At 38.9% G+C, this 72,089-nt stretch overlaps 1 non-coding gene across 1 annotated transcript; it reads left to right on the top strand.

Annotated features, from left to right (window-relative positions):
- The first annotated feature begins 34,392 nt into the window (after positions 1-34,392).
- On the top strand, positions 34,393-34,516 carry LOC130017329 (small nucleolar RNA SNORA40). Its single transcript, XR_008791385.1, has one exon. It is a non-coding gene; the product is annotated as a small nucleolar RNA SNORA40 (small nucleolar RNA).
- The last annotated feature ends 37,573 nt before the right edge of the window (positions 34,517-72,089 follow it).

The following is a 72,089-nucleotide window of genomic DNA, read 5'->3' as shown; positions in this document are numbered from 1 at the left end:
ACATCTGACTCTGTTCAGTGCTTACTCCTGGCTCTGTGTTCAGGGCTCATTCCTCTCCTAGCAGGGTTCAGGAACCGTATGTGGTGTCCTATCCATTGTACTATCTTTCTGGACCTAGGCTTCCTGTTTCTTTTGTTTTACTGTTTTTTATCTTTTGAGCTACACTCTGCAACATTCAGGGACATTTCTCCCTGTGTGCTTAGAAGTAACCCACACTGATGCTGTGGGTTTAACCAGGGCAGCATTCAAGGCAAGAAACTTGCTTTCTATTTTTTCTCTCGGGATGCAGAATTTCAAAATTTAGTGGAAACAAATAGAACTCGAACTCGAGGCCCTCCCGTTGATCATGGATTTGCTTGAGCGGGCCCAGTAACGTCTCCATTGGAGATTGTGTTGTTACAGTGTTTGGCATATCGAATACATCACGGGGAGCTTGCCGGGCTCTGCCGTGTGGGCGAGATACTCTCGGTAGCTTGCCGGGCTCTCCGAGAGGGGCGGAGGAATCGAACTCGGGTCGGACATGTTGGCTGCATGCAAGGCAAATGCCCTACCGCTGTGCTATCACTCCAGCCCAGTGGAAACAAATAATTTTGTAAAAGTATGGATTAATGGAACCTGGTTTAATGAGTATTCATGTTAAATGAAGCTAAAGAATTCTGTTAACAAAATGTGTTACTGAAAAAAATAACGGGCTGAACAGATAAAACTGTACCCTTCAGGTCAAAGTTTAAAATCCTTTAGTACTTTAAAGTACTCTGACTCTACATAGGGACCAAACTCAATTCCAGATAGCTGATTGTGAGATGTTGGTTTTGATAAAGGTAATGATAAATAAACATCACTAGGGGATAAAGTAAAGAAGGTATTTGACTGGGACAGTGTTACTTCCTTAAATGGGTTGTACATTATATTGATGATTGTACCCATGAGATTTTAATTCATAGTGGTGATTTATGGACAGCACAGAGAGGAAGGATTTTATTTACTTTTTAATTTTTTTAATTTTTATTTATTTATTTATTTTGCTTTTTGTGTCACACCTGGTGATGCACAGGAATTACTCCTGGCTTTGCACTCAGGAATCACTCCTGGTGGGTTCTCAGACCGTATGAAATGCTGGGAATTGAACCCGGGTCGACCACTTACACCGTACCCACTATGATATCACTCCAGCCCCAGAGAAAGGATTTTTTTTCCCTTTATTTTATTTTTTTTTTCAGTTGTAGATTTACAATTTTTTGTGCTTTGGTTTCAATTATACAATGATCAGATACCCATCCAACCACCAGTGCCCATTTTCCACCACCATGGATAATATCCCCCCCATCTCCATCCCCCATCCCCCCCTGCCTCTGTGGCAGGGCAATCCCCTGTGATCTCTCTCTCCTTTTGGGTGTTGTGATCTGCAAAAGAGGAATTGAGTGGCAAACATGTTCAGTCCATAGTCTACTTTCGACATGCATCTCCCCTCCTGGGAGGATCCTCCAAACATCCTTTATTTGGTGTGAGAAAGGATTTTTTTTAATTAATGAAAGTTTCTAAGTAGAAAGAAGGGCACTACTTTCTATTCTAAGCCACTTTGTGATGCACCAGTGTTGGTCAGAAGACAGATTAAAAGCAAGGAGAAAGCTTGGACCATTGCCTTCATTATGGTTTTTTATGGGGAAGACAAGACAGGTCAGAAGACATAATTTAGAGTTGAGAAATTTAAATTTCAGCAGCCTTTGGGACAAGAGTGCTGTCCCCAGTAGTTTGGTACCTGACCCTGGGCTGATTTAAGACAAGAAAATTTAGCTTGGTATGTGAAGTTTGCTAAACAATGTTGTTGAGGGTATGAATGTGGGATCAGTCAGTTGGTCAATGAAAGGCACAGGTGGCTTAAAAAATTATTATCTTAACAGTTAGACCTGGAAAGAGTAGAATCTCCCCCAGCCACCTGGTCTCTACCCACAATCCAAGATGTCAAAACATCATAAAATATAGAAAATCACAACATGATTAATACATTAGCATGCTAGCTGTAAATCCACGGTAAAACTAGAAACCATGGGGAAACTACCTGGGGAGGCAGATTTTAGCGGGAAAAATACTTCCCTGAAATAAAGCCATCTAAAAGTGGAACAGATGTCTTTATCCAACAGAGACTGCTGAATCCAGATGTATTCTGAGATAGGATGAGCAAGTCATTCACATTTTAGGTGGAAATCCTTCAATGACTAGGACGTTGGACTAACACATGGATTCCATTATAATGTAGCAATATATTTTCTATAGCATAATTGTATGCCTTGTCTGCGAAGGAAATTATATGGCAATTGTTTTTATTCATGCTCTCTTCTTTAACTTCTCAGGGCTAGGGCCAATTTTAAAATGCTAAAATTCAGTAATGGGAATAAATGGGGTTTTTTTTGCATAGTTATAATAACTGGGTCTCTGGAAGCAAGGATTGGAATCAAGCCATTGGAAAAAGAACCCCTATTTTAGTGCCAGTTAAGTGGGAGCCAAATGACCAGACGTCTTGGTTAAAAACAATGGACTGACCTTGAGTTCTCTTGAGAAACTAAAAACTGTAAGATTTGTATTGGCAATGTATTTCTATGAAGTCATTCTTCTATTAGGAATTTATCAAGCCCTTGCTTTGCCTATTCGTTGGGTATTTTACTCTATGACAAAACAATCTGTTGAAATCAGCTTATTTATTTACTATCATTTTGAGTCTGTGCTCCCATTAAATATTAAAACATTCTAATGGTTAGCAAGCTCATCAGTTTTCTTTTTCTTAAGAGGAAGGAGTTGTACTAGGATGATCTATACGTTTCCTTCTGATTGAAAATTCCTTGGATTCCATGACAATGCTCTTTGCGGGACTCTAAAATCTCTATTGATTCAAAGTGATGTGCAATCCTCTTTGTGGTTGGCAATAAATTGGGTGTTTTCCTGCATAGTTTCAGATGCTCTCACCCTCTTAAAGGCATGTGTTATTGCTTGCTTAAAACCAAAGAAGCGGGAACTCAGACAGACTAATAACTTGCTCAAGAATCACACTGACAACTGTTTGCCTGAGTAACTTTCCTTTCTTATTATTCCAGAGATCTCCTGTAATGATGAGTGTCAGAAGCCTGAGAATGACATTGGAAATGTGCATTCTATCTGGTATTTGAGAATCAAGAGGTTTAAGTATGGGTCTTTTGCCTCCCTTCCCAACTGAGTTTAGTTTCCCCCCCCATCCGCCCCAGCACCCCTTTGTTGGTGGAAGATGAAGGGAAGGGGGTAAACAAACAGAAGATATATTTGAAAAATCATAGATGTATTTGTATATTTTCCCATTTAAATCAATTTTGGGAGGCTGGAGCAATAGCACAGCAGGTAGGGCATTTGCCTTGCACACAGCCAACCCAGGTTTGATTCCGAGCATCCCGTATGGTCCCCTGAGCACTGCCAGGAGTAATCCCCGAGCATCGCTGATGTGACCCAAAAGCAACATAAATAAAGAATTAATAAATAAATAAATAAACTTTGGTTTCTCACCAGTTTAGTTGTATGTTTCACTTGCTCCAGTTTTTAAAGCAATAAGAATATACACTTTCACTGCTAAAATTCCATTTTGATAAGCATCTCACTTTTAAACTCCATTTGACTCAAAGTGCTTTCCAAAATGTGTATATTATGGCTTATATAAAATTGCTAAAGAAAGGATCCTGTAAATGTAAGACTCAGAACACTGAACATCTAACTCAATGATAGGAAATATGCTACTTTTATTTGTGTGATTTCTGAGTTCTCAACAAATTACATTAGATTTTCTTTTTTGGCTTAGGTTATTGTATGTTCTTTCTCTTTTTTTTTTCAATAGTTTGATCACAGTAACTGAAAATATGTCATTTAATGTGTCATTACCATGAAAACCTCCAAATCTACTTATTTTTCAATAAACAAACCCAATGATGTGGAGTATGGTTCTTGGTAATGCACAAGTATCAATGTTATGAATTCACGATGTTCAGACTCAAGCATCTGGTGGGACTTTGAATGATCTCAATAGCAATACTAATGGGGTTAAGTAGTTGGTGTGGTCGTATGCTCAGAATTAAAAGTTGGAGGAGTAAATCAGATTAATCATGGTAAAATCCAGGGAACTTGGTACATAGACCCGCTTTTTGTGGCAGGCCTTAATTTTTAAGCATTCAATAAGTTTTCACATGCAGCTTTCATTATTACTTGTGAAAAGGAACATTCACATATGTGTGTGGCATGCATTTGGTGGGTTGCTTATGTGGGAATGTGTGGTATGTTGGATGTATTTGCCTGCGAGTGTCTATGGTGTGATTGTATGACACATTTTTGAGGGGGGAGCAGAGGAGCAGGCAGGACATCAAAGTGGTTAAGCATGTAAATTTTTTCGAGAAGTTGGTTGACTCAGGGATCCTGAGAGCTAGTCCCAGTGATACCCAACCAACTAGCTGAGTAGGGCCCAGGAGATGTAGTTTCTCAGGTCTTGAGATTTGAGATGCCAGGAACCCCAGGACAACCTCAGCAATGCTCAGGGGAAATCAGATGCACAGAGAATAGACTGTCACTGTCACTGTCCTCCCGTTGTTCATCAATTTGCTCGAGCAGGCCCAGTAACGTCTCCATTGTGACACTTGTTACTGTTTTGACATATTGAATACATCATGGGTAGCTTGCCAGGCTTTGCCGTGTGGGCGAGATACTCTCGGTAGCTTGCCAGGCTCTCGAGAGGGGTGGAGGAATCAAACTCGGGTCAGCCCTGTTGGCTGCGTGCAAAGCAGACGCCCTACCTGCTGTGCTATGGCTCCAGTCTAGAGAATAGAGAGGCTTTAAAATTATATAAATTTAGTGTAGGGATACCTCTTTTTTATCAATAGTAAAATGGAATAATAAATTATCTGTTTCATAAAGACTTACAAGGATTAAACAAAATCATTAATGCATATCAGATACTTAGTATAATGCATAGTGCTTGGTAAACACCTATATTCACATAACTAAATTATGTTAGTTACTTTTTTCATCAATATTCATTCAATGTCTTTTTTTCCTTTTTGTTTTTTTTTTTTTTTGTTTTTTGGACCACACCCAGTGATGCTCAAGGCTTACTCCAGGCTCTATGCTTAGGGATCACTCCTTGAAGGGCTTAAGAAACCATATGTGGTGTGGAACATTGAATAGGGTCAGCCACATTGCAAGGCACACCTTACCCACTGTAAAAGCTCTTTGGCTCTTCAGTATTTATTATCATTACCATTACAAGCACGATTGTCATAGTCACCTTTGTCATTTTATTTCAAAATATAATAAAGCTTCAACATCTTCAGAAATAGTTTTATTCTTTGGATTTATCTTTTTACTTATAATCACTTAACTTCCCATTAGTCGTCGATTTGCTCAAGCGGGCACCAGTAACTTCTCCATTTGTCCCTGTCACGTGCTAGTGTAGCCCAATGGCATCTGTTCGCTCTGGGAACATGAAGAGCCTTAAACCGATCATTCATGATCTTGACGAAGAAGTCTGACCATCTGGTAGGTGGGCGGCCACGCGGTCTTTTGACATCCCGTGGAATCCAGTCAGTAACAGCTCTAGTCCAGCGGTCATCTTTAAATCTCATTACGTGACCAACCCATCTGATTTTTGACAACTTGGCAAACGAGACAGCGTCCCTGATTCTTGATCGTTGATGGATGTCGGAACTCTGGATTCTTTCTCTCATTTGAGTGAAACGTGATATTCCAAGCACAGCTCTTTCTATTCTTCTTTGGGAGACCTGAATAGCGTTCTCATCCTGTTTGCATAGGGCCCAGGTCTCTGAGGCATATGTTAATGCAGGAAGAACAGTGGAATCAAAGAGATGTGCTTGGAGCCGGAGGTTCTTCGTCCTCTTAGCTATTTCTTCGACGTTCTTGAAGGCGTTCCAAGCTGCTCTCTTCCTCCTGCGCAGCTCGGGTGCCAGGTCATTTGTCATGTTGACTTCTCGACCTAGGTACACATAGCTGTTGCATTCGGAGATGGTCGTTCCATTGAGAGCGAATGGGGCATCAGGAACGAGGCTGTTTCCCATAAACATTGTCTTCGTAAGATTCAGCTGTAGTCCTACCTTTCCACACTCACGGTCAAAGTCGGCCAGCATTTGTGCCGCTTGGCTGATGTTTGGTGTTATTAAAACAAAGTCATCAGCAAAGCAAGGTGGTGTAGTTGTCGACCATCTATCTTCACTCCCATTCCTTCCCATTCCAGTCGTCGCATGATGTTCTCGAGGGTGGCACTGAAGAGTTTCGGTGAAATGGTATCACCCTGCCGAACCCCTCTCTTGACATCAACGATCACTTCTTTGTAGAATGGTGAGATCCTGGTAGTGAATCCGCAATACAGCTCACGGAGGATCTTGATATATTGGGCTTGAATGCCCTGATTGGCTAGGGCTTCAGTGACCGCTTCCGTCTCAACAGAATCAAAGGCCTTCTTTAAATCAATGAACGTTAAACAGAGCGGCATCTTGAACTCCCGAGAAACCTCAATGAGCTTGGTTATCGTGTGGATATGGTCGATGGTGCTGAATCCTTTGCGGAACCTGGCTTGCTCGCATGGTTGTCCTTCATCTAGTGTTCTGCCAATCCTATTTAGGATGACTCGAGTGAACAACTTGTAGATGACAAACAATAGGCATTCATCTAGATTTATCTACTAGTAGATGTTTATTATGGTATAAATAAATACTGAGTGTGTTTGAGTGTAAGATGACTGTTAGTGCATGAGTGTTGGTTATTATGTATATGTTTTAGTAGATTCTATTTTGAAAATCTCTGCTATTAGATTTAAATTGGGCTGGAGCGATAGCACAGTGGTAGGGCGTTCGCCTTACAAGCGGCCAACATGGCCGACCCGAGTTCGATTCCTCCGCCCCTCTCGGAGAGCCCGGCAAGCTACCGAGAGTATTCGATATGCCAGACACAGTAACAACAAAGTCTCCAATGGAGACGTTACTGGGCCCGCTCGAGCAAATCGACGATCAACGGGAGGGCCTTTACCTTACCTTTACCATTTGCTGAACTAATATCTTGTATTAAAGTAGACTCATTTCTTTTCTTTTTTTAAAAATTATGGTACACTATTGAAAATGTTATTACAGTTAATGTTAAAATAATGACTAATACACGAGGGACCAATTTAGCTGAAACTCTTAATCATGGCTTCCTGAAACTGGGCTCTGTTGGAAATATATAATTACAGATCAGTAATTTTAGATAACTAAATGTTGGAAAACTGCACACAGGCCAATAGAAACCAGCCTCCAAGCTCTTTTCAATATAGGTTTTAAGAAATTGAAGTTACCATGGGTGTAATCTTGCTTTATCTTTGTTTCTCGTTCTCTTCTCTTGACCTTACCATCACCAACCAGCAATTCATAATGGCCATCATGCTCCGAAAATCAATAACTACTTTCTGTTCACTGGTTGAAACTAATATTCAGTATCTGTTGGAGATTGTTATATACAAATACTGTCTTTTTGTTTTTGACAAGATCATAATCATTGGAATAATTTTTGTATATATTTTATGTGGTAAAGGATATGCAATGTATGGCTTTTCAATAGAAAAATATTAAACACAATGAACACTAAAATGTTTGCTTAAATATAAACGTACACACATACATGTATACATCTGTATGTTGCTATATGATACATCATCTAATAAACTTAAGACAAAGAAAGGATCATAACTCATCCTGACAATAAGGTGCTAATTGGTAACTTAATAGGGTGAAAATAAGTGTGGGATTCAATGTAGGAGATCTGGTTTTGAGGACTGGTTCTTCCAGTAGTATCTTGTTGATTAGACTACTAACTTCTTAGGGAATCAATTTCCTCATTTTAGAAATGAAGAGTAAATTAGATAATGTCTATAGCTCTTAAAAACATTGTAGCTCCTCTGTGCTATTTTTCAAGTGTTAAAACTACATGTAGATGTGGTGTTTAGTTGTGGTCCCTTTCTTCTCTTTCTCCCTTTTTGACCCTCCCTCTTTCCCTCTCTTCCTTCCCCCTTGCCTATCTTCCTTTCTCCTTTCTTTCTTCCCTTCCTTCCTCTCCTCCTCACGCCGATTTTCTTATTTCTCGATTTGCTTTCTTATTAAACATCAATTGAGCGTATACTGTCATGCTAGCTTTTGTCATACTAGATTAAGTATGGCATGCACACTCATACTAATTTTTTACTAAATTAACTGGCAAATAGAACCTCATTTGAGCAGATGTGTTTTTTATTCGCTCATGGAATTTACAAAACAGGTACTTTAAAAATATAATGTTTTTTATAAAGACAATCAAAAAGAAGTTGATAGTGAGAGTTTTTTTTTATTAGGGCATATTTTTTTCTATGATAGATGGGCATGAGAAACATAGAAAGTTCTGGAAAGATGACTAAGTTTGATATGGAAGAGGCGTTACCTAAGTGAATGGAGCAAGTGTTACAACTAAAGCAAAAAGCAATATTATATGAAGGTCCCAAGACATGAGAAGATTAATGGAAAACTGTTTATAAAGAAATGAGCAAGGAGGAGAGTAGTAGACATAAGCTATGTTAAGAATTTTTCTTTCTAAGAGCAGTGAACAACAATAGAAAGAGATTCAAATTATTTGTGTTGAAATACAGTATTTTAAACATACCAAAAATTATAGAATATAACAAGGAACTCTGTTCACCATCCTACATTATTAAATTTGGACAGTTTGATATAGTTTCCTCTCCTTGGAGTAATATAACAGTGTAGAGGCATGTGAAGCCTTTACGCACACATTCTGCATTTTACTTTCTCCTTCCAGACACAATCGCCTTATTAAAGTTTGATTCACAATCAGACTTTTATACTAGCACTAAAATTTAGGTGGCCATAAGTCATAGCTTCTTAAACTTTATATAATTGATATTGGAGTCTATTTTTGAAACTTGCTTTTTATAAAACTTTCTGAGAATTATACATCTTGATATGTGTAGGTTATTTATAGTTAATAGCTATACGGTGTTTTAATGTGTGACTATATCTTTAATGTAAATATTGATGCATTTCTCCCTTTAATAGACATTTTAGGAACTTTTTCAAATCTTTGCTAACATAGACAGTGTTGCCAAGAACAGTTTCTACCTGGTTCATTTAGTGATTAAGTAAAAGTTTTTCAAGTAAACATTCCAGAAGCAGAATTGTTGGATTGGACTATAAGGATCATTTCCAGTAAACTACTTCCTGTCATCTATTTGTAACCCTCACAGCAGCACAAAGCAGTATACCACATTTAAACAAGTCTTTTTCGTTTATGTGTGTGTGTGTGTGTGTGTGTGTGTGTGTGTGTGTGTGTGTGTATTTTCTCACTCCTGAAATTTCTTCATCTGTGGATGCAGTCTTCACATTTGGTTCATGCTTGGCAGCAGTACTTGGAGGCCATGTGTGCTATATCCACATTGTTTTGGGTGCCAGTTGATGCCAAAAAGTGAGCTTGAGGACTAAAACATACTGGACATGTGACTTACTGTTTGAGCGATCTCCTCAGCCCCAGAAAGTTTTTTTGTTTGTTTGTTTTTGCTTCTTTTTGCTTTTTGCGTCACACCCGGCAATGCACAGGGGTTACTCCTGGCTCTGCACTCAGGAATCACTCCTGACTCGCTTAGCATGATACTTTCCATGAGTACCGGGGAGCACCAAGTAAAGGGTGTTGGGAGGGCCCTCCCAGGATGAGATGCATGCTGAAAATATAGCCACTTAATCCCTCGTTTGCAAACCACAGCACCCAAAAGGAGATAGAGAACAAAAGGGAATGCCCTGACACAGGGGTGGGGTGGGATGGGGTGGGTAGGGGGGTGGGAGGGATGCTGGGAGCATTGGAGGTGGGGAATGGGCACCTGTGAAAGGATGGGTACTCAATCATTGTATAACTGAAACCCAAGCACAAAAATTTGTAAGTCTACAACTGTACCTCATGGTGTTTCACTAATAAAAATTTAAAAAAAAAGAAAAAGGAATCACTCCTGGCGATGCTTAGGGGACCATATGTGATGCTGGGAATTGAACCTGGGTTGTCTGCATGCAGGGCAAATGCCCTACCCACTGTGCTATCGCTCCAGGCCTTCCCCACCAGCAAGTTTTTATGGGGGCAGTTTTTCTAAGCAATTCTTAGAAATATGGGGTTCAGTGTGAAGACCTGAGGAAACCCTGTTGCTGGGACTTTGAACTGCCGGAGATTACTCGTGTCACACCAGCAGTGCTCTGAGACCTCCAGGCTACACAAGGTGGTACTTGGGTGCTTGCATCACTTGGGAAAACCATGTGGTGGAGGGATGGAACAAAAAAATTATAAAGCATACATCTTAAACCCTGTTCTGTCTCAGCTTATTAATAATTTATTTCTTAATTGGATCCATTTCTGGTAGCAGTCAAAAAACAATTAAGTTGAAGAAAAGAGAAAACAATTGGAGAGATACACAAGAGAGATAATGGACAAAAAATTATCTAAATAAATACTATCAAAACTTTTCCAAATTTGGTGAAATACATGAAATCATGTGCTGTCTAATGACATAAATATATTCTTAGAAAAGCATCATTAATTAACTTTGTCATTTGACTGATTTACTTATTTTGGGGCCATACCTGACTCTGCACTCAAGAATTACTCCTGGCAGTGCTCAGGTGGGGCTGGAGCGATAGCACAGGGTAGGGCGTTTGCCTTGCATGCAGCCAACATGGTTGACCCGAGTTCAATTCCTCCACCCCTCTCAGAGAGCCCGGGAAGCTACCGAGAGTTTCTCGCCCGCACGGCAGAGCCTGGCAAACTACCTGTGCTGTATTGGATATGCCAAACACAGTAACAACAAAAGTCTCCAATGGAGACGTTACTGGGCCCGCTCGAGCAAATCGTGAACAACAGGAGGACAGTGAACAGTGCACAGGTGATCATCTGGGATGCTGGGGACTGAACCTTGGTTGGTCATGTGCAAGACAAATGTCTTACCAGCTGCATTCTCTCTCTCCAGCCCCTGAGCTTGTCATTTAAAAATCATCACAGAGTGTACTTGTCCAAAGCAGGATGGTAGAGCCTATTACATACCTAGAAGGAGCCTATTGCTCCCAGACTGTGCTCCTGTAGAGTATCCGACTCTATTGAATACTTTAGGCAATTGTAACGCAATGGTATTTGTGTGCCTAAATATATCTTGACATAGAAAAGGCATGGTACACATAAGGTATTAAAAAAAGGTGGTAAATCTGTAGAGGAAACTACTGTATATTTATTTTATAGACCCTAAACACTTAGATTACATGTAGGACAAGTAAAGAAAACTTAGCATAGTGGAAACTTTTTTTTTAACCATAAAAATTTAGCTTTTTTATACTAGCATTTACAGTTAACTTAAAACAAGCATAGTTGTACAAAAATATTTTTTAATATATCTCCAGACACAGTAACAACAAAGTCTCCAATGGAGCCGTTACTGGGCCCGCTCAAGCAAATCGATGATCAACGGGAGGGCCTTTACTTTACTTTGATATATAGCTTTTTCCTATTCTTATATTGGATTAGTTCTTAAACTTTGGTGTTCGAAGATGCAGACACGCATACACACACATACACACATGTCCCTCCTAACAGAGGGTCGACATCATCAATATTCTTTTCTTCACCCTCCACATGTCCTCCTGCTGGAGGGTTTGGGGGAGCATTATCTTTCATAAAGCCATTATTTTCTATGATAACATCTTCTGAAATGCATCCTGAAGGATGAGCCTGAGACTCCTTACAAAGTCAACTGTTATCAATTTATTATTGATTTATAGTCTTATACAATTTGAAGTGATCTCACACTTCAGTAAATATGGATGTCTCACTACATCTATAACCAAAATTCTATGGCTATCATTATCAAAATATTCATCCCTTTATTTCATTCCTCTTCCCTTTTTTTCTCTGAAAATCACCATATTTTTATTGTATTTTACCACAACTTTATTTGATTTGACTTTCTATATTCTACAAATGAATGAAATAATCTGGTAATTGTTTTTCACTTTCTGACTTATTTCACGTATCACAGTCACCTCTACTTTCATATATATTATTGAAAAAAAACACAACTTATTTTTTAATGGTTGAGTAGTGTCCCATTGATTATAGAGAATGCAACATCTCTACCCAATCATCTATTAATGACTGTTTAGATTGACCCCAAGTTCTGGATTTCTTGAAAAATGCTTCTGTGAACATGTCCTTTTGAATCAGTGTTTTCATAAAGTTAAAAATAAATGCCAAGACATTTCTTGAGATAGTGACTCTTCTCAGAATTACATTCATCATGGGATGGTTTGGTTGCTTCTTTTATTCAACATATATTTACTTGTAAGAAGATAATGTGCCGGGTCATGAGTTGCCCCCCTTGAGCGGCTCTCCAGCATGGCCATGGCTCTAGAAGCAAAAGGACTTAATCCAGAGCCCGGCAGTTTGAGGCAGTAAAGTGAATGGACAACGCGTTAAACTCCAGCGCCATGCCTCCCCGGGGATGGAAAGGGTATTGCTCCTTTCTGCCTCTTCCCCCCACCCCCGCACTCCCCCCCCTCCGCCCCTGCAGCAAGGTGGCCACCACCTCAGAGCTTATTGGAAAGCCAGATATGAACCGCGGCGATGGGGCAACTGCAGTCTCATGGGAAGGGCGGTGGTACCGGCTCATCCTTCACGCCCTACCAAGGTCACGAGTTGCTCCCCACGAGTGGCTCTCTGGCACGGCCATGACACCAGACACACAGTAACCAATCACGTAATTATCTGACTCTTTTCAAAAATCCCTCCAGACTTACCTAGTAAAATATCAGAAATCCAATATGATGTCGTGCTATAGTGGCCATGCGACATCATATGGTTCTCATAGAAAACAAATTATTTCACAATGCCTTTTCAGCAATTCTGATAGTTGGGGGGAAATTCTAAACAATAATGGTGCATTTTGTCGAAATAATGAATGTAATCAAAGTAGAGAGAGAGTTAAGTAGAAATCATCTGCCTTACAGGCATTGGGAGGGGTGGGAAGGGGGTATATTGAAAAATAAGTACTGGTGAAGGGAAAGGTGTTTGATCATTGTATTACAGAGACTTAATCTTGAAAGCTTTGTAACTTTCCCCACAGTGATTCAATAAATAAATATAATGAAAAAAAAGAAGAAGATAATGTGCTGAGGCTGGAGCAATAGCACAGTGAGTAGGGCATTTGCCTTGCATCCGGCCAACCCGGGTTTGATTCCCAGCATCCCATATGGTCCCCAGAGCACCCCAAGAGTAATTCCTGAGTGCACAGCCAGGAGTAACCCCTGAGCTTTGCTGTGTGACACAAAAAGCAAAAAAAAAAAAAAGAAGAAGATAATGAATGGGCCATAACGTTCCTCTGTATTGTAAAAACTTTTTGGTGTTGAGGGTCTAAATATTTTTAAAGAGTTTGTTGAAGTCTACAAAAACTTTTGCTAAACTTTTCACTACAAAGTTTCTTTGGAGTTCTTTCTTGAGCAGTTTCTTTACAGTCACATTTTTATTCGGGTAACATTTAATCCTACCTAATGGAATACAATTTTATTTAGGTAACTTTTATTGGTTAATAACAATATACATTTCAGGTGTGATACATTATAATTTAATATCTAAATATACAATATCTTGATCACCAAGTTTCTATCCGGATTTCAAGTTTCTACCTATATACAGTTGATATACTTACTTATTTCATCCATCCTCAAACCCTTCTTCAAAAATAGCCAGTACGAATAGGCTTTGGTTTTATTTTACTTCTTTTATTTTTATATTTCACATATGGGAAAATTCTTGTAGCAATTGTCTTTCTTTATATAACTTATATCATCAGACTCTATCCATATTGTTGCAAATGGCAATATTTTATCTTTTTTTAAAGTTGGATTGTAATATATTCTATCATGTCTTATTCATTCATCCATGATGCACTTAGGGTTTTTCCATATTGTAGCTATTGTAATTGCTTTTGAAATGAACTTAAAATAAGGATGCATACATATTTTCATAGTCTGGGTAAATACTCTTACATGGCATAGCTGGATCATGTTATATTGATATTGTTAATTTTTTGAAGAATTTCCAAACTATTTTCCACAGTGTATGAAAAAATTTCCATTCCTATCAACAGTGTCTGAGTGTTCCCCTCAAACCACGTCCTGACCAACACTGCTGGTGCTTGTCTTTGATACAGCTGATCTACCTATTACTTCTCCACATGTGTCATGCCTGGACACACATTGTATACGGAGCTTCTGAGATCTATATCTTTATTTTTCTTTTCATTTATGGCTGTCTTTACTTTTTAAATTCCCACTCTTTTAAAATGGAAGTTATTCATTTATTTTGTCGGGCAACCTAATACACCGATTTTAAAGTTCTGTCAGATGGTTCTATAAACTTAATTTCCTCTGGGGCACATTCATGTTTTGCATGTTGATTTTTTTGGCTTTCTTCCTCAGTATTAAATTTCTTCCCCTGTTTTGGAAGTTTGCTTTGCAGGCTTATTTTGAGTGGAAGGCTTTGTTTTTGTTTTTCTTCTTTCTGTTTCCTTTGTGCGTCGTTCTCCTGGGTCTGTGGTTTTGTGGTTACCTTTGCCCAATTGCTCAGGACTCCCTGCCTTAGAGCTGGCATCATAGGGTCGTCCCAGAGTGGTACTGGGGGAGATCATGCTTTGGTAGGAGAGTGTATTCCCAACTTCTTTTTCCGCTCTCGAGTTGTAGCTAATTAAACTTTATAGCGGCAACTCCTCCCTTCCCACCAACTCCCAAAATGGTGAAATACAACTTTTAAAGTTTTATCTTCAGGTGGCCTGGGATTTTGTACGATATGCTATGCTAGGTACCAACCTGAATCAATATTCTCCTAAGGAGTGATTTTATTCTCTTTAGTTCAGAAGCATCAAGCTGCAGACAGACACAGTCTCCTTCCAGAATGGATGTTAGACACTTGCCAGTTGACTGAGTCTCCTCTGTTCGTGGGCATTTGTGCTATTTTTAGAAAGTCATTGGAGACCTTTAATTTTCTGTTACCATCTTTGCTCTACATTTGGGTTGAGAGAGAGAGACAAGTCTTAATTAGGATAGAATCCTATTTTAAACATGTTTTCTAATGGCTTTGTAAGACATTAGAGGCCCTGCTAATAGGCAGGGGGCAGGTGATAAGACTGTTTCATTGTCCAGGCAAGGTGACCTTGACTTTGGCCTAAGGGATACCAGCAGAAATAGACAAATTAATGCAACTTGTTAGCAGAAACCCTGGGCCTTCTCAGCCTGCAATGAGTTGTGTTTCTCTTTAGATGGAGTCTGTTGGCATTATCTAGAATGCCACTAGAACCTTAGCAAAGTATCCTCTCTTATTTTGCTCTTACTTTTTTGTTCCTTACATCATTCACCACTTTTTATTTTAAAAAATGTCTTCTGCATCGTTACTCTCTGCCAGTGGATTTCTTCTTGTTATCCCAGGAATTGAGTGGTGCTATTAGGACCAAAGGGATTCAGGTTTGTGTTTAGGATCAAGACCTGGGATCTTGTAAGAAGATGGCCCCAGGTAGATGTTGGGTCCATTCTCCTGGGTTTAGGAGGATTATTGGATTCATTTGACCCTCTCTATACACTCCTCCTGGCTTCCTATATTTCACCGACCTTTTGAAGGTGAGTGAACTTGTTCGTGGCTGGTGGAGATTATTTCCAGCTTCAGCAGGCTGGGAGAGTATAGCCTCTCTCCTGTGTGGTTCAGCCCAAAATTGAGGGAGGACGCCCACGTTGGCTCTGAGCCAACAGTGGAGAAAGGAAGCTTTCTCAGAAGCCATGCTGCCACCTGGGATAAGCTTCCCTATGGCTGACCTAAATGCTCCCCTGGAAAGCATTTCTTTCCTGCTCTTCTCTGTCCCCAGTAGAAAAAAAGTGGTAAAGGAAGAGCAGACGTAGTCCCAGCTTAGAGTTCCAGAGGAGGCTGGTTTCCTTCAGGCACAAGAGACATTGACTAGCCCCAACATGATCCTGCCATTCTCAAGGCACTCACTTATGGAAAGACTGTGTCCAACTGGGGCATTGGGGACCCTGACAGAACAGTGGATGAGCAAGAACAACATTCTGAAATGTTTAAAGGTCATGAAGAAGACAGAGGAGAGAGCTCAAAGGACTGCATGCCTGCTGAACACACAGGAGACCCTGAGCTCATCCCTGAGCACCACCTGGTCCCTTGAGCAACCCTAGGTATGGCCCCCTAAACGCACCCAAGCGCTTCCAGGTGTGGTTCTATCCCTCCTCCCTCCCTTAACCCCCCCCTCCCGCCTCCACACAAATAATCACAGAGACTGAGTCATTGCCAAAAAAATACATTGTGGAAATAACTTTCTACAATTCCTAATAGCTGTGGATATCTTTGACATTTTTGTATGTAACTTGGGGAACTGTGGCACATGTATTTATTTAGCAGCAGAGGTCATTTGAAAACTTCAAATCCCAGTTCATTTGAAGAGTTCATCCTACTCTACGAAACATGATTACTGTCAGCGTTGGTTAGGCTTCCGGGGAGAAAATGAAAGAAGGGGCTTGCCATTTCTGCGTAAATAATGTCAAGCCTGTAATGAGAATGCACTTTAGTAGGTGAGTCAGCGAGAGTGCTGCTGAACTGCAGCCCCTGGGACTGTTGGACAGAAAGGATCTCTGCACCCCCAGGTCTCTCATGAATCAGGGTGTCACCTGCATGTAGAGTGGACTGTCGTGAATCCTGGTCATCATTCCTGACCACTTGTTGACCTGACTGTCAGTGGAATGCACTGTAAAATTCATTACAGAGAAAACACCCCTGCTTCCACGGGAATGCGCTGCCATTAAGGGTTAGTGAATCTGAACAGGAGTGCAATTGGATGCAGTGAAGAATAACAAGGCATAACTGCTTGCTTGCTTGCTTGCTTGCTTGTTTGCTTGGTACTTATTATTACTGTCCATCTTTTAGGTTGCCAAAGCAAAACAAGAAATTCCATTTCTCAGGTGATGTTTATTAAAAAAATTGTTTTTCCTCTTTCATTCTGTGAATTTGCCCAGGGAGCTAATAATCTCATTTATTAGTGACTTTTCCCTCAGGATCTGTTTCATCATTGGCAGCTTCACACAGGGTTAAATTGCTCCCATACAAGTCTCAGCATTGTCAATTCGGAGTCTATGATAATTGGCATCACTAAAAACTGGCCCCACCAGCTTGAAGCAATTTACAATCTCATGTTTCCAATCAGCAATTTATAAGGAAAAGCTTGCACAAGGGGTGGAAACTTTTTATGAGTCTTCTGCCTTTCAACAAAAGACACTATACATTAGTTTTGGAACCTCATAGTACTTCTTTTTGTGGTGGTTATAAACATTGGAATTCTCTCTGGTCAGCCATGGGGTGACATTGTCCAATTTCTTTTCATCATGTGGATAACATCGAAGCTAAAAAGTTGAAGGCGCTATGAGAGTCCCTCCATCCCTTTTCATTAGTGACTCGTCCACTAAGTGTGTATAAATAATGCAGAGTATGGAGAAACCTTGCTTTTGTATTTGGGTGTGATTAATCAGTGATGACAAAATGCATGTCATGTACCAGGTTATGAGGACATACGGGACCCACTATTTATAGGAAACTTGTTATTCACTCAAAGAAGAGATAAAGGCTCTACTCGGTCATTTATCTGAAATATGAACCCTTTGATTGCCATTGTGACAAGAATATTGGGAGCATGAGAGTCGGCTATACACGCCTGGCATTCCCACGAGCTCCAGCTGAACTCTGACCATCTCAGATTTGGAGATTCATTTGACTTTCTGGGAGTGAGATCTCAACTCCTACATTTTGACTTAAAGCTACTTAAAATCACACCAAAAGTGGATTAGTGAACTGAATGCTGAAAATTTCTTTATGGTATGAAACTTCAGTGCCAAGAAGACTGGTTAACCACATGTACAGTCTCTCTCTCTCTCTCTCTCTCTCTCTCTCTCTCTCTTTCTCTCCCACATACACACACACATGTAGATTCTTTTCTTCCTGATTAAAAAGAACATTCTTTCTTGTAGTTCTCAAAAGAGAACCTGTCTCCTTAGGGAGCCCAGTTCACTCCTGGAATTCTGTGGGTTGAAAACTGAAAAACTGAATTTAGCATATTCATGACAGGAGGGGTCAATCCAGAAGAGGTGTTTTTTTTTTAAAGACTAATCCAGGGGTCTGAATGTTAGATTCTGAAAAAAATGTCCATGGGCACAGTTGCAAATGGGCAAAAGCTTAGTCATCCACCCTCAGGAGCAGCAGGAAGGTGTTCTGGAAGAAACTTCTAACTCCCATAACTTCTCACATCTCTTCCAACCTACTCAGAGAGGCTGAAATGTATTTCAAAATTAGACTGAAGTTAAGTGCAAATATCAGGCTGGGGAGATAATACAAGGGATAATGGGCTCACTTTGCATGAGGATGAGCCCTGAAGAAACCCTAAAGGGTTTGGCTCCCAAACTGTGCTCCTACTCCTTCTCCCACTCATTCCACCAAATGCAATATGGGTTGAGGGGATACACTGGCATTTATTCCCAGTAAATTGAAATCATGTCGAGCAATTGTTCAATTTGCTTATGGTAGGTGGACAGGGATGCCAAAGGAGCTCAAGGTCCTTCTGGAAATCTGAACACAGAAAGAGAGGATCAATCACCGACAACAGACAAGAAGAGAAACCTCTGGCTTCCTATGTACTAGGCTAAGTACTTAATTTTGCCCTGTCCTCCCAATATTCCTCTGCAACCGGGATTACTCCCATTTTGTGGATTTAGGGGTATTAGGATGTTGAGGCTTCAGAAGTTCCCTGGTGACACTCTTTAGGTTTCCAGGAGGTCCAGTGGATCCTGTCATGCTGGTTGCAGACCTTTCTAAGTACAGTTTCCACAATTTATAAATTCTTTTATTATCACTCACATACTTTGAATAAGGGAAAGTGTCATCCTCAAAGCAATAATAAATGAGAATTTCCTTTGTACTCAAACCTCTAAAAGTTCACAGCAGCTAATGCTAAGTGTCCAGAGAGTTGCTGATAATATGTAAGGATGGAATGCAACGGCCATGCCCAGGCTTCTGGGAGGTTTCCTGAGAGGACATCCTCAGAGGGGGACTGGGAATGAGAAATGGGTTACAAAGACATAAAGGAAAAACAAGTAAAGAAATTGGTGGCTAGTTTTGGGGTAAGAATGATGAGCGGAGCTTAAGTGTTGGAAGTTTTGATTTGGTTGACTAGAATCTGACTTCTTTATCTCTGGGTTGTGACCCCATATGGGGTCTCAGAAGTAAAGGTAGAGGTTGTCTCAAAATACATTTATTTATGATTTATTGTCAGTAAACATTTGATTTGTATATCTGGGGTTGGGCTGGAGCGATAGCGCAGCGGCAAGGCATTTGCTTTGCAAAAGGCCTGCCTGGCCGAGCTGGGTTCGATTCCTCTGCCCCTCTCGGAGAGCCCGGCAAGCTACCGAGAGTATCTCGCCTGCACAGCAAAGCCTGGCAAGCTACCTGTGACGTTGTGACGTATTTGATAAATAAAGATCAGACCAAGATAAAAGAGAAACCTGACAGGCTTGTGTCATAGTCTTGCTTGTCTGGAGTTGCCATGGAAGAAGGGAATCAGATGATTTCTGGAAGGTTTGGGCACAGATACCCTGGGGTGAGAATCCTAAGGCTTTCCTTAGCGAAATGGAAGCCGAGGAACTGGAATAGAATCTGCAGCTGGTGCCTAGCTGCTAAATGAGCATGGAGAGCTGGCAAAATTAGTCATATTATGGAGCTGTGATACAATGACGGAAAATAAATATTTCCAGTAACATGATTCTGCCAATTCCTAGAACAGAAATTGAGATTTTTGATAAGGGGAGATTAGGGAGGTTGCATATCTCCTTAAATTTTCTTGCATTGAATTAAAGATACAATAACCAAAAAATAAATAGATAAAACATTCAATAAAAATAATCCCTCTACATACATGAACTCTTGGTGATTTATGTTTTATTTCTATTGCTATCTGAGAAATACATTTGGAATTCTGAATTTTCTTTGAGTTCTACATTTGTTTTATCACATACATATTAACAAGATGTATTTTGTTTGATTTTAAGTATTTCAAAATGATCTATAGTTTTTGGTTCACATAAGACATATTTATTATTTCTAAACATGGGCTTTTTAGAACTATTTTATTTATTATTTGTGCTTCTGCTTCATTTATGATAACAAACAGTTCATACAATAGTAGCACTGTCCTCCCTTTTTTCATTGATTTGCTTGAGCGGGCCCAGTAACATCTCCATTTTGAGACATGTTGTTACTGTGTTTGGCATATTGAATACGTCACGGGTAGCTTGCCAGGCTTTGCTGCGCGGGCGAGATACTCTCAGTAGCTTGCCAGGCTCTCCAAGAGGGGTGGAGGAATCAAACCTGGCTCAACCAGGCTGGCTGCGCGCAAGGCAAACACCCTACCACTGTGCTATCGTGTATTTTTCTATAGTTTATTAAATATTAATATACAACCCCAGCAATTTTCACTGCTATTCTATGTGTGTTTAAAAATGATTCTTTTGAGTTTGGTGGTATAAAAATCAATCCATATATATCTAATAAATTAAGCTTATTAGTCATGCTGCTTAGATTTCTATGATTACTGGTTTTTGGACAGTTTGATTTATCACTCATTGAGAGGAATACATAAGAACACTGTGTTATCTATCAGATTCATAAGTTTTTAGAACACTTTATTATTTCTTATACATGACAGGGATGGAGAAATAATACAAGAATTAAGACAGTTGCTTTCCACATGGTCAATATACCAACCCCTAAGCCTTATATGATCCCCTGAGCACTGCCAGGAATGATTTCTGAGCACAGAGCTAGTAGTAGACTGCAAGCCTTGCTAGGTGTGGCCCCAACCATCTAAGGCCCCTAAATAAATACTTGAGTAAATATTATTCTTTGATTTTTTTCTACTCCATGTTGCCCTCTTTGTATTATACTATGGTGCTGGTTTAAATATTAGGTACAAGACTGTTCAAGGGCCAGGAACATATTGTACATGGGTTAGGATGAATACCTTGTATACAATGATAAATTTATTTGATCTCTGATGCACATAGTGTCCTGAGCATCACTAGGTGCTACCCTGAATGTCCCAAGCATTGTCTTGGTGGTGCAGGTGATTTCTAGCACCAAAATACTCAAGGAGCACCAGGTATTTGCATTGAATTAGTGGCTTCTTGGCTGAGAATCATGGGGAGGGACCCCTGGGCCTTCTGAACATAATTGGGAGGCTCCATCACTAAGAACACACCACTAGATGTCTTTTGTTCAGTAGTTAAATTGGTGTCATGTTTAGTACATAATCAATTGACTGTCAATTTTCATTTTTATTTTCTAAGTTAGCATGAACCTTGAAGTGAATATAATTGATTTGTCTTTTTAACCTCTGTAATATTTTCTTTTGATTGGCAAACCAAGAAAATTCAAATCCACGTATTATGATAAAATAATTGTTTGTTGCTAAAACTGTCTACCAGTGATAGTTCCAAGAGCTTTACATATAATTTTACATTAAATACTCAAATTACATTTTTTATTAATGATCATGAATTACAGTTATTTATGACTGAATTTCAGGAATATATTGTTTCAACACCAATCTCTTCACTACAGCCCACTTCTCTCCACTGATAGACCCCATTTCCCTCCCACCCACCTGCCTGTCTCTATGAGAGGCACTTTTTAAAAGTAAATCTTGACACCCGGGTTTAGAGTCCTGTTGCTGATAGGGTTTCACGCATAATATTTTTACTGTCTTTTAGCCCCATGTCTTTCTTCCTGTTGAACACTTCCCTCTTTCATTGCTGTAGTGATCCCTTCCCTGTCTCCTCCCCAAGTGGCATGGTTACTGCTAAAGGCCAGTTTTCATGTGTGCATTGTGTTTTAGGGCCCTCACAGTAGATGCCAAGAGGTGGCATTGCTGGGTCAAATGCGAGCTCAATTACTAGTTTTTTGAGGAATGTACATACTGTTTTCTAAAAAGGATGGTGAATAGTGAATGAGGGTCCCTTTTCCTCTACTACTAGGCAAATACTTGTTGTTCTGATGTGTCTCTATGTGAAGATTTTGGTTTTTCATTTCTCTGATGATTATTGATGTAGAGATTTTTTGGTATGTCTTTCAGCCATTTATATATCTTTGAGAAAGTTTCTGTTCATATTGTCTCCCCATTTTTGGATGAGGTTGGATTTTTTTGTTGTTATAGTTCTATCGGGCTGGAGCGATAGCACAGCGGGTAGGGCGTCTGCCTTACATGCGGCCAACATGGCCGACCCGAGTTCGATTCCTCCGCCCCTCTCAGAGAGCCCGGCAAGCTACCGAGAGTATTCGATATGCCAGACACAGTAACAACAAAGTCTCCAATGGAGACGTTACTGGGCCCGCTCGAACAAATCGACGATCAACGGGAGGGCCTTTACCTTACCTTTACCTTAGTTCTATCAGTGCTTTATATGCCTTGGATATTAATGCTTTATTAGATGAGTTAACCTTATGAAGTACAATAAATCTCATCTCTACAAATGAGAAAACTGAGGCACAACTAAGACTAAAAATCTTGGTCAATTTCAAACAAGAAAATGGCAAAACAAAAAGGCACGAATTTTAGTTCAGAAATGTGGTTCAGGCTTCATGTGGTAAGGGTTGGGAGAATAGTTTGGCCACACCAGGTGTGCTTTGGGCTTACTTCTTAATACAGGCATCACTCTTGGTGGGACTTGGGAACCATATGGGATGCCAAGAATTGAACCGGGTCAGCCATGTGCAAGGCAAACCCCTTCCTAATGTGTTATCTTCCTCATCCCAGGATTCATATTTTTAATCACTATGCTATCTCTGGGTTGTAATTTGCATTTTATTAGAATGTCTGCCTCTCAGAGAGCCCGGCAAGCTACCGAAAGTATCTTGCCCACACGGCAAAGCCTGGCAAGGTACCCATGACGTATTCAATATGCCAAACACAGTAACAGCAAGTCTCACAATGGAGATGTTACTGAGCCCACTCGAGCAAATTGATGAAAAGTGTAGTCTGCCTCTCTTATCACCATTTATTTTTCCTCCCATTAATGTTTTTTGAGTGCTACATATTTTTCTCCAGCTGGGCATTTTCACCTTCTGTTTCTGTTTCTGTTTGGACATAATGTAAGAACCAACTTTCCAGATTCATTTCTTTCGGGTAAAGATCTTAGAATAATTCTGAGCTTGATTTCTCTATCTATTATCCCTTTTGTTCCAGTAAGAACTCTCTACTTCAATCCCATTGATTACTTCTACTTCATTTCCCACGTGTCTGCTTTGTTCCTATCTCTTTTCTGTTGACTCTTCTCACTTGGAATTTTCTCCTCTCTTCCCTATTTCTAAACTTTCAGATATTCAGCCTATATTCCCTGTTTCATTTTATTTCTTCTTCTTCTTCTTCTTCTTCTTCTTCTTCTTCTTCTTCTTCTTCTTCTTCTTCTTCTTCTTCTTCTTCTTCTTCTTCTTCTTCTTCTTTTTAACTAAAGTCTTCCTTGACTTCATGTGTCAGGGTTTTTAGATTCCCTCTAGCTAGTTTAAGCAGAGAGAGGTTTATTAGCAAGCATGAAATAACTTACAGAAGCCCCGGGGGTGGTGGTGTGTGTGTCAGAAAACTAGATTTGGATGCGACACAGTTATAGTAACCATAGCAGCCAGGAGATGTAGAAATGTGTTTAAAAATCCACTGCCACAGTCTTGTGTCATTTAGTGCCTATGGTAGTTGGGAAGAGACATGGAAACTGTAACCAGCATCACCCCAGAAGCTAATACTTATGCCACTCATCACAAGAATAGTCCTGCTGTGTGTGATTGCTGCTTCATGGGGCGAACTTCTGTTAACACAATTCTTCAGCATCTAGAGCATTTCCAGAATGCACAGTTGCAAAGGACTGTGAGCAATGCAGATTGCAGTTCGTGTGATCTAGACGGCATTTGGAAAGAGAATGGGCAAGCCTATTCATAGTAGATGTTACTGTGATGAACTTGGTCTCAGGTGATCTTTTCTCACTATAAACTCCTGGAAACCTGTGCTCAATTCACCTTTTAATGCATTTTTTACTAATTATGTCTCTCTGGTTTTTAATACAGCTTATTTGTTCAGTTTTTAATTTAGACTCTTGAAAAATATTTGAAAACTTTTTTACTTTAGAGTTCCTGGAAAAAGTATTCTAAAGGAGAATTTAATAATAAACATTTGTTGGCTAAATAACCTAATTCCAATAGGTTAAATTATAAAATTATGCTGTTTTAAGGAATTTTCAGGATGTAACAGGAATTTATAAAATTGAATACATTTATCAAGAATAATTTATTAGTAAGAAAAATGTTACTGTGACAAATATTGAGGAAAAGTATTAGTATTTGATTTATTTAAAAAATGCACCCTTAGAGAACTTGTGAAATATATGGCCATTGTTTATAGAAGATCATGTTACACTTGACATATAAATAATGCTTCTATGGCATCAGAAGCTATGTGCCACTAGAATATTTAGTAAGAGAGTAATTAAAACTGATGTAAGGCCGCATGGCTCCAATTTGTGAAAATAATAATCTAGAAAACCAAAATAACATTTTAGAATGACCTGAAATCATAAAACCATCTTACAAATCTGCTATATTTTTTCAAAGAAATAGTATCTACTAAGAATTTGGATTTTTCTCTCTTTCCTATTATCAAACTCAATTATCTGAGTTTAAGATTTCTTTTTCCTTTTGTTTTATGGTTTGTAAAAATGTGAGTTTCTTACTTTGATTCCATGATTTTTCCACCATGGAGTTTCAGAATGTTGGCTACAAACCATAAAAATACTTGTTTTAAATTAACTTGAATAAAGGAAAATGTATCATGTTAAATTGGTGGAAGTTGACTGGTATTGATCAATGAAGATTGTTTTTTGGATGTGGGAATGGAGCAATAGTCTACAAAATTCATATGGTGTACTCAATTCCCAAAGAATTAAAGTGGAAAATTAACTGAGATGTAGATATCGGTGAAGGAGCCAACAGAGAGATGGGAAGCAATGGGTACAGGGATCAAGGGTACAATGGTGGTATAAAGGAGTGGTATTGCTAAATATCCAAACCACAGAGTCAACAACACCGTAAACATAAGGTGAAAACTTCAACAACCAAACAAAAATGTGCCTGTAAAGGTAGTAGAGAAGGGTATGCTAGGTGGGAACAGTGAAACACTGGTTGCAGGAAGTAAACACTGGTGATGGTGTAGGAATACTGTGTCTAAAACACAACTATGAATAACTGTATAAATCATGGTGCTTTAATAAGATAAAATAAAATAAAATGTTGATATTCCCTGGGGCAAGAAATTGTGGGATGTTAGTGTCAACTCCATAATCCACAAGAGGGAAGGGAAGGGATAGAGTCATTAAAACAGTGAAAGGTAGAGCCATCATTTATCCAAGAGTCCAGCAGACAGGAGCTCTGGCCAGGGAGAAAGGCAGCTGCAGTGCCTCCTGAGGAAGAACCCAAACGAAAGTCAAAGGGCAAGAAAGAGCAAGTAATGTAGGGAACAAGGTGAGAAAGCCATGAGACTAGTCCTGAAGGGACAAAAGCAGAAAACACTGCCTGTGGAATAATTTTCTTGGAATAAAGGGGAATCTAGATGGTGGACAGAAATTCCCACCTTCCACCCAGAGGGCAGCAGGATTCTTCTAAAACGCAAGTGGAATCATGTCACCTTTGATTTCAAATCTTTCAGTTTTTTCTAGTGCCTTTAGTTAACGGCTTTATCATGTAAGCAAAAACCTCCAAGATCTGATCTTGCTTCTCCTCCAACTTCATTCCTTACCTCTTCCCCTCAGACACTCTGAATCTCAGGCATTAAATTCCTTCCAGTTTCTTCTTCACTTTCACTTGTTTTAGCTTTGCCTCAGTTGCTAACTTTTCAGTCTCATTTCGTGTGTCTTCCTTGGGCCTAGTGAAACATTTGTCTTCAGCCCCTTTCCTCTCAGGTCCTTCTTTGAGCCATCAGCTGCCTCCTTAATTCTCCTTGAGTCATCAGGGAGGTTACTGTTTACTCTTCCAAATGCTTCACAGAACTATGAACTCATGAGAACAGGGGTTTAACTTTACTTCCCCATATCGATAGGATCCACTGAACTAAGATTTCCCTAAAGTCAATATTGAAGACCTTAACAACATCCAGGACCAGTGGACTATGGCCTGTGGTCAAGTTTTGCTCTACCTCATACTTACCACATGACGCGAAACTAATTTCTTACTTTTCTGAATTTACGTCAGTGGTCTTCAACTACCATTCCTCGAAGTGGTGCTGGTCCACAAGTATAGAAAGACTGAAAAGCATTTTCAACTGCCTTGGTTATAATTGCCTGTCTGTTGACCAGTATGCAGCACAGGTGGTGATGCAAGACAGGTGGTAGTCTGCAGATAGGAAAAGGACTGAAGACTATTGGGCACGCCCTCACTTATAAAGTGGAGATAAATAAGTTTTGAGGCAAAATGTAATCATTGTAAATCTTCTCAAGGTCACTGCCAAATTCTTAATCATTTCCATCCACCACTGAGTCCCTGAATCACTCCAGTTCAATGTGCCCAGCATTTGCTTTAGGTTCTTTTCACTCTTAGGCAGCTATCTTGACCTTGACCTCCAAGTAGTGGGCCCTGCCTCCATGCTCCACCATCCTCTGTAGGGCTCTCTTCCTCCTCCCAACTTCAGGACACTTGGTATGCCCTTTCTCTGAGTTTCAACTTGGGCTCTAATTGAAGGGAATGGAAAAAAAGTTTTAACTAAAATGTATTTAGAAACTACATGAAACAAAGAAGGTCCTTCTCACCAGAGGTGAGATTTTTTTCATCACTTCATCATCAAATCTTGTATGGAAACTTCTGGCAAATGAAGAAAAATGATCAACAAACAAATTAATCAACAAACAAACACAAAAGCCATCAGTAATTTTCTGTACAAAGTGACTGCAAAGACTATTTTGTCTCTTAGCTTTAATCTGACAGTAAGATGTCACTTGAGAAATGAAGTGAAGGAGAAAAGTTTATCTTCACAATGGCCAAACAGTTCAACAAACAGTTGAACTGATTTCCACTGGGTCAGACACTTGAAGCCCTCCCTCTCCCAGTCTTCCTCCTAGAGAGCAAGTGTCCCTTCTCCATAATTGTCAAATCATGCCCTCACTTTCTTTAATCTTTTCTGTTGCATGGACAGAATTCTATGTAGGATAATCACTCTGTAAGACATATACTGTGAAACCAGTGTATAGTACAAAAATGCAGTCTCATTAAGCTTCAGAATAAGATGAAGACAATGGAGTGGGAAGAAAAGATTCCCTAACTATGAAGATTCTAATGGAATAAAACCTTCTCCTCTGACCTCTCTGCCTTCCAACTAGCTACTTAGCAGAGGCCAGAGTAACCCGGGCAGACAGTTTTAAAATCTGCCTTCCCATGGCAGAACTCTTAAGACAGTGGATAGTCCATTTACATAATTGCACAAATTAGAGATAGTTTGGAATGAAAGGTTTTCAGGAGATTTATCTCTGCCCCTCCGTTTGCCTGTTACAGTGTGACAAGAGCTCCTGCCAATTTGTCCCTGGGCCACATTCTGGGAACAATTGTCCTGCTCTGATATGGAAACAGCTCTACCTAAGCAGGTGGCCTTCCCTGGGAGTACTGGAAACCCAGGGCTAAGGAAGCCAAGCACTGACTCCCTCTCCAGCCCTCCCCCAGTCCAGGTGGCTCCAGGGGCCAGGTGACCTGCAAATGCCCTCCCTTCTCAGTGAGCCTCCCACACCCCCGCCCTGCACTCCCAGGCCTGCAAAGTGAGGAGATTAAGCGACTCTTGGGCCACACATGCTTATTAGGTAGCTTATCTTCCTCAGCATTGATTATAAATTGCCCTGTAAAAAGTTCTGAAAGGTTAACTGCTTTTGAAATGATTTGCTGCAAGCACCCTCTGTAGATTAGAAATAGTTAATTTGTGAAGGTTTTTCAGAGTAGCGGTGGAAGGCCAATGGAGTGGGAAGACCAGATTTCATTTTCTCCCTCCTGAAGAATTTTTTTTCTTCAGTCAGAGTGCTAGATGTGACAGTGGAGGGAAAAGCAACTTGAAGAGGCAGCTGACTAGCAAACCTCTGCTCCTTAACTTGTTTTCGCATTTGTTAAATTGCAAACCGTAGTGTTTATGTTAAATTGCAAACCATAGTGTTTCAGTGTTTCAGATGCAAACCCCATCTGTTTCATGTGATTACTGTCACATTCAAGTATAAATAACTTTTTGTGATTTTCTGCTGTCTATGATCCCTTGTAAGAGGAGAGAAAAGGCATAGAAAATAAATTTTATATGTTAGGAGACCTGATAACAGATATTTGTTATGAGGCTGAATATATAAACTAATGTATACTATAAATTTGGGCTTCAGAGTATTCACCCTTGTTGTTAGAAGTAATATGAGAAATTTGTCACTTCATCTTGGTTCTAATTGTATTATATCACATGTCTGCCAGCTTTTGTGAAAAGCAGAAGGAAATTGTCTATGATTAATATTTGATGGAGAATAGAAAAGACCACAAAGACAAGGGTTGGAGATAAAAATAAAATGGCTAAAGAGAACAAATTTTCATTCACTAATAGTACTTTGTGTGTCTGGCAATAACCCCTCCCACCCCCACTATAGATTGACTACCATAGACAGTTTCAACTCCTAGGTTATTAGGAGCTCAAGGCTGCAATTCTATTTCTAATAGAAAAATAGTCTTGGATGGTGGAAAGGGGACAGACTATAGATATAAAGATTATGGATAGAAATCACGGGGGCTGGAGCGATAGTACAACGGGTAGGGTATTTGCCTTGCATGTGGCAGACCCGGGTTTGATTCCCAGTATCCCTGAGCACCTCGAGGAATAATTCCTGAGTGCAGAGCCAGGAGTAACCCCTGTGCATCGCCAGCTGTGACCTAAAAAGCCAAAAAAAATCACCTATTGTCAAATGTAGAAAAATGACTGGGGAGTGATCACAGACAGACATCTTTAATGAAAAAAAGTTGTCAGATCTGGTAATTTCAGAGGCTAGAAATTGAGGATAGTCAGATGGGAGGAACCCAGTAAGACAGGTATCACTCACAATAGACATCAGTCTGCGTCCAGTATAGAGGCAAAAAAAATTATCTACCTTGAAAGTATTTATACTTCCAAAGTTACATCCTTTATGCACAAAGCCTGATCAACAGTATGTGGTTATTCTAGTGCTTGAGTTGAAGAAGCTGAACTCAGCATGGGGGAATGATAGTTTTAGGACACAGCCTTGAGACATTGCTGTATTTGTACTTTTAAGAGCAGAACAGCTCTTTTGCCTTACAGGATGGGTCAAGCTTGTTAATCTTCCTTCAGAGTGTGCTGCTTCTGAATTACCAGAAGTATCCTTTCCTCACAATTGCTGTTAAGTTCTTTCCTCCCATTGTTCCTTAATCTCTCAAATAAGCATGATTTGCAAAGAAAATGAATAATTATGCAACTCAATGTTTGTATGTAAAGATCCACCTTTCCACATTGTATAGTTGCCTCTTAGTTGAGTAGTCACAATCCATAGTAGTAATTCACCATGGACTTGAATGATAGTTTCCCTTGGTCTTGGTTGGGTTTGACTCATGATTTCATGTCTAGGAAAAAGTATTTTTTCAATATTTGAATCACTACACATTTTTCTCACAGAAAACTCTGACCAAGTCAAAATGACTGGTTTTTACTGAGATTTCCAATTCGTAACTTTGATTTCAAACGTTGGGTGGATGAGGTGACTGTTTTCTGAGGCTGTGATTAGAGGAAAATTTCCATGAGTATTTTGTTCCCCAGGACCATGATTCTATAGCAGAGGACTTCTGTGATTCTTCTCCATTAGTCCTTGGTCTCAGCTTACCCTTTGCATCTTCCCAAGCCAGAACTCCTCTCCTGAAAATCACCAGAGTAAAGGAAAATCCCGTTAGCTCTTCATCAAGAAAAAGGAAACGGAAGTAAATGGTCAGTGAGGGGAAGATAAGAAATAAAGATGCTAGAAGGTACTATCTAGAATGCTTACTTGGAGGAGTTAAACGCACAGGGGTATAGTCTATGTTTTAAACATGACTCAGGGAAGCCACTGTTTTTCATCTCTACTCTTTCCATATCCTGCCCTTATCTCTTTTATGCCCTCTCCATTTGTTGCATTAAAATTTGTTTGCAAGGTCTTAGAGCAAATGATTTTTTAATCTGTACTTTAAAAAGCAGAGATTGGGGGCTGGAGCAATAGCACAGCGGATAGGATGTTTGCCTTGCACGCAGCTGACCTACCTAGGTTCGATTCCCAGCATCACATATGGTCCCCCGAGCACTGCCAGGAGTAATTTCTGAGTGATGAACCAGGAGTAATTCCTGTGCATCGCCGGGTGTGACCCAAAAAGCAAAATAAATAAATAAATAAAAAGCAGAGATCTAGTTACATATTTTCATTAGCATTTTCTTCTCAACACAAGCTTTTTCAATCTAGTCATTCATTTGTAGATCCATTTGTTCATTTCATTTACTGAGAGCATATGCTTTGTTTCAGTTTTTGTGTTTTTCAAGGAATAAAAAGGATAATTAATATTGAGCATTTTCTATTGGCAGGTCCTATATTAAGTGATGAATAGGCCAGTGAAATTTTGTAAATTTTCCCAAAGGCTTAATTATCACTGCCTGTTTTCCAGATGGAAATTGAAGTTTAAAGATTATAAATAACTTGTTCAAGGTCAGCAGAGTTAGGGTTTGCACACAGCCATTTGATGATAGATTCTAGCTGTGCTATATGCTATCCCCTTTCTAGGCCAGTGTCAAACTTTAGCTGCATCAAAATTGCCTGGAGGGTTTTTAAAAGCACACATTTCTGGGTCCTACATAAATACAAAAAAAAATATAGTGAGCATCTCAGTTATCCTTCAGCTCACTTCTGCACAACAGAATAGGGCCAGTCTAGCTGTGCTAGGACATCATTTTGAATCTTGAAAAGAGATATCAAAAACAGCAGCTGTATAGAGGCTGTTTATTTATTCAGTCCCTCAAGTAAACAGTGATGATGGGGGATCATCACTTGGCCTGTCAACATGACCGCACTCCAGCAGGGCCTTGTCCTCATCTGAGCTCACTGGCCTTTTCCTGTGTCTGCAAACAGTGGCAAAAGGGAAACAGAAGGGACATTTGGGTAAGGAAATGTTTTGGAGTTGCAAAACACGGATATAACAATTGGCATTGCGATTCCTAGGACAAACAGGAGCCTGTGAGACTATAAAGGAGCACATTCTAGAAGTATAGAATTCTGTTCTTGGGCACCAAGGAGATGCCCTTTTTGCAGTCTTCGGTTCGTCCTACCTTTAAGGAAGCTATTTACAGTTTTGCACAGTGGGACAGTTTTATGAACCAACCCTCTCATTTTTATGAGGGTCCCCAGGGTAAAGTGGTTATACAATTTTACACCAGCACACCAACTTCAGTGAAGTACAAACAATATAAAGTAGGCCATCCGGGCCTGTAAAGCAGGCAATGCCAAGCAGTTGTGATTTAAGTTCAGTTCAGCAGTGACCTGGCTTATTACGATAAGCTAGAGGAAATGAATCGAGTCTAAGCTGGGAGAAAGAGCAAGTGAGTGGGAAATAAATAATTCATTGGGTGCCTTCCAGAACTTCCAAGTTGAAGGGACAGAAATCCGTTATTAAAAAAAAAGAAATAAAATAAAATATATAAAAAAGAAACAAGATATAATTGCTAGAATGTTCTCTCAAATTACTTCTCATATTTGCTGGTTGAAGAAAATGATATGTCTTTCTACCAAATATTTGGTCAGCACTCCATCATCAGCACAAGAAGACTTTCAGATCTTAATATATCTTTCCCTGACAAACTAACTTTTTTTTTCCCCCCAGTGAAACTGTTAAGAATGAAATCTCTGGGTGTGCTTGTATTTACAAATGAGTTTGCTAAGCTTTGACTTCTTAAGAAGACAGGGTTAATTATGAACTAGACTATGGATCTTAAATTTATCTGCAGGCTAAGTAGCTGGTGACTGCCCCAAACAGGGTCAGCCTCGAGGAAATGAAACGGGTCTTATTTACATTTAGAGTGATGCCCAGCTTCTTAATCACCTCAAAGCATTTAAAAATTAACTGTACCCCCAGCAGTTCAAGAGGCATAAGGAACCCTGGAAGGGCATTTGCTACTCAGCCTCTTTTTCAGCTCAGCTTCTTGCTCATTCTCTTAGCCCATGTACTCTGCCTGTGTGTTTTTGCTAAGCCTTGAAGCGTTTCTCTCTGCTTAAGTTTTGCTAAACAAATTATGGTATATTTGGCAAGTATCCTGATAAAGCAATTTTATAAAACCTTGACCGAATCATTCATGATCACATCATTAGGATAGTTGAGTAATATGGAGTTCCTAAGAGGTGTTGTTCTGGAAATATTTCTTCAATATGAAATCAAAGGTTGTTATGGATTATTTATGTCAGACAAAAGGGCTACCCTGGATCCCAAATAGTTACTTCTCAGATGGCCATGATTAGGAACTCCTAGTCAATCAAGAAAATTAATAGAGCAGAGAGGATGATAGATGCAGATATAAATGGTTATTTCAGTTTAATTTAAAGAAACCTACCATCCAATGTAATATTCGTACAATTTAGTTTTGTAGTCCTTATTTCTTGGTTTTAAACTCAGCAGAAGACATATAAGGTTTGATACTGGCATATGAGTTATAGTAATACTGTCTCTGTTTTACTCATGTGTTGTAAATATTTCTAAAATGTTTGTGAATTGCAAAGGTTCTATGCAATCATAAAATAGTTTAAGATTCGGTCATGGTCCTCCCATTGTTTGTTGATTTGCTCGAGCGGGCCCAGTAACATCGTGAGACTTGTTACTGTGTTTGGCATATTGAGTACGTCATGGGTAGCTTGCCAGGCTTTGCCGTGCTGGCGAAATACTCTCGGTAGCTTGCTGGGCTCTTCGAGAGGGGCGGAGGAATTGAACTTGGGTCAGCCATGTTGGCTGTGTGTAAGGCAAACGCTTTACCTGCTGTGCTATTGCTCCAGCCCTAGTTTAAGATTAGATTAATGTTAATATATTTTCTCATTATCTATGATTATAAAACTTTAAAATATTTCAAGCATATTCCCTTAAAATAGTTCCTTTCAATATACTAGGTTAAAATGTAGAAATTTATTTTAAAGGACACTACTGCTTTTTTTTTTTTTAGAAGGGATAAGTAAGAAAAAATGAACAGTTTGAAGCCTTTCAAATTGTCCTGTTGGTACATTCAGAGGTTTTGTGTAATTTACATCTAGGAAGCTATCACAATATGAAAATGGGTAGAAGTAAGACCCTTTTTTCTTGCTAAATTATAGCAGTTAAAGGGATAAGGGGTGAGTTTTTGGAGGTTCAACTCTGGCCACAGAAGCAGACCAACCTAACCTGGTGAATCCTGGGCTCAAAGAGGACGCCCTTGGAAAATGAGCAGAAATGAGTGACTCTGGTTCTGTGACTTTATTAGAGACTGAACACCCTGTGCTTACTGTTCATTGTGCTGATTCTACTGGAGGAAGATTGGCGGTTACACCTCTTGGGCCTTCACATAACAAGATGTTCATCTCTTGAGGCTATCCTGGTGAGCCAAGTCATACATAAATCCATTCTAATTAAATATACTAGTCTCTAGGGGGAGATGCCTTCATTATAGGGACTTATTTTAGAGGAACATAGATATGTGCATATCTATATTTTAGTGATAGACACCACTGTCTGTTTGCAAGCAAGGGAATAGACCACCCCCCCTTTCCCCCCTTCTCGTTTTACATCTTGCTATCTAGAGACTCACACAAGACAAATCCCTTGAGATTGAATATACTTTCAAACATATGAAGTTAAACCCTTCTGAGACACATGCATCTTTCCATTATGAGTATAATAAGAAGCTTTCTATAATTCTAAACTTAATGGTGCTGTCTCTAATGGAAGCACCTGGCCCAATTAGGACTTAATGAGAGCTTTGTGATGATAAAGATAATAAGCGCTTTCAGCCACAGCAAAGAAATAATTACTTAAAAAAATTAATAGAGTCCAGAGAAGCAAAGCAAAGTTACAATCTGGTGGTCAAAGCAGTGTCCTCTTCTAGCTTATCAAACTACATGCTAAAGGTTATGTTCCAATTCCAAGCTGGCTGGTTAATCAGATTACACATGGGTGTTTGTCTGATGTGTAGGCAAAGATTTGGAGACAGGTGCAGAAACTAAATCCTCTTTCACAACTCAGAATTCATTGTTCTGTATGAGTTTTGATACAGATAAGAAGGAACTTGATAAAATAAATTAATTAAAAAGAAATAGGGGAGTAGTAATGACACTAAAATATCACAATCTGGGGAACAGTTTTGTCTCCTACCCTTTAGTTCTCAGAACAACATGGAAGCCTGGAAAGGGGCCATGAGCAATAAGCAGCAGCAAATTCAGGTTGTGATTGTCTCTTTTTCACATTCTTTAAATGTCCAGTAAAGTCGTTACTGAGTTTCCATACTTTGGAAAGATATGATTCAAGGATCTAGTTGTTAGAGGATGCTAGTTCATTGGCAAGACAGAAGTGAACCAAAGGGTACACTCAAAATGTTTTCTTCTTTTTCTTTCTCTGAAATATGATAATTTTTATTGAAAACAACTTGATAGGAAGATGGGAGAGGAAAGACAGGAAATATGTGTTCAAAAGAGAACACAGGTTTCTTCATAATGGAAAAAGATAGCAAGAGACAAGCATGTTAGATACATGTTAATAGGTGAACACAGGCTAGAAGAGCAAGCCCAATATGTTTTCTAATGTAATTATATTCAAAAGCAGTCTTTGATAGAAGAACTTCTTAAATATTTTATCTTTGTTGATTTGGTTGTTATGAAAGTAAATTAAAATTCTGTTGAAGGAGTTTAGACTGAGGTGAAGAAAAAAATTATTCTAACAGTTATACCAAAAAATGCTGCTTAATAATTTGCTTTGTTGATAGTATGCAGATTTGTTCTAAGCATTTTTATGACTCTATCAAAGTTATAGCCAATTTGTTTGCTTAGCAGTGATAATCTTTCTGTTTGTACCCAGGCAGATGGCAAATTCTCTGAAATTTTCCCTGAAGATGGTATTTAACAAATCTCAAATTAGAGACTACTGACACCTACTAACAGTCTTCCTTTAAATGAACAAACTGGGTTTCGTGGACATCTGAAAATGAGAATTCATGCAGAAAATATTTAAAGTTGGGATCTCAATCTTCATTCTTAATACAAATTTGACTTTATGGATAATATGTTTTTGATATTTGAATAGTGTCTTCCAAGAATTTCCATTTTGGAGTAAGTAAGTCTAGATCAAAAGAATTTGTGTGAAATTGTTCTTTAGTGCAAGAAATGAAACTTTTGAAGTGATGTGCATATGATGTCTTCTCAGTAAGAATATTGAAAACTACAATGCCTAAAAGGAAAAGAAAAGTGTCTGCCATAGAAGGAGGCTGAGAGGTGGGAGGAAAACTGGGGACATTGGTGGAAGGAAGTGGTCACTGGTGAATGGATGGTTGCTCAAACATTGAATGACTGAAACTCAATCATGAAGAACTTTGTAACTGTACATCTCACAGTGATTCAATAAATACACAAAAAGAAACTTTTGATCAATACTATTATGGGATTAATAATGTATTTAATTTTATTAATTTATTTTATTAATTTATTTTAATTTATTTAACTTTATACTATATTAAAAGTATCTCTTCTGTAATAATGGTATGTCTGTTCTTTTCCAGTTATACTCAGTATATCACAGTCTGTCTTCATAATCTGTTGTTTTTTTAAAAAAAAAACTTCTGGGGGCAGACAATTCACTGTTGCTGAAATATTTTTGTAAAAAGTTGAAACATGGGGCTGGAGTAATAGCACAGCAGGTAGGGCGTTTGTCTTATATGCGGCCAACCCAGGTTCGATTCCCAGCATCCCATATGGTCCCCTGAGCACTGCCAGGGGTAATTCCTGAGCGTAGAGCCAGGAGTAACCCCTGTGCATTGCTGGGTGTGACCCAGAAAGAAAAAAAAATTGAAACAAATTCCAGAGAAAATCGAAACATAATTGTCATATAATATTGCAGCAATTTTAGAAGTACAGCGAACACGATGACTTAGTTGTATATTTTGTACAACAACTGTCACTATAGGTTTAGTTAAGTTGCATTACACAATCCTGTTTTTTCTTGTAAAGAGAAATTCGTTTGTTTTTGTTTTGTGTTCTAGGCACTGTGATACAGTACTGATACAGTACTGCTCATGATACAGTTTCATGCCATTCTTTTAAAGTTGTCACTGTCACTGTCATGTTCATCAGTTTGCTTGAGCAGGCGCCAATAACATCTACATTTGTTTTAGCCCTGAGATTTTAGCAGCCTCTCCTTACTCTCCTTCCCAATGGTGCCACATTGGAAGCTCTTTCAGGGTCAGAGGAATGAGACCCATCATTGTTACTGTTTTTAGCATATCGAATACACCACGGGGAGCTTACCAAGCTCTGCCATGTGGTCAGGATACTCTCAGTAGCTTTAAAAATTGACTATTTATTTTACATTTAAAATATTAAGGAACAATGGTTTACATACTTATGTATATTTGAATGTCAGGTGTGCAATGTTCCAATACCAATCCTACCACCAATCCTACTTGCCTTTACCAATGTACCCAGGTTCCCTTCTAACCCCTACCAGGCTCCTTTACAGGAACATTTTTAAGTTTGGTGATTTTAGTTTGGATTTTATGCTTATAATATTGTTGTCCCTGTGGTTTAGATATATGTATATACCACACCTCTATATTTCTGATGCACCCAAAGTCCTTTATCTGGACCCCACATTCCTCCCACATTCATCTTTTCCCATACCTCTCTGATTTCTTTCCATCCCTCTTTTTCTCATTTCTATAATCTAGGGTCAAGAGTAATCTGGGTATCTCTCCCTTGATAAATTGCATTCCCTCATCCTATTATTTTTCTTTATACAACAGATTATCTTGTATTTATCCTTCTTCTGACTCACTTCACTTAACATGATATCATTTAGTTCCATCCAAGTTGCAGTGAATTGTGTGATTTCATTATTCCTTGCAGTATTTCATTGTCTCTATATAAATACTTTCATTATCTATTCATCTGTTGTTGGACACCAGATTGATTCCATATCCTAGCTATTGTTCAGAGTACTACAACGAATGTTTATTTTTGATTGAATGTGTGGGGAGTAGAAACCAGGAAGTAAAATTACTGGGCCACATGGCAGGTCTATTCTTACTTCTCTGAGAAACCTCCATACTGTTTTCCATAAGGGTTGAACAAAGCAGTATTCCCACCAGCAGTGAGTGAGAGTTCCTTTTTCACAACATCCCACCAATATATTCTTCCCAGTTTTTTTGAATGTGTCATTCTTACAGGTGTGAGATGATATCTCATTGTTGTCTTAATTTCTGTGATAATTAGTGATGACCACCATTTCTCTGATAATTAGTGATGACTACTCTCCACACACTCGGACAAGCCTCACGCATAAAGGAACCCAGGTGTGTGGGACCTGGGGCTGAGATCTCCAAGCCTGCTTAGATCAGGATTGGGCTTCCTTCACCCAGATTCCCATCTTCCAGTAGCTACACATTACACCCACCAACTGCTTCTGGCACCGTGTAATCCCATCAACGGGCAAAACTCAGAGATATAAAACCAAGCTCCTGGAGCATGCGACCACATTTGCGGCCACGAGACTTCTTATTGTCTAGTTCTTGCTCTTGGAGAACCTGACAGGCTACCAAGAGTATCCTGCCCAAACAGCAGAGTCTGGCAAGCTCCCCATGGCATATTCGATATGTCAAAACCAAGTAACAGTGATGGGTCTCATTCCCCTGACCCTGAAGGAGTGTCCAATGTGGCACTTGCTAAAATCTCAGGGCTAGGACGAATGGAGATGTTACTGGTGCCTGCTCGAGGAAATTGATGAACAATGGGATGACAGTGATACAGTGATACAGTGAATTAGTGATAGTGAACTTTTTTTTAATGTGTCTAATGGCCATTTGTCTGTCTTCTAGAGAGAATGCCTGTTCATTTTCTCTCCCCATTTTTAATAGAGTTTGGGAAGTTTTTCGTTGATCTTTGTGAGTAATTTATATATTGTAGGTATTCTTTATCTGGTGTGTTGAATGCAAATATTTTCTCCCATTAAGTTTGGTGTATTTCAGTTTTATCTTGTGTTTCTTTAGCCAGTTTGGTGAAATCTAATTTTTTTTCTCACCTTATTGCCTTTCCTGATGGAGCCATATCAATGAAAACAACATTAAGGTTCAAATCTTGAAGTGTTCTGAGATATTTTCCTTGATGTATTTTATAGATTTTGTCTCAAGGTTTTTGATCCACTTTAAATTGACTTTTGTATAAGGGGTGAGATATAGATCCAGCTTCATTTTTTTTTTACATATGATTGTCCAGTTTTTCCAACACAATTTGCTGAAGCAGCTATATTTGCTGCCTTTCATGTATCTAACGCCTTTGTTGAAAAGTAGTTGATCATAGATCTGGGGATTTGTCTTTTTCATTTTTTTATTATAATTTAATGCTCAAATATTCTTAATTCAGTACCATAATGTTTTGATCACTAGAGCTTTATAGTATAGTTTCAACCCTCCACAATATCTACTTTCATCTACAATTTGCCCAGGATCTCATACATTCAACCTTGGTAAACTCAGTTCTGTGGTCAAATTAGAATTTTAATGTCCTACTCTTAGTTATTTTCAAGTATACAGTATATATAACCTTGTACTGTGGTTTTCATGTAACATGTGATACATTATATCCCAAGGACTTATTTATCTAATTACTGGAAGTTTGCACCTTTTCATTAATATCACCCATTTTACTCACACATATTGTCTGCTTTTTGCAGTCACAGATATATTCTATATGAGTATGCTTTAACATTCTATGTATTGTCATTCAGTATGTCTTTCTCTGACATATATAGCACAGTGCTTTCAAGGTTCACCTGTTGTTGGCGAGGTATTCTTTCTATGGTAGAATAATATATTATACATATTTTTGCACAAATATATAATATTTTTCTAGTGTATATTTACCCATAAATAAATATTTAGGTTTCTTCTATATCATGGTCAGTGCAAATAATCTGGCAATGAGCATAGGAGTGCAAATATCTCTTTTAGACAGTGATTTTATTTTCTTTGCATAAGTCCCCTGAAGTGGTATGATTGGATAAATTGTTGATCCTACTTTTAATTATTTTTGAGGAACATCCATGTTTTCTTTCATAGTGTCTGTATTGGTTTATTTTTCCAAAAACATGGCATAAAGCTCCTTTTATGAATATTCACTCCAGCATTTGTAATCTCTTGCATTTTGAAAGATGACCATCCAAAGCTGCATTAGGAGAAACTAGATGTAGATTTGATTTGCATTTTCCTATAGTCTAGTAAGAATGAACAACTTTTCACATATCTGTAGCACTGTCCTGTCCTGTAGCATTGTCCTCCTATTGTTCATTGATTTGCTCAAGTGGACCTAGTAACGTCTCCATCATAAGATTTGTTGTTACTGTGTTTGGCATATTGAATACATCACAGGTAGCTTGCCAGGCTTTGCTGTGCGGGCGACATACTCTCGGTAGCTTATCGGGCTCTCCTACAAGGGCAGAGGAATGGAATCTGGATAGGCCAAGTGCAAAGCAAATGCCCTACCTGCTGCGCCGTATATATCTAAATAAAGTTTCATGTACCTGTATGCAAGTTGACTTTTTATTTGGATAAGAGTCTTCTTTGGAAAAAAGGCTATTGAGATCCTTTTCTATTGAGATCTCACTTTGGAAAAAAGTCCATTGAGATACATTTCTCTATTGGATTTTTTTTTCTGTTGAGCTATCTGTATTCTTTCTATGTTATGGATTTTTAAGTTGCCACATTTATGATTCCAAATATATTGGCCTTTAATTTGTTGATGGCCTCACTAGATCTATAGAAGCTTCATTTGATATGTTCCCCTAGTTATATTTACTTTTCTGCCTTGCTTTTAATATCCAAATGCCAAATCTGATGTCAAGAAGCTTACCTCCTATGCTCTCCTTGAGGAATTTTATAGTTTTAGGTCATTTATATTTATTTCATTATTCTTGAGGTATTTTTATTTATAATAGCATTACTATTTATGCATTGGGCATGCAAAACTACCACACCATCACCACCAAAGTATCAGAAACTGTCTATCACTGTCTATAATTCCTTTCTAATCCACTCTGTCCCTTCAACCTCTCTACTGACCCATTGGGTAATCGCAGTTTTGTTGTCAGAGTCCATAGGCTATTTTTTTTTTATTGGACTTTGATATTTGCCTTGCTTGTTTCTTTACATGCCACATATGAGTGGGCTCAATTAGCATCTATCTTTTTCCCTTTGACTTATTTTGACTTACATTGCACATCTAATTCAAAATTGTGGCATTATTTTTCATCTTTTCTAATAAATGAGTAGCATTTCATTGTGCTTATGTAAATAACAATATTTCTTTATCCACTCATCTGTCATTGGGTGTTTGGGTTGTTTCCAGATCTTGGGTATCATAAATGCATGACAATAAATATAGGTGTGCATGTGTTTTAAAATTAATGCTGATGTGTTCTTGGGACAGATGCCAAGGAGAGGAATTTATTGATTATATGGAGTTCTAGTTCCAGTTTTTAAAAGGTCTCTCTGAAGTTTTCCATAGAGCTTTCACCCATGATCAATCCCAACAGTGAATAAAGATTCCTTTTTCAACTCATCCCTGGCAGTACCAGCCGTTTCCATTTTCATTTGCTCTCTGATAACCAGTGATGAATGCTTTTATAAATACCTATATCACTTGAGAAAGTGTTCAGTTATATCTATTTTTAAAAAATGGGTTATCATTTTGCTATTGTTTTATATTTGTTTTACATATTGTTATTAGCTCCTTGTCAGATACATGATATATGACTAATTTCTCCAATTGAGTAGGGTGTTTTTAAATTTTGGTTGTCATTTCTTTCATACTGCAGCGCTTCTATCAAACTATTAGTCTGATAGAATCTCATTTGTTTATTTTTGTTTTTGTTTTCATTGCCATTTAAATCACATCGTTGAAGACAATTCTGAAGTTAATATGGGAAGTTCTGCCTGGATGTATTTTTTTTGATTCAGATAAAATACCATCTTCAGCATTTTGAATTAGCTTTTTCGTGTTGTATGAGATAGTTATTCCCTCCCCCCCCTTTTTTTATATTTTCCTAATTAGCTTTTCAAATGCCCTTTGTTGAAGTGACTTTCATTCCTTTCCATTATACACTTGATTCCTTTGCTGTAAATTAACTGCATCTCAGGGTTTACATCTGGGATCTAAATGCTGTATCATTGGTCTGAGTGTCTGTTTTATTTCTAGTACCACATGTTTTGAGTTCTATGGCATTTTATTATAGTTTAAACTTATTCCTCTAATCTTCGGTCAGCTGTATGCAAGGTAAGTGCCCTACCTGCTGTAATATCGCTCCAGCCCCTCTGGTTAGAATATTTTTTGACTCAGTCTAGAGGAAGGGTTGTCAAGAGAAAGAGGATTCTGAGAGCCTGGAGCCCTGTCTGGTAAGGAATATGGATGGAACATGATCAATGAGATAAACTGAGCTAGGAGAGGCCACTTGCTTATTGCTTGGAAGATTCCATAGCCCAATTTGCTTTTGTCTGACTCCTCATCTTCTCTAAAATTTTCCCAAGAGAGTAGGAAATACCATCGAGTCCTTTTGAGGAGCAGCAAAAAATTCCTGACAGAGACCAGGAAGCAAAACTCTCTTGGACTTCTGCTACAATTCTAGTCAAGACTTTGAAAGATCTATCCTCAATTTTGGGTGTCTGACTCTGCCCTGGTGGGAAATGCACATTCCTCTGGTGACGTGACAGTATAGGTAAAAGGTAAAGGCCCTCCCGTTGATCATCGATTTGCTCGAGCGGGCCCAGTAACGTCTCCATTGGAGACTTTGTTGTTACTGTGTCTGGCATATCAAATACTCTCTGTCAATCAATTCCTCCCAGACACTTCCTGTTCTTACACTGATCTTAAGCATCTTTCTCTAAGACCTTGCCAGCTTTTATTTACAAAAACTTATTTCATTTCTCCTGGCTAGTTCTTAGATTTCTTTATAATTCTGGGTAAATGCTAACTTACTGAGAGTTAGGGTCTGGAGTGATAGTACAATGGGTAAGGCGTTTTTGGCTTGCATGCAGCCAACCCGGGTTCCATTCCCAGCATCCCATATGGTCCCCTAAGCACAGCCAGGAGTAATTCCTGAATGCAGAGCCAAGAGTAAGCCCTGTGCATCGCCGGGTGTGACCCAAAAAGAAAAAAAAGAGAGAGAATTAATGTAAAAAAATTAAAGACAGAAGAAGATGATGAGGGGAAAATAACCAGGGAGTAGGGGTCAAAGGCCTCAGGCCCATCAGTAATGTGGGAGATTGGTTTAGCTAAGTTATCAAAACCACAGAGTCAACAGCACTGAAAACAAGAGATTCAAACTACAACAACCGAACTTTAAAATGTGCCTTTTAAGAAGGCAGGTGTAACCCAGGGAGTGGAATTTACAGGGAACTTGGTGGAGGAAAGTTGACATTGGTTGGAGGACTGCTGTTAAAACATTATATTCCTAAAACTCAGCTACCAATAACTTTGTAAATCATTGTTCTTTAATAGAATCATTTTATAAAATGAGTGCTAATGTAGCCTCAAGTAATAATGTCACCCAAGTGAAGGGAGTCATTCCAGAGGGTAGTCTAGTTAAATATAAGGAGTCAAATATACAAAAAAAATCCACTGTAACAAAAGAGATGTAACAAATATTCCCCTTGGGTTTAAGGGGCTCTCCAATATTCCTTTTTTCCTGGATAAACCATAAAAAGGGGTGGCAGATCTAAGTGGCCCAGAATTTGTCGGTTAGAGTCCTTGTGGCATTCAGGTTTTCTACAGCAAGACCAGAATCCTATTTTAGAGGGATGTCCCACATAGAAAGGTAACCTTATTTCAGGGGAAAATTGTTCCTTAAAACTCACCCCACACTAGTATCCCTGAGAGAAGCAGCTGTCTGTGGGAGGTATGAGACAGCTATTCAGTGAAACCATGCGGCCCAGTTTTATCATGGTTTAACCTCAGGATGAGTGGCACCTCTTTCCACACTGTTTGTTTCTTCTCTTTCTCAATTTAGTTAAGTGAGAAATCAACCTGGCAGGGGCATTATCTTTCTATTCATTTGCTGGGCATATGGAGCATACTTGATGCGTGTTAAATGGTAATTCTCTGACAATAAGGCAAAGGCTGGGAAGCAGGGGTGGCATTTAGAAAACCAGTGGGGAGCAGGAGGTGGAAAATATATACAAGCGTGGGCAAATCACTCACCTTTGCCATTAAGTGGCTTCCAAAATATACTGCATCCTGTGACAGATTTGAATGGGGGCATTATTCATGAGTAGTGAAGTATGTGCAAATTGTAGCGAATTCAAGCTGTGAGGACAGGAAATAGCTTTCAGAGGAGCCCGGTGGTGAGGCAGCCAATGAGCAGCCTGACTGTGCGATGGATCCCAGAGGCAGCTTGGAAGCTGCCAGCATAATTATCCTGGACCTTCTCACCTTAGCCAGCTTGGCACCTGGGCTGGCACTGCAGGTGGAGGATGAAACTGGGACTGGCTGTTGGAGCTTGTCTTTTTAGGCTGCCCTTTGGCCTCTGCTCATATTCTGGGGTGCAGGCTGGGAGCTCTTGTTAACTCAAATACAAGATAGGAAAGTAATGGTTTTTTTAAAAAAATTCTCCCGATAAGCTCTAAAAGCTGATTTTCTGCCTTGAAAATAAAGTCAGTAGATTTGAAATGCATAGTCATATCCTCTAACGTCCTTAGCTCAGTGTTTGGGTCCTTGGCCTTTGGGGGTTTCAAAGGCCACACACTGACAACAACTGGCTCCCAGAAGTTGGGGTCAATTTCTTTAAAGTCCCAACAGTATAATCTCCCAACCCCCGCTGCTGGGCACTGGCTAGAATAGCCCATAAGCCCTGGGTCTTTCCATATAGTTTTTCCACAAAGTTAAAGGAAGAGGATGATGGATAAAATCCCAGTGGAGGATTCTGCTGACTCTGCAAAGGCCCCTCTTGTCAGAGCTTTGTTAGGAACCTCCAGGTTCCATAGTCTGAGGAACTCCTGTTTTTGGGTGTCTCACTTTGGAGGGATGCTGGAAGGAAAGGAAGGGCATCTTGACATGACTCCTGAAACAAGATTTCTGGTTAGAGGATAAATCAGAAAGCCACACCAAATGATTCACAGTAGAATGTAATAGTTTGGGGTCTCCCTGGGGCTCCTGGTCCTATTCAGTGCTGGGATTTCTGGGCCCGAGTCCAGCTGCGGCCAGGCTTCTTTGATTTCCCGTTATCTCCATGAACTGAGGACCTACAACTGGAAAGTGACCTTATAAGGCCTTCAGGGCCTAGCTTCCTTAAACACCTTCTTTATAGTGTCAAGTTCAAGAAGGTAACTCATCCTGCAGTTTAGAATCATTTCTTACTTTTCAAGAAGACAGCACCTTAGAATTTTCAACACCCTTTCCTGAACCCCCTGAATGTGTTATTTGCTTCTTAGTTAAGGGTTGTGGTCCCCATGTGGTACATAGTATATCTGTTTTAAAGATGAAGGTGTCAAGACAGGGAGGGGAGAGGACGTCCTTGGTATGGTGGATGTGGTGGGTTATGGCCAGAACTTAGACACACAGTTGCGGCTCTGGGATCTTCAGGGTCAGCAATTCAACCTGGGGGCAAGGTGAGAGTCCCAACTCCACTATGACCAGCTATGTGACTGAGATATATGTATTCACCTCTGTGCCTTTCGCTCTAGATCTACAAACTAAGACTGGAGTCAACACCCACCTTAGAAGGTTGGATGAGCACACACTTGTTAGTACAAGTGAAGTGCTCATAATAATAGCAACTATGTTCTAGTTCTTATTATGTGCCTGGCACATAATTCATTCCATCATTACAACAACCCTAGGGCATAGGTATACTTATCATCATTCCCATTTCAGACATGAAGAAACTGAGACTCAGAAACAAAGCAATTTCTTGGCAATGGGAGACCGAGAAGCATTTTTTAAAACCCATAATATTAGACTTTCTTTTAAAACAAAATAGCCAAGATTGGAAACACACACATACACATGTGCGTGCATGCACACACACACACACACACACACACACACACACACAGGAATCTTAAGATATAAAAATATGAACTCCTATAATGTTGCCTTTTGCTACAGCTTGTTATGTTAAAGGAGTCATTTTATACTTAATAAGTGAGCAGAAGAAAAATTACAATGTTATATCACTCATAAGTGGTATATAAAGAGGCAAGCATGAAGCAGGTGTGATGGTAGAATGGGCATGGCACTTGACTTGAATGGCTGACCCAGGTTCAATCCCCAGAACCTCAAAAGGTCGCCAGGAGTGATCCCTGAGTACAGAGCTAAGAATAAGTCCTGAACACTGCTAGGTGCGGCAGAAACACCTGCTAGAGTCAGAGGTGGAGTGTTTTTAGCATTTTTCTGGTGGTGGGACAGTAACTTTGTATGCCTAAAGCATAAACATTGATCCAATTGCAAGCCATATTATTTCAATAGAAAACAAATGCAAAAATAAGACAGTGCTTGGTTTCTCATACACCCTCAAACTATGATTGTCTGATACTTTGATTCTAAGTGGGAGTGGTGTGATATGAGGGTCCTTGTAATTTCTGTTACAAGTTAATTCTCTGTGGTCAAGACACAACATTCATGACTGCAGTTTGGCAGAATAAGATATTTGATTCCACTAAAACGTAAGGTTTCTCTGGGATGCTTGACATTTAAATTTAGTTTGCTTTAAGCTTGAGAGTCAGTGAGTCTGGGGAGCTGTTTGTACAATAGAACTGATGGGGGACAGGGAGAGGGCTCCTGAGGCCACTGAGGCAAGAGGAAAGGAGTGATGTTTTTGCTGGTGGGCATATGGCAGAATGAGGAAGAAATTTTGTACAGCACAATGATGACTCATCTGCCTTCTACCAGCTGTGAAAATGACCTGCAGTATACAGCCTAATTAGAGTGCATTTTTCGAGCACTCTTTTTCATGAGTGTTTTAATGCTGTGAAGTGTTGGGAAATAAAGACTAATAGGGCTTCTTTGACAGATGAGGCACTCTTTAGTGCGGAGGGGTCAGGCAGTATTACCCAGTGTTAGCATCCCAGAATACTGCCTCTGTGGATGCCTGCAGTCTGTTTCTCTATGCCCTGATAAACTTTGTTGGACACACTATGGCCCTGGGAATTCATAAAATACTTCAGTGTTGCGTTTCCACCTTGGCCTCTATCTGGGAGGAAAGGTGAATGAAGGGGTTCTTCAGAGCTGGTATTAGCACCATGTCTTAGCCTTTCTTGTGGAGAGCCCGTCGATTAACTTGTAGTTTCCAATCTCCTCTCCTGAAAACAGGTTTAATGATGCTTTCCTGCCTTCCAGGTATGGAGTGAGGGTTAATTAGATAATGTTAGCATAGGGCTTTGAAGATGAAAGCACCATATAATTGTTATTACATATCATCTCTTCCAGAAACCAGGAATGCTTCTACTTCAGGGAACAGGAACGTGTCTTCACAGGTTTCATTCACTTTAGGGGAAAACTTGTCAGGCATCAGTGAACTAATGATATCGTGTAAAGTACAGAGGATCAAACGGGCAAAACAAACAACAGGACTAAGAACACCTCGAATCACCAGGAAGCAGCTGTCAGTAAGCGGGAAGGCGGAAGCCCACCCATTCAGTTGCCAGCTGCCTGGCAGTACTCACCCAACACAGCACAGGGGAACATGGATCATTAAGAGAACATCATGGGTTTCTGAAAGAGTAGGGTGGGCCATATCACGAGAGAGGGAAAGAGTCTTCTAACTGTGTTTGAAAATTATTTCAATCGTTTCCCAATTCACAATCTTGTGGAATTGCAGTAGGTCCATCAGAGCTCCTTCTACTGTCAAGCTAATTGCACTTTTCATCATGGCATACCCTTGGTTTATATACCTTTGGTATCATTCTCTGGCCTATACAACTAAGTCCAGTTCTGTTAAATCTACTCTAGATTCCAAGACCCTTTATTATCTACCTCCTGTTGAATTTTCACTCTTTCCTCACAGTTTCATGTGTGGCTGGAGTGATAGCACAGCAGGTAGGGCATTTGCCTTGCATGCAGCTGACCAGGGTTCGTTTCCTCCATCCTTCTCAGAGAGACTGGGAAGCTACCGAGAGTATACTACCCGTACAGCAGAGCCTGGCATGCTACCTGTGGCATATTCAATATGTCAAAAACAGTAGCAACAAGTCTCACAATGGAGACGTTATTGGTACCTGCTCCAGCAAATTGATGAACAATGAGGGGACAGTGCTATAGTGATACAGAGAACTCTCCCTGGAATTACCTCAGGATTCCCTACCATACTCAGGCTCTAAGGCTTCTCCCTCTCAGCAGTTTTTTTTGTTTTTCACTGGAAGGAATCTTGAACATTAACCCAACTTCTATTTTATTGCTGACTTTTTCTCTGATAGTAGACGTCCTCGGTACTCCTTCTTTTTAGTTTGTTTTGCTGTTTATTTTGCTTTCTCCTGTATTTTCTAATATCAGCCCAGATTTATTTATATGAATATTTTGTGTATTGTGGTTTGGATTACAAACTCAGGTTTTTGGTTTTGGTGGGTACCTCCCCTCCCTTACATTTATGAAGACTGAACTCAGCTGGTTTAAATCTTCCTAAGAAGAGGGGCTCAATACATAACATTGGAGTTAACATACTTGAGGTACTTTTATTCAAGGGTCTGTAATGAGCCATCTAAACTCAGTGGAATAAAATAATAGCATTTTGTTGTTTTTAATATTATTATTTATTTATCTCTTGGTTTTGGGGATGACTGGTTTAGGGCCTTTCCTATGAGTATAATTAGATGGAGAACAAACTGGATTCATCCCAAAGGCCCCTTGAATACAAAATAAATTATTTAGGTCCGATTTGGGGGTCAGGATGGAAATATTTGAAATATGGTAGTGGGTGGTGTAATGGTGGTGGGATTGGTGTTGGAATATTCACTGTATACTGTATCACTGTCATCCTGTTGTTCATTGATTTAATCGAGTGGGCGCTAGTAATGTCTCCATTCGTCCCAACCCTGAGATTTTTAACAACTTCTTCTTACTTGTCTTTCCCAACAGTTTTGGAGGCTCTTTCAGGATCAGGGGAATGAGACTCATTATTGTTACTGTTTTTGGCATATCGAATGTGCCACGGGTAGCTTACCAGGCTCTGCCATGTGTTGGAATATTAAATGTAACAAATTACTGTGAACAGTTTTATAAAAACAAAAAAAACCCCAAAAATCAAAGACCCCTTGACATCTCCATTGCCTGCGAATAAATAACTCAAACAGCAGCAACGACTGATGCCCCTTCTGTGATTTCTCCAGTTGATTTATCTATGAAAGGCAAGGGTAATTATTTCTTCAACATGTCACTTTCAAGGTAGTTGGACGTTTTACCTGATGACTTAACCCCAAAGGTAAGCAAACCATGCAGAACTTCAGGCCCAATTTCCAATATATCCTAGAAATCAAGCAGTTTCACTCCCATGACATTCCATCCATTCATTTCTGAAGGGAGGATCATTGATGGGGGGTGTGCAAGAGAATTTGTGTCTGTGGTTCGAAAGCACTCAGTAAATTGGTTGGATGAATAGATGAAGGAATGGATATTTTATTTTTCTAGTAAGAATAAAGAAAATATAATAATAGATGGAAAACACCATTTTCTTCAATATCCAAAAGATATTATTAATCTGTTTACAATTTGGGAAAGTATGAATTTCTTTGGTTTTCAAAAGTCAACATTGGTTACTGACTTAAATAAATGGCTTATAGATTTTTTTCTTTTCTTTTCCTAAAATTTTCATTTTAGTTTTTGGGGGGCTGCCCATACCTGATGTCATGCAGGGATCACTCCTTGCTCTTTGCCCCGGGATCCCTCCTGGTGATATTTGTGGGTGTCATATGTAATGCTAGGATTTGAACCAGGTTTGGCAGCATGCAAGACAAGCACCTTAGTGACTGTACAATCACTCTGCCCCCTAGATATCATTTCTTTATATATGAATTTCCTTTTGTGGATACACATAGAAATAAACAACTGTATTAGTTTAAACAACTTACTGGCATCTGAAAAATCCAGAGCGTCATTCCAAGATCATTGATACCTCTTTGTTTTCATTCATATCCTGACCTGGCTGGGGTGAATTGAACAAGGTTTTAGAATCCCTGTTCATGTTTGTAACTCTCTCTAAGCTCCTCCTAAAAGTAAGAGTAACATCAACTATGTTGAGAAGGTGCGAAAAGTACTCTCCCACTCCACTCTCCTCTTAAATCCTGTGTTTGGGTTCCTCTCAAGAATCTCATCTTTGTTATATGTTGTGCTGGGGATTAATAATCATGTCTTCTGAGTCATAATTCTTAGGACTTTACAATTATGAATTTATTATTTTGATGGCAAGGATGGGGATGGTAGAATATGAGGATTTTTTTTTTACTCTTTTTTTATTTATTTTTTTACAGTTGTAGATTTACAATTTTTTTTTGTGCTTGGGTTTCAATTATACAATGATCAGATACCCATCCCTCCACCAGTGCCCGTTTTTCACCACCATGGATAATATCCCTCCCACCCCCATCCCCCCATCCCCCCCTGCCTCTGTGGCAGGGCAATCCCCTGTGTTCTCTCTCTCCGTTTGGGTGTTGTGGTCTGCAAAAGAGGCATTGAGTGGCAAACATGTTCAGTCCATAGTCTACTTTCGACATGCATCTCCCCTCCTGGGAGGATCCTCCAAACACCCTTTTTTTGGTGCTCCCTTCTCTATCTGAGCTGCCCTTTCCTCTAGAATGCCCGGCTGGTCACTAAGCTATGAATATGAGGATTTGCATCTTAAAAAGATTTTGTTTTTAGTTTTCCCATTCTCCAGGCCTGAGCTCCCATTCTTGCTATTTTCTATCATAGGTCTTGGGTAACAGATAGTGATTTTTAGGGGCCATTCCTTGACTGTATGCTGCACTGTTCAGGATATGGTGTGTTGGGGATTTGAACCAGGGTACATGGCTGCTGAAGTCGTGTATATCACCACCTATACTCTCTCTGCTGCTCTGTATCCAAGCTTTATGGCTGGAGCTATTTACAGAAAGTCATTTTCTTTAGATGGAATCACTCACTGATTCTGTAATATTTGTTTATCTAAGAGTGTTCAGCATACCTGAGAGTGTTCAGCATACCATATGTTCAACATATTTTTATAAGCTTATCTCCTCTATAAGAAGATAAATTATTATTGTTTATTTTTAAAATTTATTTATTTATTTATTTTGAATACCCATTCCTCCACCATTGACAATTTCCCACCACCATGGATCCCAGTATCCCTCCCATCCCCCATTCCCCATCCCACCCTGCCTCTGTGGCAGGGCATTCCCTTTTGTTCTCTCTCTCTCCTATTGGGTGTTGTGGTTTGTAAAAGAGTTAAGCCTGATTTTCAGGGAGAAATGTTGGATGATTTACTTTCCATTGATCACTTTGTATATAAGGAGATGTCACGCAGCCACGTAAGCGGCCGCTTGGTTTGGAGTAAAAGTCCTGGTTCCCGCATGCCCAAGCTATCTTTGTAGAGGCTTATGGTCACAGGGGTTCCATCTGGAGAAGGCGGGATGTGGCACCTACCCCATCTGGGACTTCCCGGTGATCTCGGCTCTGTTTGGGACCTGGAGCATTCTCCGGGAGCTGTGGAGCTTCCCAGTGGTTTTTCCTCTTTGTTACTGTGTGCTGTAAAGATGGCCCAATAAATCTCTTTTTAAACTTATAAAAAATAATTTTGTGAGAGAAGCTGTCGAGCCCAAAATCTATTGAAGAAATACTGCTGAGATGATGTCGTTTCAGATTGAGAAAGGGCCTGGCTTAATGTAGGGGTTATAAAAGGGGCCTGAGTCCATGTGAGGGGCCAGATTTCATGATGAGTTGAGGATGAGGTACAGGGTAACAAAGGCTGTGACAGAGGCCCAAACACTGGGATCTGAATATAAAATCTTTTGGATACCCTGCTCACGAATTTCTTTTCTATTATTTTGGAAATGGGGAGATGTGTCAGGTGGAAGGAATTTTAAAAGGGAAGTGCTAGAGAACACCCCTGAGATTTAGAATTATAATGCTGGTAGCAATGTGAAGGGATAGAAGGAACTTTGAAAGAAGAAAAAAAATCTCTCTTGGTTAAAAAGATCTGGGCGTAATAAATGATGCTATTATTATCCTGACAAACATTTTATCCTGTGTCCAGAATTCCTTGTAATGAGTAGAAAGTGTCATATGTTGTTTTATAGTTTAAGAATTAAGAGCATGAATATAATGGCATCTTTTCAGTTAAAGTTACATTTTATTTCTTGACAGCATATGAGATCAATACCCTTTGAAGGATGTACTTTTTTATTTTTTAAGAAATAAAGTCAAAAAACTACTATAAAACAAAAATAAGATTCTAATTTTCTTATAATAATGCCATTCAAATAATGCTTTAACTTATTTCTTTTAAAGACATATGTAGTCATTATAATTTCATGTTTATGTCCTAAAACACCGGCTTAGGATCATTAAAGCAAACTGCATTAAAAATGGCTTACAGCTTAAAAATATTAAAAATTAACAGATCATATCTGCACCACACACAAATGTGGCTGTTCTCTCCCTCGCTCCCTCCTCTCTCTGTCTCTGTCTGTCTCTGTTTCTGTCTGTCTCTCTCTCTCACTCTCTCTCTCTCTCACATCCCCCTACACATACTCACACACACTATGTAATTTTGTGTAGGCTAAACTTAAATGTGTTGGGCCTTTGCACACAGTCCTACTTTTCACATCTGTTTAGATCTCCACACAGTTCTCGGTGCTTCAGCTGTTAGCTCGCATGCAAATACCTGCTTCTAGGGGACTGAGGATTCTGCTGCTTTGGGCCTAAATTGATTGCTGAAGTTACAGGACTGAAATGCCTCAGGTGAAAAAATGCAGTCAAAAGAAAAACATTAAGTAGACAGCTATGTAAAGCATGCTGCCTGACAGCCTGGGATGCCCCAGGGATGGAGGAGCTGCTGCAAATAAGGTCAGTGGAATTAACACTCAATTACCCCTTGACTATGAAAGGCTATGGGGGTGGGGGTGGGGGTGGGGTTGCCACTCATCCAAATAAATTTCTGACTTCAGTGCATTTTAGGTTAACCCCTTTCTTTACAATAACTGCCCATACATTAAAGAAAGCTAATCATTTTCTCTTCCCCACCCCACTTTAAAATGTTCTCTTCATTATTTGTCACTGGCTTTTAAGTGCACAACATTGCGTTAATATGACCATTGCTGGTTTCTTTATATTAAAAGAATTTACTTAAGCCTCAGGCTCTTTCATTTTTTTCCTCTTTTAATTTACTTTTCACTTTGTCTCTCAACCACACTACTAATTGTCTGACTTCCACAGGGTACTTGGTCTCATTGTGTTTAGTTAGTTGTCTTCTTCATATGAGGAGTTGTAAAGGTATATTTTCTTTGAGCTCTTAACTTGGTTTAGATATTTTGTATCACATACCAGGCTGAATGTCTTTTGGGGTTTGTTTTAGGGGGGTGTTGTGGAGGTTTACACTAGATGCTACTTAGGACTTACTTCTGACTCTGCTCAGTGCTCAGAGGACCACATACGGTAAGGGATCAAATCCAGGTCATCTGTGTACTAGGCAAAGGCCCGTCCTGCTGCTCTCTCTGGCCACTTAGATTGAACTTGTTTTATTTTTCACTGTTGTTTTTCAATTCCATTCTTGGTCATTTTTTTTTGATACCTGGATACATGCAGAAATCATATTTTATTTTTAAAATAAGGCATTTACTTATTTTTTAATATATATTTTGGCAAACAGTCCCTAGGGATAGGAGAGATAGCAGAATTTTTGGTGGTTGTAGCTTTAACGAAACTTTATTGGGTACTTTAATATATATATATATATATATATATATATATACTGTTTTTTTGTGTCATATCCGGTGATGCTCCGGGGATTACACCTGGGTCTGTACTCAGGAATTACCCCTAGCAATGCTGGGGGACCATATTGGATGCAGGCATCAAACCCTGGTTGGCTGCATGCAAGGCAAATGCCCTAGGAGCTGTACTCTGTACTCTGTACTCTGTACTCTGACCTCAGAAACCACATCTGAAATGTTCTCCCTTTACATGGTCTTTATATATGCTTTTAAAAATTTTTATATTTTGTTTTTGGAGTCACACCTGGTGATGCTTAGGGCTTGCTCCTGGCTCTGCACTCAGGAATCACTCCTGGCAGTGCTCAGCGCACAAGATGGGATGCCAGGGACTGAATCCAGGTCAGTCACATGCAAGGCAAGTGCCTATCCACTGTATTTCCTCTCCAGCCCAAATATGCATGCTTTTTTAAACCTAGTTTTCTACAGGTTTTCTGGAACTTCTGAATGTTAGAATATATGCTAATACAATTTGACTAAACTTCACTTGATCGCTTTATATCCCATTACTCATCAATTTGCTTGAGCGGGTACCAGTAACGTCTCCATTCTTCCCCATCGAATGCTAGTGTAGCCCAATGGCATCTGCTCGTTCTAGGAACACAAAGAGCCTCAAACCGATTGTTCAGGGTCTTGACGAAGAAGTCTGATCATCTCATTGGTGGGCAGCCACACAATCTTTTTCTTTTTTTATTTTTAAAATTTTTTTTTAGTGAGACACCATGAGGTACAGTTGTAGACTTACAAATTTTTGTGCCGCGCGATCTTTTGATGTCCTGTGGAATCCAGTCAGTAATGGCTCTAGTCCAGCGGTCATCTCCAAATCTCATTACGTTTCCATTGACTACATTGTTAGGTTAATCACAAAAGTAGCTGCAATATATGTTTTCAAAATCATTAGCATATGAGAACTGTCCTATTCTACCTCATGCTAGCTAACATTGGTCAACATCTGACTTTATTATTTTTGTATTTGTAGCTTAAATGTCTCTATTTCAGAGTTCTCCGATGATTACCTGTCAGTAAAAATAAGTACCTCTTCAAATCTACAAACAGTCAACCTATTTCTATATCTGGATTGTATATCCTTTGTTCAGTTTTCAAAAGGTTGCCTCTCCTTTTAACTGGTTTATGAACACTTAAACAATATTCCTGGTTCCTCTGTTCCGCCTTTCTGGAGGGATTTTTAATGTATATAACTTTGTCCAATATGTAGAAAACAATGTACAGTACAAAGTAAGAAGAAATCTCTAATTTTTGTGTTAACCAAATCTTTCTAGTTTCTCTATCATGAAATCAGTGCCTTTTCTGACATGGTCAAAAAAATCTTTACCTGATCCCAGAGTCACAGAACTGTTTTCCTATTCGACCTATCTTCCCCAATCTCTTGTTGTATACTAAGGTTTTATTTTATTTCATTTGTTAAAAAATCATTTTATTAAAGTAAAAACAATAAATGATTATCTTATGTATTAGAAATATGTGAGAGCAGAGGTAGAGAGGATTAAATGTTCAAGAGAGAACATTGGCCTCGCCAGAGTGGAAAAGGCCTATTTTAAGATTTTACATCCATCTGGGTTTTTTCTTGCTTATAGAATGAGGTAGGAATATAACTAAATATTTTAATTACAAGAAGCTAATTTCCCCAGTACCATTCCTTTTATGATCCATGATTTCTGTTTATGTGTGGTGTTATGAACACTGTGGCTCACTTCTGCTAGGATTCTGGGTCTGCTGAACCTTTCCACTTTGTTCCATTGCTCATTTTTTAAAAATGACTAGTCCTGAAATAACCTCTTATTATTATGGACTATGCAATGTCTTAATATCTGGTAGAGTGATTCAACAGTATGGCTCTTATTTTTCAGAATCCATCTGGAATTTTTATTGGAACTGTATTGGTTAATATAATGCTGGGTAGATTTTTGTGTAGTGCTGACTCCAAACCACACAGAGATACTGTAAAGTTAATCCCAAAAAACCCTTAATTTCTAGAGAGTAAATAAACTTTCAAATGCCTTTGATGATTGACAATTTTTATAGCTACTCCCTTATGATACTTCATTCATTCATATATACACTCATCTATCAACCAAACAATAAATGTTCATCTTATGTATTTAGCACTGTCCACTGTCCACTGTCCTCCCGTAGTTCATCGATTTGCTTGAGCGGGCCCAGTAACGTCTCCTTTTTGAGACTTGTTATTACTGTGTTTGGCATATTGAATACGTCACGGGGAGCTTGCCAGGTTTTGCCGTGCGGGCAAGATACTCTTGGTAGCTTGCCGGGATCTCCAAGAGGGGCGGAGGAATCGAACCCGGCTTGGCCAGGCTGGCTGCATGCAAGGCAAACGCCCTACCTCTGTGCTATCACTCCAACCTGTATTTAACACAATACTAAATATTGCCATTAAACTTTTATAGCTTCTATATCACATATATGTTTTCTCATAAACAATAACTATACTCTTTTGTTGAAAGGGTATTTTACTTTCTTTTGGACTTTGAAAGATCCATATACTTTTTAATTACAATTTTATTTACTTGTGGCACAACTTTAAATTTTTTAAATTGAGGTCAGATTAGTTTGTAAGAGTGTACATGTTCAACATTTTAGGGGTCACAATTTATTATACTACACCCTCCAACCAAATTGCCAATATTGGGGCTGGAGCGGTAGCACAGTGGGTAGGGGGTTTGCCTTGCACGCGGTAGACCGGGTTGGATTCCCAGCAACCCATATGGTCCCCTGAGCACCGCCAAGGGTAATTCCTGAGTGCAGAGCCAGGAGTGACCCCTGTGCATTGCCGGGTGTGACCCAAAAAGAAAAAAAAAGACAAATTGCCAATATCCATTCATCATAGTCCATTTAGCCTCTTCTACCATTTGAAGTCACTGAAGTCACTTTTTCTTGCCTCCAATTCTGGTAACCTCAATTCTGCTTTCAGAGTGTAATAGTTCATTTTTGATGGACATCACCAGTGTGGGCTGGAACGATAGCACAGCAGGTAAGGCGTTTTCCTTGCATGTGGCCAACATTGCCAACCTGAGTTCGATTCCTCCACCCCTCTCCCTCTCGGAGAGCCCGGCAAGCTACCGAGAGTATCCGGCCCGCATGGGAAAGTCTGGCAAGCTACCTGTGACGTATTCGATATGCCAATCACAGTAACAACAAGTCTCACAATGGAGACGTTACTGGGCCAGCTCGAACAAATCCATGAACAACAGGAGGACAGTGTTACAGTGCTACTACATATGAGTGAACTCACCTTGCCTTTCTCTTGATTTATTGTGCTTAGCATGGCTCCCTCCAAATCCATTCAAATCTCATAAAAAGATAACGTTTCCTCTTTTATAATGCCTGAGAAGTACTCCAATGAGTATACAGGTATATTATATGTTAGAACTTTTTTTTTGGTGTGACATTTCCAAACATTTCCATATTTGTTAAACTAGTTTGTCTTTTTACCAGCAGTTAATGGGGTTCTTTCCTTCTATATTCTCATCAGCGTTTATTTATGGTCTCTTTTACATAGGCTATTTTCATTAGTAGCATAGTTCATTGCTTATTTGATTTGCATTTTATTGATAATATGTGATGATGATTTTTTTGTGTGGGAGTGGGGGCTGGGGGCAGGATGTCCCTCAATGTGTGCTCAGGAGTTATTGGGTCCCTTTTGGTAATTTGGCCATCTGGGCTGCCAGTTCAATGTAAGGGTCTGAGGATGCATTGTTACTTGGCTCTTTGGCACCAGGGAATACCTATGCCACAGCCAGCAGTGCTTTGGGGTCTCCAAGACTGCACTTAGTGATGATATTATTGGGAGACATATAGTTATTGAGATCAACCGAAGTTGGCTACATGCAAAGCAACTGCCTTCCCTCACCTATATGCTAGTTTTCTAGCCCCCAAAAGATCTTTACAATGTGACTTTGGATTTTCCAAATGTCTTCTTTGGTAAAGTGTCTAGTTCCTTCTTTTAAACAAAAAAAAAATTGGTTTTTGAATTGTTTGTATGTCTTAGATATTAGCTTTTGTTAGATGTACAAAATATCAATATTTTCTAACATTCAATAAGATGTCTCTTTGTTTTAACAATAGTTTTTTTTGTTTTACAAAGAAAGTAAAACTATTAGCATTTTTAGATGACATAGTATGTATAGAAAACCTAATCTTTCTTATAAATGAATAGAAACAATAGGTTCAACTTAAAATGACAGGCTCCAATACCACACTTCAAAATATCTAGAAATCTGTTGCCTTTCTTATACATGAACTTTGAATTAAAAGAGAGAAAAATCAAGAAAACCATCCCAATACAATCACATCAAAAAGAATTAAGTACTTGGGAATTAACAGAGGAGCTAAAAGACTCATACATCAAAGCCATGTCAATGTTGAAAGACAGAAGAGTAAGGAATGAAAATATATTCCATGCTCACAGATTAGAAACATTGACATTGGTGAAATGGCATCCTACCTAAAATACTATATAGATTAATACAACAAAAATTTCAATTGCAGTCTTCAAGGGAATACAAAAGACAGTACTGAAAATCATAAGGGGCCACAAAAGACACTAAATAGCTGAAACAAACCTGAGAAAATATGGTAGTCATCACATTCCCTGATTTTGTATTAGAGAGAAAATACTAATCAAAACAGTGTGGTATTGGAACAAAGGTAGGCACACAGACCAACAGAATAGAGTTGAGAGCCCAGAAATAAATCCTCACATCTATTCACAGTTAATTTATCAGAAAGGAGCCAAGAACACATAAAACTGAGAAAGGAAAATTTCTTCAGCAAATGGTTTTGAGAAAGCTGGATAACAACCTCTAAAGGAATAAATTGAACCACACACTATGCAAACTAGATAACTGAAAATTGACACTTTTTTGTTGTTGTTTTTAGGCTTTTTGAGGTCATACCTGGCAATGCTCAGGGGTTACTTCTGGATCTACACTCAGGAATTACTCCTGGCGGAGAATGGGGATCATATGGGACGACAGATATTGAACCTGGGTCGGCCACGTGCAAGGCAAACACCATATCTGCTGTACTATTGCTCTCTCAAAAAGTGACTGACACTTGGATTTTAGGCCCCAAATCATAAAACAGAGGTAAGAAAAGTTAGGAAAAATGATGCATGATACTCTCTTCATTGTCTGGGATTTGGTGCCATAAATAAGAAAAACAAAAGGGATTAGCATTTTGCATTGAAGAATCATGCTTGAACATTTTAGTAACTGATGTTGACATTGTTATGGTTTAATGTCAGATTTTAAACAAAATGGGAAAAATTCTTCGCAGGTCTGAATTTTTCAGTATCTAACCTATAATCTCTTTTAGTTTTGAAATGTTTTGTGGTTCTTTGACAATTGGGACATGGAGACTCTGTGATGAAACCAAATTGGGTTTGGTTTGGGTGAAAAGTGACTTGAAAACTAAAATAACTTCCTGAGGGAACTCTATATGGACATAGGACAAATCAAGGATTGTTGAGTAATAATGAGAGATATGGATTATTGAACAATTCAGGAATCAGGTATGTCAAAAGAATGTAACCATTTATATGAAGAATGGAAAGTGAATTTTTTTACTGAAATGTCTGAGCTGAGGTTGAAACGCAGGTGAGCTATAGTGAGTATACAAGTGTCAGTTATTGGTAAACTTTGATTAATACTGATATTATTAATAATCCAGTTGGAGTGATAGCACAGCGGGTAGGGTGTTTGCCTTGCACCCTAGGTAGGGTGCTTGGATTTGAACTTAGTGGATGACCAGGGTTCGATCCCTCCGTCCCTCTTGGAGAGCCTGGCAAACTACCAAGAATATCCCGCCCACACGGCAGAGCCTGGCAAGCTCACTGTGGTGTATTCGATATGCCAAAAACAGTAAGAAATCTCACGATGGAGATGTTACTGGTGCCCACTCGAGCAAATTGATGAATAATGGAAGGACAGTGCTACAGTGCAGTGCTACTTTCTTGTTAAATTCAACCTCATAATTCTTTTTCAGTTACAATAATATTAATAACCAAACAATTAAAATCTCAAGAAAGTAAAAGAGAACTAAGACCAAGAGAACTCCTCTATTTTGCTGCTTTAAATTTCCAAACTTGTTAAGTTTCTTATTTTACTCACCACTGTACTACCAGGATCATTGCTGAATCCCTTAGTTACTTTTGGAGGGAAAAAAGGTGTGTGTGTCTGTGAACTTTGCTTTCTATTAGAGAAACACATTTCATAGAAAAAGGTGCAAGTTAATGATTTGACTATGTGAGATTTTCTGCTGGTAAAGCTAGAGTTTTAGCAGTATTTTAAGTAGTTGCTTTTATTTTGTACCAGGAGGTTCACTCCATGGCTGGGAGGCCAGCCGCACATGCTAGGGGAAAAGGCAGCTCAGATAGAGAAGGGAGCACCAAGTAAAGGGTGTTGGGAAGATCCTCCCAGGATGGGAGATGCATGCTGAAAGTAGACTATAGACCGAACATGATTGCCTCTCAATGCCTCTTTTGCAGACCACAACACCCAAAAGGAGAGAGAAAACAAAAGGGAATGCCCTGCCACAGAGGCAGGGTGGGATAGGGGGATGGGGGGTGGGAGGGATACTGGGATTAGTGGTGGTGGAAAATGGACACTGGTGGAGGGATTGGTATTTGATCATTGTATAATTGAAACCCAAGCACAAAAATTTGTAAGTCTACAACTGTACCTCATGGTGTTTCACTAATAAAAATTATAAAACAAACAAATAAACAAGCATTAGCTCGAAGTGTACACCAGTGGAGGGATGGGTGTTGGAACACTGTATGACCAAAATTCAATCATGAACAGCTTTGTAATGGTCTATCTCACAGTGATTCAATTTTTAAATATTTTAATAAATTAAAATTAATTTTTCAAAAAATATACTTCTACCCATAAGCAGAGATTCTGATTTTGAATACATTTAGTGCTTTAAATATATTAGCAGGTTAGGGCCATTGATTCTAGAGAATCCCTGACTGAAGCTATTCATTTTGTTAACTGTTACGTGTGAGACCCAAGCAAGATATTTTTGTTTGTTTGTTTGTTTTTGGGTCATACCTGGAAGTGCTCAGGACTTACTCCTGGCTCTGTGCTCAGGGATCTCTTCTGGAAATCTGGCAATTCTTGGGGGGAACCACATGGGATGCTTGGATTTGAACTTAGTCAGCTGCATATATAAGGGGATCACTTTACCTGCTGTCACTGCTTCCAGGAGATTCTTGTTATTTATTTATAACAAGAATAATTTTTAACTATAATAAAAATAGTTTATTTCTTATTAATAAAATTATTTTAGATTTTCATAAAAATCAAACAGGTTCTGTACAAAATTCCCATATGCCTCCATGTCACTAATATTATTTGTTTGTTTATGGACCACAACTAGTTGTGTTCAGGACTACTACTGGCTCTGTATTAGAGGCCACTCCTGGTGGTGCTTTGTATTGAACTGTGATCAGTCACATGCAAGGCAAGTGCCTTAACCTCTTGACTATTAAAAACTGTTATAAAAAACTTATAATGAAACAGTATACTCCATGCACTTAATGAGCCAATGTAGTTACACAACTTTATTTATATATACTTTTTAGAATTCTGTAGTTGTTGTCTAATGCCATTTTTCTATGTTAGAAACCCATACAGAATTCTGCATTACATTTAGTCATCACATTTCCTTAGGTTACTCTTAGATGTGACAGCTTCTTAGCCTTTCTTTTCTTTTTTTTTTATGATTTTGACAACTTTGAGGACTACTAGGCAGATACATCATAGGATGCCCTTCTCTTCGAATTTCTGTGATGCCTTTCTTATGATTATTTGGTTTAAGGAGAAAAATCACAGAGGTAAAGTGTCATTGTCATCACATCATATTCAACTTACAGAGTATCAATTGTGAATGTTGACCTTGATCACCTGGCTAAAGTAGAATTTGTCAAGTTTCTCTGTTTTAAAGTTATTCTCTTGCTTTCTTTACTGTGCTCTGGGAAGAAGTTAGTAAGTCAGTCCACTTTAAGATGTCTTACCCCTCCATTAGAATGAGATATCGACATACTTATTCATACTTTTTATGCATTAGAGATTTGGCATTTTTCCTTCCCCATTCATTGTTGGAATTTTAGAAAAAGTACTTCTTTGTATTATGTCATTAAAGGTGCTCCAAGCTCAGTTTTTTCCCTGCCCCTGTCCTCGTTTCTTTTATTGGGGAATGGTATTTAAATTCAAGATGTGGAAGGGTAGGGCTTATATTTAAATAAATAGGAATTACATTGGGGTAAAAACTCCTATTTAACTTAGTCTGCATTAAGTTGATCTAGTATTTTTTTTACCAGCTTTAATTCATAAATGCTATGGAATTTTTTATAAGACTTTTCAGTATAATACACTACACTTATTTTTAATAACATGAGGCTCCCATAACCATGCCACCGGACTCCGTGCCAGGCTGTTTTACATGGGGTGCCGACACAAAGGGGGGCGGGTGAGAGCCCTCCCTGCCCCAAGAGACCCAATCCTGGCAGCCAAAAGTCTCCACAACTCACCTGCTGCCATAGGCAAGGCCTCTCCCCACGTGCTCAGGCCGAGCCTCACATGTGAGTAAATAAGGCGCTTTCATGTGACACATCATAAAACACTCCCTACCCATTCTCCATAATTATCACACCACATTTCATGGGGTTCAGATAGTAGGCAATAAATGTGCATATATACACATTTATATACACAGGGCTGGAGCGATAGCACAGCGGTAGGGCGTTTGCCTTGCACGCAGCCAACATGGCTGACCCGAGTTCGATTCCTCCGCCCCTCTCGGAGAGCCCGGCAAGCTACCGAGAGTATCTTGCCTGCACGGCAGAGCCTGGCAAGGTACCCGTGATGTATTCGATATGCCAAACACAGTCTCCAATGGAGACGTTACTGGGCCCGCTCAAGCAAATCGATGAACAACAAGAGGACCCTGACCGTGATATACACATTTTCAGGCAGAGCCTGGCATTCATGGCAGAGCCTGGAAAGCTACCCGTGGCTTATTCAATATGCCAAAAACAGTAACAATAAGGGGTCTCATTCTCCTGACCCTGAAAGAGCCTCCAATATGTCAGCATTGGGAAGGATGAGTAAGGAGAGGCTACTAAAATCTCAGGGCTGGAACGAATGGAGACATTACTGGCGCCCGCTCAAACAAATCCATGAACAATGGAACGACAGTGATACAGTGATACAGTGATTTTTAATAGACAATGAACTGCTTTGCAGTTGTGAATTGTAACATTTATTTGTGAATGACATGCCCTCAAAAAGGTCTCATCAGCTGTCCCATCAAATTTTATGAGAATTTGCTCTCCTGGCAACTCCTGCTCTCCTTCTGCCCTTCCTAAATCTCACACAGTTTTCTGCAGTTCTGGAGAATTGTTCAGCTTAATCCTCTTCGTATAATTTTGCATTTTTAAATCATAATTATCATATTAATTAATGATTCACTGGCAGGATGTATAAAGAAAACATATCTAAAAGTTCATAGTCTTTGTTCTCCTCATCTCCACAATTAGAGAAATTCATTCCAGATACTATATCAATGATGCCTTGTGACTTTGAGCATCTTTTTTCCCCTTCTCTTGCTTTCTCATTTTGAAATGTAAGAAGGTCAATGTTGATAGTTTCTTGTAGTCATCTCCATATTCTGTAGCTCTGTAGCACTGTAGCACTGTCCTGTTGCACATCAATTTGCTCGAGCAGGCACCAGTAACATCTCCATTGTGATACTTGTTGTTACTGCTTTTGGCATATCAAATATGCCACGGGAAGCTTGCCAGGCTCTGCTGTTTGGGCTAGATACTTTCAGTAGCTTTCCAGGCTCACCGAGAGGAACTGAGGAGTCGAACCTAGGTCGGCCGTGTGCAAGGCAAATGCCCTACCCACTGTGCTATCACTCCAGCCCCATGTCCACATTAAGCTATAATATAGACCCACCTGTCTATTGATTTTGTTTCTGTGCTTTCACTGTTAGATTAAAAAATGATGGCTAAGATCAACATTAAAAAAATAAGTGAGATGACATTAAATTAAAAAATACGTACACAGCCAAAGAAACAATAGAGAAAATAAGAATGGAAGACTTTTATGGCATGGAAGAAATTATTTGTACCATATACTCAATCAGGATAATTATGCACAATTATCTATATTTTTTAAAACTCAGTAGCAAAAAAGCAAAACCAATTAAAAACTGAAAGTAAAATAAAACACACAATGGTCAATGAGTATATGAAAAGGTAAGAAATCACCAAGAAAATGTTTAAAACTATATTGCAATAGGGTTGTACAACCATTAGTTTATATAAAAAAGATGAAAGATTACAAATGTTGGGGAGCATATAGACATAAGAGAACATTTGTGTACTGTTGATAAGAATGTATATAAGTACAATCACTGTGGAAAATAATATTAAAGTTATTTAAAAATTGAAACTAGAACTACTATAAAATCCAACAGCTTTGAGACAGAGAGATAGTATACTAGCTTGCCTTGCATGCCGCTGACTGGAGTTCAACTCCTGACACTGCATGAGGTGCCTTGAACACTGCCAGAAAATAATTTCCTGATTGCAGTGTCAGGAATAAACCCTCAACACAGATGGGTGTGGCTCCAGCAACCTCAGGAAAAATAAACAACAACTATCAATCCTTACTTCTTGATATAAATCTAAAGGATATAAAGTCATTATCTTGAAGAGATACCTGTGCTCCTTTTTTCACTGCAGCCTTATTTACCATAACTAACATATGCAAATGACCTAAGTGTTCCCTTACTGAGAAATAAATTTGAAAATTTTGACATACTACACGTGCATATGAATAATAGAATATTATTGTCATAAAAAGAAAAACAGTGATTTGTAAGGACATGAATAGACCCAGAAGACATTGTTTTAAGTGAACCACACTTAGAAAGACAACTACTCTGTGATATTACTGATATGTGGAGTATTAATTAAAAAAAGAATTAATACTCATAGAAACAAAGAATAGAACATTGTTTCAAGGTGACACAGGGGGAGGGTCTAACAGGCAATAGCACTTATTGTAACTCTGCAATGTGCCAGGAGAGGAATAACTTGAGTTTTCTCACGAAAAGTGACTGAGGTGACAATGTGTTAGATTCATTATGGCAGTATTCACAGTAGCTTACACAATGTTACATCTATCAAGTCATCACCTTGTAAACTAAATATATTGAAATTTTGTTATATCTAATAAAACTGGAAAAAAGACATGAAGGAAAAAACTTTAAAAATATTTCTATGCGTAGTAGTACAAGATAGTTCATGTCTGATTATTATTTTCTCTTCGTTCCTTAACATCACTCCAAAATTCTTAGTTTTTTTCTCCATGATTTTCTCCTATATAATTTTTTCCCTTTGGTTAAAGTAAATAATACTTATTTTTCACTCTCTTTATACATCGTTTGTTCCTTATTGTGGAGCAAATATAATAAGAGACGAATAAGCAGCTTTATCATCTTTAAGAGCTTCTAGAAGGAATTTAGAAGGAAGGAATTTTCTTGCTTGTTTAGTTTTGGGTCTACACTCAGCTGTGCTTAGTTCTTATTCCTGGCTCTGTGCTCCGGGATCACTCTTGACAGAACTTGTGGGACTCTATGTTGTCCCAGGCCTGGAACTTGGGTTAGCTGCCTCCAAGTCAAGCACATTGCCCACTACACTATCTCTCAGGTTAGGGGAAGTCTTAAAAGGGAAAGATTGTTGGTTCGAGGCCTCTATTACTACTGTTACAAATTGCTAAAATCTCAAGAGAAGTTACTCATCAAATTCTCAGTCAAATATGTGTTGATCACTGTCTTTGATAAACCATCTTTTTATCATGAATTCTCTAGAATTCTTTATTTAGAAATCAATAACACATGAATTAATACTGAAGAACTTGAAGAGGATCTTACCTAAACTTTTCATATGTTAGTTGAGGAAAGAGAAACTGCAAAACTTGGTATGGTCAACTTGTACCATCAGGTCAACTTGTACCCTCAAAGTGAGTGCATCAGCAGCCTGATGGTGCCTTCAGGCTTCCTGATACCCCCAAATTGCCACTGTGCTTCTTGCTAGACCCCAACAACTTGGGACCAAGTTTCCTGAGAAATTAAAGGCCAAAAGTTAGGTTATGTGGGAGTCACGCCCAAAAACCACCTCCAGCTCAGCTATACAAGCTCATGTATTGGCTTTGTTTCAAAGACCCATAAAGAAATCTCGAAAAAGATCAAAAGCAGGCCATTTAAGTGCATTAATGGCCATGATTCAGAGACTCACAATGAATGTTGGAGGAGAGCAGCACACCACAGAGATGTCTCCCCATCCCTCACCAGGCTGATTTCACCTGGGCACCTCGGACGGGGGCAGACAAGTTCCTCCACCTGCCCCAAATGAACCTTGGCAACCGCAGATCTCCAGAACCCTGCTGCCATTCTCACGGCTGACTTTCACAGTCTTGTCCCAAGCCCTCCACGCATGATAATGACTCTGCTGAAAAACCCAGGTATGCAGGACCAGTGACTGAAAACTCCAGGCTTCACAGAGTTGGGGATGGGCGACCTCCCCTCATTTCCCCACCCTTCCTGTTCCTTTGCAGTCACGCCCCAGAACTGCCTCTGTGTGCCATTTAAGCACATTAATGGCCATGATTCAGAGACTCACAAATGAATTTCGAAAGAAAGTAGCATGCCTCAGATATGCCTCCAAACCCCAAATATTTAAAAATTTTAGGAGCACACAGTCACTTTTGCAGGCATGTGACACTTCATACTATTCATGGAAAGCAATCAAATAAATTATTTTGCATCGGTCTAAGGGGAAGGCTGGGGCGGTGGTGGGAAGATTCAAAGTAATGGTAGTGGGAAGGTGCAATGGTGGTGGGATTGGTGTTGAAATACTGAATGTAAACAATTATTATGAACAATTTTATGAAAATTACAAAGTTAAAAAAATTAAAAAGTAAAAAAAAGATAAAAATGTAAAACACTGTGATCTATACAATTGTTTAAGATTGTTGCTTATTTTGTTTTATAAGAACTATTGCTTAAAACTATAATATCTCATGTACTTTTAAGAAAAAATTCTTTATCTTATTAAATAATGTGAAAACTCACTGTGTGCTAACAGATTGTCAACAAAATCATTAGAAAGCCAGCAAAATTAAAACATCATCTACTTCCTAAGTTTTTGTCCCACATTAAACCACCAAAACTACCACTGAACACTTGTTTGATAATTCATGTTGGCATGATACCACAGTTCTGTCATAAAATATTCTTATATTTCCAAAGGACTGTGAAAATAGTTGATTCATATGCTTATTACTAAAGATCTCACATAGAGTTGTGAGGTTCTGTGGATGCCAACCAAAGTTACCATATCTTGAAGTGAGGACCCAAATCTTGAATTTCTTAGTTGTGTCACCAACTATTTTTTTCTAATGCCTATAGCTTCAGAGCACTTTATGTCAGAGTCACAGGGATAAAATATTTTTTATACTTAACCAAGGTATAAATCACAGTCAAATTAAATCACGGTCCTCCCGTTGTTCATCGATTTGCTCGAGCGGGCCCAGTGACGTCTCCATTTTGAGACTTGTTGTTACTGTGTTTGGCATATCGAATATGTCACGGGGAGCTTGCCAGGCTCTGCCCTGAGGGCGAGATACTCTCAGTAGCTTGCCGGGCTCTCCGAGAGGGGCGGAGGAATCGAACTCGGGTCGGCCATGTTGGCTGCGTGCAAGGCAAACGCCCTATCGCTGTGCTAATTCGTGAAGCGTTCCATATTTTTTAGGGGGCTGGAGCGATAGCAGAGCAGCAGGGCATTTGCCTTGCACGCAGCCAACATGGCTGACCCGAGTTCGATTCCTCCACACCTCTTGGAGAGCCCGGCAAGCTACCGTGAGTACCTTGCCTGCACGGCAGAGCCTGGCAAGCTCCCCGTGACATATTCGATATGCCAAACACAGTAACAACAAAGTCTCCAATGGAGACGTTAGTGGGCCCGCTCGAGCAAGGTATAAATGTCAAACACAAATTGTATATATTTAAAATAAAATTTGATATTTCAACATATATGAATGTTGTGAAAGAATTACCACAGTCCAGCTGACATAGTCATCATATCTTTAAGATGATTGTTTCCTTTTTTGTTGTGTTTATGTATTAGAATACTTAAGATTTACTGGGATCATCTTAAGTACTTTGTGCTACTGGTCAAAGTACAAGTGTACATACTTTTCATGTTGGACTTTGATGTTCAGTTCCTGACATTATATGGTCCCTTGAACACCTCCAAGAGTAGTCACAAAGTACCATAACACTCTTTCAACACATTTCATTTTTCATTTTTCATCATCCTGTTAATCATCGATTGCCTCGAGCAGGCCCCAGTAACGTCTCTTTCATCCTAGCCCTGAGATTATATTCAGGGCTCTTTAGGAGAATGAGACCCATCATTGTTACTGGTATTTGGCATATTTGGTAGGCCACGGGGAGTTTGCCAGACTCTGCCCTGTGGGCAGGCTACATTCGACAGCCTGCAAGTTTGTCCAAAGTAGGAATGAGATAATAAGATGTCGCGGCCGCGCGGTTCCGGGATCTGTATTTTATAGTCTCTGAGTCTTGGCCGCTGATGGGATTACACGGCGCCAGGGGGCCAGGTGGTGGGTGTGACCCCCGCCTACTGGAATTTGGAGGATCTGGGTGGACACAAAGGTTTATTTTCTTAGATTTCTAATATATTGGGCTGGAGCAATAGCACAGCAGATAGGGCACTTGTCTTGCATGCAGCCGACTGGGGCCTACCCTGGTTTGATTCCTCCGCCCCTCTTAGAGAACCTGGCAAGCTACCAAGAGTATCACTCCTGTACAACAAAGCCTGGCAAGCTACCCGTGATGTATTCAATATACCAAAAGCAGTAACAAGTCTCACAATGGAGACGTTACTGGTGCCCGCTGGAGCAAATCCATGAACAGCAGGAGGACAGTGCTACCGTGCTTCTGATATATCAGCATTGTTTACTATAGTTACCATGTTGAACCCTGAATTTCCAGAATTATTAATCTCAAGTAACAAGCTGTGTTATTTTTTTTTTTTACCAAAATTTGGTCTGTTGTACAATAGATGATCTGTTAAGACAATAAAGTATTGAACATGACTGGTTAAAGAATATGTTAATATATAAGTAAGAAAAAACACAATTCAAATTAATAGTAAAGTTACCTCTCATAGAAAGTCTGGAGGAAGTATAGACCTATCGGAAGTTAATTCAGTGACTCAACAGAATTATCAATGGCCAGTTTTGCTCCATCTTTTCTCCTTACCATCCCCAATGTGTATTTTATTCTCAGATTTCTTCTTTATGATTGCAAGATTGCTTATGAGTAATTCATAGTGTTCCCTCCTTATACAAAATTATTTCGAGGCCAGAGTTCACTCTTTTTCATTTGCCATCTGATCTTCAGAAGAACTAGCTGAAATCATTTATCTCACGGGATTGACTAAAATTCCTGCAATATAATTTACTCACTACAAACAGAATGGGATAACCTGATCTAGGGAAGACCATCTTCCTGGGCACCTAATATCCTGTTCAGTTAGGATTCGAGACAAGGAGGAGGTGGAAGAATGATATATTGGAAGGCAACCGACAGCTTCAGTCAGTTCTAATCTGGAGAACTCAATATTCTTGCCAATCTTACAGATACCAAGAATTTCCATTATGCTTGAAATGAGGGACAGACAAGGGATCAGAGATGGAATTTTGGAGGCTAACTGTGCTCACTGTCCCAGTCTCAAGTCTACTTATTTTTTGCTTTCTGGGCATATGATTTCTTTCACTTCTAGAAATCTCTTGGGACTTTCTTAGTGTTTGAGTGACCTAAATGTTAAGGACTCTCAGAGAGGAGGAGTCTGTTAGACCAATGCATTGCTAGTGGTGTGTTTTTCATCTGGGTGCTGGCATATGTAATGGTGCTAGTTTTATAGGCCCAAGTTTTCTGGTTCATCCTTCCAAGCTGCTTTAGCTTTGCAGCTTGACCTTTCTCAGTCAGCCTGACATGACTAGCACTGAAGACCTGTTAATAGCTTGTGAGGTATATGAATGACCTAGCAGGCCAGAGGGAGGTGATTTTCTTGAGTTTAATTCCACAGAGGGAAGTCTTGTGTAACAATTCACTAATAGGCTAGAAAGATGAAATAACCTTGGAAAATGTGCCTTTGTGTGATTAGAGAATATATCACTGAAAATTGCAAACTGAATGTGAATTGTATCATTAGACTTTGAATTTTAGGATGTGAAAAGAATTGCATTATAAATATATAAATGACATGGAGATAGAAATGCACTGCATAAATGTTCTGCTTTTATCCTATTTTCCTATTAGGTAAAAAAACCTAAATAACAAAAATGGAAAGCAAACTAGTATTTTTTTTAAATATAAAAGGAAACTATTTCCAGTAAAGGAAATATGTGGCAAGTAGTTACAGAAATGTCTATACCGGTTTTAATTTTTCCAAGTTTCTGGCTCACATTCCCAGACACATTGCTTAATAATGATTATCTTGGAAGGACTCAGGTTTTTCTTGTGACTGTTTGCTTCTTTCCATGGAGCACACATCTGGGGAAACATCTTAAACTGGATCTTTTACTTCCTAAAAACAATAAAGCTATTTCCATTTTTTTTAGTACTAAGTAAATGCATGCTCTTTCTTACCTCTATAGTTTGATGAGGGTCGTATTCATGTATTAAAGCTTTGAAAAATGCCAACTTGAAAAAAAATTTCTCGACTTAGTCTTTGAGTATTTAGTAGGATGTAAACCTAAGTTGTTGCACAGGCAAAACGTTAAATGAAACTTTCTCTGTATGCCTGACATGATGTAGATCTCTATAAAATAGAATAGATTGCAATTGAGTTTTAGCATAAATCAAGTTTAATGCATAGGGACCACTTATAAAATGACAGAATAATGGTACTCCAAAGAAGTTCATTGGGTTATTTTGCTATATGGCACTGTACTGATTGGCATCCACTTTTTGAGATAGGCTCAATTTTCGGAGAATAAATGAACTATGGGAATCACTAAATTTTAGGTAGACAAAAGATATCACTGCTGTGCTGTGGATATAGTTCTTGATAGGCTGAAAATGTTCACAGGTGCCAGTTGTTTTGATCCTGTTAGATAATATTCTGAATGAAAACTCAGAAAAACTTATTTATCTTTCATGTGAAAGAAGAGGTACATATCACAAAAACTAAATCCAAGCCAAAACTTCTATTTGACACAACTCATTTATAAATATTACCTTTATATTTTGTTAGTATTTATATATGTTTTTGTTAAATATTATTATGGATCAGAGATACAAATTCTGTAATGATCACTTTAATCTAATAGCCGTGAAATGCTTAAAAACTAGGTAAAAAGTTACATTTTTTAAATTTCTTGTTCAATAAATAGCTGATGAATTTTCTAGTTGGCAAAAATAAGGAACTGATCAAGAATGATCAAGTAGTAACAGAACTATTAAAGACTTCAGTTTGAAAACATTTTCTTAATGTTTTCTAAGTCCATTTATATTTTGCTGAAATAGTTGAAATAAGAGCCAATGAAATCATCACTATGTGTCTAGAAGACTCATAATTTTTGGCTTACTCTTTAAATCTACATTCTCTTGAGCATGTATCTTGCTTGCATATATATATGTGTATATATATATCATATCATGCATGTCATGCATAGTAAAAAAAGTGCTTTAAAATCTATTATGAGTCAATTACTTTTGGGGTAAATAATATTATCCTTATTTTAAACATGAGAAAGGTTAGACTCAGAGTGATTAAAATGTTGGCCCAAATGCTCACTACTAACAAATGTCATTTGTGGGGTTTGAATCCACAATTGTCTGACTCCAAAGGTTGACTCTGACGTACCATCCAGACAGAGCATGAGAAATATTTCTTCTCTCACCCACACTGAAAGAAATTCAATTATTAAGTCCAACATAAGCTACTGTACATTGCTTTTTCTTCCAGGAATCTCAAATTACAGATCAGCAATCTGGTGTGATTGTTACTATCTCATGCTTATTAAACAGAGTCACACAGTCTTCAAACCAGTCAAAGGGGGAACAATGCAGAGCCAAGAGACATTCCCAAAGAACATTAAAGACCTTCTCAGAAGTGTGTTGAAAGGAAGATTATGCAGCATTCTCTCCTTCCCAACAATAAAGTCACAATTTCTAAGTCTAACAATTATCCCTTTCAGATTTTTCTGAAGCTATGATCTCTTTCAAAATAGGAAAAATTATCAGTGTAGTGAGAAATAGTTTATTCTTATGTTTATTCTTATATAGACTGTAAAAATAGTTTATTCTTATATAGACTGTAAAAATTTATTTTCAAAGCATTATAGGGTCTTTGAGGATAATGCCCAGCTGTCTAATTTTAACATACATGAAAGTTTAGAAAGTAGCAAGGCAAAATGTTTTCAATGTGTAGTTTAGACAACAATTGAAAGTTATAATAGGACTGATATGAAATGCATGAAAAATGACTCCTTTGTACATGAATTTGGTGTACTTG

The sequence above is a fragment of the Sorex fumeus genome, unplaced genomic scaffold (genome assembly GCF_029834395.1).
Source record: "Sorex fumeus unplaced genomic scaffold, SorFum_2.1 ptg000007l, whole genome shotgun sequence".
NCBI lineage: Eukaryota > Metazoa > Chordata > Mammalia > Eulipotyphla > Soricidae > Sorex > Sorex fumeus.
Note: the sequence above shows the minus strand (reverse complement) of the source record. Positions and strands in the feature narration are given on the sequence as shown.